Source organism: Anopheles funestus, unplaced genomic scaffold, assembly GCF_943734845.2.
Source record: "Anopheles funestus unplaced genomic scaffold, idAnoFuneDA-416_04 scaffold_27_ctg1, whole genome shotgun sequence".
In the NCBI taxonomy this organism is placed as follows: domain Eukaryota; kingdom Metazoa; phylum Arthropoda; class Insecta; order Diptera; family Culicidae; genus Anopheles; species Anopheles funestus.
The window spans coordinates 303,545-375,633 of NW_026045358.1; the positions used below are offsets into that span (position 1 = coordinate 303,545).

Consider the following 72,089-nt stretch of genomic DNA (forward strand, 5'->3'; position numbering starts at 1 on the left):
ACATTAGCCAAGACACATTAGCCAAGACACCTTAGCCAAGACACATTAGCCAAGACACCTTAGCCAAGACACATTAGCCAAGACACATTAGCCGAGACACCTTAGCCAAGACACCTTAGCCAAGACACGTTAGCCAAGACACCTTAGCCAAGACACCTTAGCCAAGACACCTTAGCCAAGACGCATTAGCCAAGACACCTTAGCCAAGACACCTTAGCCAAGACACATTAGCCAAGACACATTAACCAAGACACATTAGCCAAGACACATTGGCCGACACATTAGCCAAGACACATTAGCCAAGACACATTAGCCAAGACACCTTAGCCAAGACACCTTAGCAAAGACACATTAGCCAAGACACATTAGCCAAGACACCTTAGCCAAGACACCTTAGCCAAGACACATTAGCCAAGACACATTATCCGAGACACCTTAGCCAAGACACCTTAGCCAAGACACCTTAGCCAAGACACTTTAGCCAAGACACATTAGCCAAGACACCTTAGCCAAGACACCTTAGCCAAGACACCTTAGCCAAGACACATTAGCCAAGACACCTTAGCCAAGACACATTAGCCGAGACACCTTAGCCAAGACACCTTAGCCAAGACACCTTAGCCAAGACACCTTAGCCAAGACACCTTAGCCAAGACACCTTAGCCAAGACACATTAACCAAAACACATTAGCCAAGACACATTCTCCGACACATTAGCCAAGACACATTAGCCAAGACACATTAGCCAAGACACCTTAGCCAAGACACCTTAGTCAAGACACCTTAGCCAAGACACATTAGCCAAGACACCTTAGCCAAGACACCTTAGCCAAGACACATTAGCCAAGACACCTTAGCCAAGACACAATAGCCAAGACACATTAGCCAAGACACATTAGTCAAGACACATCGGCCAAGACACATTAGCCAAGACACCTTAGCCAAGACACATTAGCCAAGACACCTTAGCCAAGACACCTTAGCCAAGACACATTAGCCGAGACACATTAGCGAAGACACCTTAGCCAAGACACATTAGCCAAGACACATTAGCCAAGACACCTTAGCCAACACATTAGCCAAGACACATTAGCCAAGACACCTTAGCCAAGACACATTGGCCAAGACACATTAGCCAAGACACCTTAGCTAAGACACCATAGCCAAGACACATTGGCCAAGACACATTAGCCAAGACACCTTAGCCAAGACACCTTAGCCATGACACCTTATTCAACACACCTTAGCCAAGACACCTTAGCCAAGACACATTAGCCAAGACACATTAGCCAAGACACCTTAGCCAAGACACATTAGCCAAGACACATTAGCCAAGACACATTAGCCAAGACACATTAGCCAAGACACATTAGCCAAGACACCTTAGCCAAGACACCTTAGGCAAGACACATTAACCAAAACACATTAGCCAAGACACATTCTCCGACACATTAGCCAAGACACATTAGCCAAGACACATTAGCCAAGACACCTTAGCCAAGACACCTTAGCCAAGACACATTAGCCAAGACACATTAGCCAAGACACCTTAGCCAAGACACCTTAGCCAAGACACCTTAGCCAAGACACAATAGCCAAGACACCTTAGCCAAGACACCTTAGCCAAGACACATTAGCCAAGACACATTAGCCAAGACACATTAGCCAAGGCACATTAGCCAAGACACATTAGCCAAGACACCTTAGCCAAGACACATTAGCCAAGACACATTAGCCGAGACACATTAGCCAAGACTCCTTAGCCAAGACACCTTAGCCAAGACACATTAGCCAAGACACCTTAGCCAAGACACATTAGCCAAGACACATTAGCCAAGACACATTAGCCAAGACACCTTAGCCAAGACACATTAGCCAAGACACCTTAGCCAAGACACATTAGCCAAGACACATTAGCCGAGACACCTTAGCCAAGACACCTTAGCCAAGACACGTTAGCCAAGACACCTTAGCCAAGACACCTTAGCCAAGACACCTTAGCCAAGACGCATTAGCCAAGACACATTAGCCAAGACACCTTAGCCAAGACACCTTAGCCAAGACACATTATCCAAGACACATTAACCAAGACACATTAGCCAAGACACATTGGCCGACACATTAGCCAAAACACATTAGCCAAGACACATTAGCCAAGACACCTTAGCCAAGACACCTTAGCCAAGACACATTAGCCAAGACACATTAGCCAAGACACCTTAGCCAAGACACCTTAGCCAAGACACATTAGCCAAGACACATTATCCGAGACACCTTAGCCAAGACACCTTAGCCAAGACACCTTAGCCAAGACACTTTAGCCAAGACACATTAGCCAAGACACCTTAGCCAAGACACCTTGGCCAAGACACCTTAGCCAAGACACCTTAGCCAAGACACCTTAGCCAAGACACATTAGCCGAGACTACTTAGCCAAGACACCTTAGCCAAGACACCTTAGCCAAGACACCTTAGCCAAGACACATTAGCCGAGACACAATAGCCAAGACACCTTAGCCAAGACACATTAGCCAAGACACCTTAGCCAAGACGCATTAGCCAAGGCACATTAGCCAAGACACATTAGCCAAGACAGATTAGCCAAGACACCTTAGCCAAGACACCTTAGCCAAGACACCTTAGCCAAGACACCTTAGCCAAGACACAATCGCCAAGACACATTAGCCGAGACACCTTAGCAAAGACACATTAGCCAAGACACATTAACCAAGACACATTAGCCAAGACACATTGGCCGACACATTAGCCAAGACACATTAGCCAAGACACATTAGCCAAGACACCTTAGCCAAGACACCTTAGCCAAGACACATTAGCCAAGACACATTAGCCAAGACGCATTAGCCAAGGCACATTAGCCAAGACACATTAGCCAAGACAGATTAGCCAAGACACATTAGCCAAGACACCTTAGCCAAGACACCTTAGCCAAGACACCTTAGCCAAGACACATTGGCCGACACATTAGTCAAGACACATTAGCCAAGATACATTAGCCAAGACACATTAGCCAAGACACCTTAGCCAAGACACCTTAGCCAAGACACCTTAGCCAAGACTCCTTAGCCAAGACATCTTAGCCAAGACACATTAGCCAAGACACTTTAGCCGAGACACATTAGCAGAGACACATTAGCCAAGACACATTAGCGAAGACACCTAAGCCAAGACACATTAGCCAAGACACATTAGCCAAGACACCTTAGCCAAGACACATTAGCCAAGACACATTAGCCAAGACACCTTAGCCAAGACACATTAGCCAAGACACATTAGCCGAGACACATTAGCCAAGACACCTTAGCCAAGACACCTCAGCCAAGACACTTTAGCCAAGACACATTAGCAAAGACACCTTAGCCAAGACACCTTAGCCAAGACACCTTAACCAAGACACCTTAGCCAAGACACCTTAGCCAAGACACAATCGCCAAGACACATTAGCCGAGACACCTTAGCAAAGACACATTAGCCAAGACACATTAACCAAGACACATTAGCCAAGACACATTGGCCGACACATTAGCCAAGACACATTAGCCAAGACACATTAGCCAAGACACCTTAGCCAAGACACCTTAGCCAAGACACATTAGCCAAGACACATTAGCCAAGACACATTAGCCGAGACACCTTAGCCAAGACACATTAGCCAAGACACATTAGCCAAGACACATTAGCCAAGACACCTTAGCCATGACACCTTAGCCAAGACACCTTAGCCAAGACACATTAGCCAAGACACATTAGCCAAGACACATTAGCCAAGACACCTTAGCCAAGACACATTAGCCAAGATACCTTAGCCAAGACATCTTAGCCAAGACACCTTAGCCAAGACACATTAGCCAAGACACTTTAGCCGAGACACATTAGCAGAGACACCTTAGCCAAGACACCTTAGCCAAGACACATTAGCCAAGACACCTTAGCCAAGACACCTTAGCCAAGACACATTAGCCAAGACACCTTAGCCAAGACACATTAGCCAAGACACATTAGCCAAGACACCTTAGCCGAGACACATTAGCCAAGACACATTAGCCAAGACACATTAGCCAAGACACCTTAGCCAAGACACCTTAGCCAAGACACCTTAGCCGAGACACATTAGCCAAGACACCTTAGCCAAGACACCTTAGCCAAGACACCTTAGCCAAGACACCTTAGCCAAGACACATTAGCAAAGACACATTGGCCAAGACACATTAGCGAAGACACTTTAGCCAAGACACCTTAGCCAAGACACCTTAGCCAAGACACATTAGCCAAGACACCTTAGCCAAGACACATTAGCCAAGACACATTAGCCAAGACACCTTAGCCAAGACACATAAGTCAAGACACATTAGCCAAGACACATTAGCCAAGACACATTAGCCAAGACACATTAGCCAAGACACCTTAGCCAAGACACCTTAGCCAAGAAACATTAGCCAAGACACATTGGCCAAGACACATTAGCCAAGACACCTTAGCCAAGACACATTAGCCAAGACACTTTAGCCGAGACACATTAGCAGAGACACATTAGCGAAGACACCTTAGCCAAGACACCTTAGCCAAGACACATAAGCCAAGACTCATTAGCCAAGACACCTTAGCCAAGACACCTTAGCCAAGACACCTTAGCCAAGACACCTTAGCCAAGAGACATTAGCCAAGACACATTAGCCAAGACACCTTAGCCAAGACACATTAGCGAAGACACCTTAGCCAAGACCCATTAGCCAAGACACCTTAGCCAAGACACCTTAGCCAAGACACATTAGCCAAGACACATTGGCCAAGACACATTAGCCAAGACACATTAGCCAAGACACATTAGCCAAGACACATTAGCCAAGACACCTTAGCCAAGAAACATTAGCCAAGACACATTAGCCAAGACACATTAGCCAAGACACATTGGCCGACACATTAGCCAAGACACCTTAGCCAAGACACCTTAGCCAAGACACCTTAGCCAAGACTCCTTAGCCAAGACATCTTAGCCAAGACACCTTAGCCAAGACACATTAGCCAAGACACTTTAGCCGAGACACATTAGCCAAGACACATTAGCCAAGACACCTTAGCCAAGACACCTTAGCCAAGACACATTAGCCAAGACACATTAGCCAAGACACATTAGCCAAGACACCTTAGCCAAGACACCTTAGCCAAGACACCTTAACCAAGACACCTTAGCCAAGACACATTAGCCAAGACACATTAGCCAAGACACCTTAGCCAAGACACATTAGCCAAGACACATTAGCCAAGACACCTTAGCCAAGACACATTAGCCAAGACACGTTAGCCAAGACACCTTAGCCAAGACACATTAGCCAAGACACATTAGCCAAGACACCTTAGCCATGACACATTAGTCAAGACACCTTAGCCAAGACACCTTAGCCAAGACACCTTAGCCAAGACACCTTAGCCAAGACACCTTAGCCAAGACACCTTAGCCTAGACACATTAGCCAAGACACATTAGCCACGACACCTTAGCCAAGACACATTAGCGAAGACACCTTAGCCAAGACACATTAGCCAAGACACATTAGCCAAGACACCTTAGCCAAGACACATTAGCCAAGACACATTAGCCAAGACACCTTAGCCAAGACACATTAGCCAAGACACATTAGCCAAGACACCTTAGCTAAGACACCTTAGCCAAGACACATTGGCCAAGACACATTAGCCAAGACACATTAGCCAAGACACCTTAGCCATGACACATTAGTCAAGACACCTTAGCCAAGACACCTTAGCCAAGACACATTAGCCAAGACACATTAGCCAAGACACCTTAGCCAAGACACATTAGCCAAGACACCTTAGCCAAGACACATTAGCCAAGACACATTAGCCAAGACACATTAGCCAAGACACCTTAGCCAAGACACCTTAGCCAAGACACCTTAGCCAAGACACCTTAGCCAAGACACATTAGCCAAGACACATTAGCCAAGACACCTTAGCCAAGACACATTAGCGAAGACACCTTAGCCAAGACACATTAGCCAAGACACATTAGCCAAGTCACCTTAGCCAAGACACATTAGCCAAGACACCTTAGCCAAGATACATTAGCCAAGACACATTAGCCAAGACACCTTAGCCAAGACACATTAACCAAGACACATTAGCCAAGACACCTTAGCCATGACACCTTAGCCAAGACACATTAGCCAAGACACATTAGCCAAGACACATTAGCCAAGACACCTTAGCCGTGACGCATTAGCCAAGACACCTTAGCCAAGACACTTTAGCCAGGACACATTAGCCAAGACACATTAGCCAAGACACCTTAGCCAAGACACCTTAGCCAAGACACATTAGCCAAGACACCTTAGCCAAGACACATTAGCCAAGACACCTTAGCCAAGACACCTTAGCCAAGACACATTACCCAAGACACATTAGCCAAGACACCTTAGCCAAGACACCTTAGCCAAGACACCTTAGCCAAGACACCTTAGCCTAGACACATTAGCCAAGACACATTAGCCACGACACCTTAGCCAAGACACATTAGCGAAGACACCTTAGCCAAGACACATTAGCCAAGACACATTAGCCAAGACACCTTAGCCAAGACACATTAGCCAAGACACATTAGCCAAGACACCTTAGCCAAGACACATTAGCCAAGACACATTAGCCAAGACACCTTAGCTAAGACACCTTAGCCAAGACACATTGGCCAAGACACATTAGCCAAGACACATTAGCCGAGACACCTTAGCCATGACACATTAGTCAAGACACCTTAGCCAAGACACCTTAGCCAAGACACATTAGCCAAGACACATTAGCCAAGACATCTTAGCCAAGACACATTAGCCAAGACACATTAGCCAAGACACCTTAGCCAAGACACATTAGCCAAGACACATTAGCCAAGACACACTAGCCAAGACACCTTAGCCAAGACACCTTAGCCAAGACACATTAGCCAAGACACCTTAGCCAAGACACATTAGCCAAGACACCTTAGCCAAGACACATTAGCGAAGACACCTTAGCCAAGACACATCCCAATGTGCAATTCAACCACGCCTGCTAATAAATACTATTGCCGCTATGTTCTTACCTACAGGCGAAGTGAGATAAAAAACGTGCACATACGCATATACACGGTACGCTGTCGATCCCAATTAGCCCTTTCTCCCTCTACCTCACTAACGATCATCCTGCTAAAGCGAGAATGCGCGTTGGGATCGCGCATCGATACACACTAACACATTCAAAGATACCATGTGTGTACACAGCGTACGAGCGCCTGCACGATCCTAGGGGCGTGACGCGGGTCGATGTGGAATCCATGTGGAACGCATCGGGATTGCTCGCAGCGTACGGGCGCATGCACGATCCTGGCGGATGAATATGGAAGCTTTCGAGTCCATGTGGAATCCTGTCGGAATCCATCACGGCGTCCATGTGGAAAGCAACGCTAGCCCTCGCAGTGTACGAGCGCTTGCACGATCCTTGCGGGTGAATGTTTAATGCCGGTGAATGAGTCCATGTGGAAAGCAACGCGTCCGCATCGTACGGGTGAATGATGAATCCTTATGGGTCAATGTGGAAAGCTGCAAGACCGCTCGCAGTGGACGGTGTTTTGGTCGCGATGATCGTAGCGTAGCGTGCAAAAGCGCGTTCAGTTTTCTTCATTTATTTGTATTAAAATTATTATTTATTTACAAACCACCGATTACAATATGTTGGCCACACTTTGGGCTAATAGTTGCAAGATTTTCCCGTGAGATATTTAAATCAAATAGTATTATATTTCAATTACAAAAACGAGGTATTTTTCGCTACAATTCTATGCCTTGCTTTAGCTATTTCCTCGCGGCCGTCCGTAACGGCTTTGGTTTTTAGCGAATAACTAAAAAAGTTGAAGAGCTAGACGAAAATGATGTTCTACAAAGTTGTAAAGAATAACATTTCGTATCTTTTAAGAATGCAGATTTTTATACAATTGATTAACCATGTTATTTTGATTAAATATATCGGGGATTGCTTTAGCGTCACAAATTTAATTTTTAAATTCTTTCAAACATACGATTTAGATAAAAGTGTAAAGGACAGTGTTGACCTACTTATGAACAACTGTTTTGAAAAATTTAGGGCTTTTGAACAGCTTTTAAATTGATCGTTCACTGCCTGTAGTCCCATCGTGCTACACCTAATCGACGCATCCTTTTACATTCATATTCTTTACCTATGTTTAGCCGGTAAGCATTTCTTGGCCAAGCAATGCTTTGTGGTATGACTCAATTCTCACCAGAGGTATTCGGTTTCCCCTAGTCGCACCTACATAGCATCCTGTGTTCATTACCTGGCTACAAGAACCAGTAACACCTTCCGCATGTATAGGCGCGTAGCGACAACGAACAGTGCTAGTTACCTGTCGTCTGTGTGAATGCTCATGGGAAAAAATTAGCACGTGTAGCAGCTACCTCGTATTTCTGTGTGTTTAAAGAAATTTTCCAAAAAACCACACCTTGAGGGTAGTTAAAAAGGTCCAAACAGCGCCTAATATTTTTTATCGGAACGGCCGTATGGTAGAAAACAAACCTGTCATGCAATATTTTTCCCCAAAAATATCTAAAAGCACGAAAGAATTATTTTTTGCATCATACGTGCAGTGAAATCCATTCCCATTCAGCTTCATTTATATACGGTACACAACGTACCCCCTCAACGACTGGTCGGATGGCGCAAATGTAAGCATGACTTTCTTCTACACCAATTTCTAATCCAATGTTCTCTATCATTTCAGCAAAAGCTCCAAGGAAGTTGTATGGGGAAAAAAGATTCTCTCACGCTCTCACGAGAGAGTGAATTTGAGGAACCCCCCTGGCGTTTTTATTTTCTGGAATTCATTAATTTTTTTTTTTGCTAAAATCCGGCATAGATCCACACGCTACGAACGCTCGCGGGCGACTGAAGCGGGCGTGGCTACGCGGGGCTTTATATACCAACCCGGTTTGAGTGTGTGCGTGTGGTCGCTAAATGTCTTCCTCCGGGACTCCGCGGTGGATTCCGAACAGACCCGTTAGGGACCATGAGAACAAAAGAAACTCGACCGCATGAACTCGCTTTTGCATGACTGGGATTAGCCAAGACACATTACCCAAGACACATTAGCCAAGACACCTTAGCCAAGACACCTTAGCCAAGACACCTTAGCCAAGACACCTTAGCCAAGACACATTAGCCAAGACACATTAGCCAAGACACCTTAGCCAAGACACATTAGCGAAGACACCTTAGCCAAGACACATTAGCCAAGACACATTAGCCAAGACACATTAACCGAGACACATTAGCCAAGAAACCTTAGCTAAGACACCTTAGCCAAGACACATTAGCCAAGACACCTTAGCCAAGACACATTAGCCAAGACACATTAGCCAAGACACATTAGCCAAGACACCTTAGCCAAGACACATTAGCAAAGACACATTAGCCAAGACACATTAGCCAAGACACATTAGCCAAGACACCTTAGCCAAGACACATTAGCCAAGACACCTTAGCCAAGACACATTAGCCAAGACACCTTAGCCAAGACACATTAGCCAAGACACCTTAGCCAAGACACATTAGCCAAGACACATTAGCCAAGACACTTAAGCCAAGACACATTAGCCAAGACACATTAGCGAAGACACCTTAGCCAAGACACCTTAGCCAAGACACATTAGCCAAGACACATCACCTAAGACACATTAGCCACGACACCTTAGCCAAGACACATTAGCCAAGACACATTAGCCAAGACACCTTAGCCAAGACACATTAGCCAAGACACATTAGCCAAGACACCTTAGCTAAGACACCTTAGCCAAGACACATTGGCCAAGACACATTAGCCAAGACACCTTAGCCAAGACACATTAGCCAAGACACATTAGCCAAGACACAATAGCCAAGACACCTTAGCCAAGACACCTTAGCCAAGACACATTAGCCAAGACACCTTAGCCAAGACACATTATTCAAGACACCTTAGCCAAGACACATTAGCGAAGACACCTTAGCCAAGACACATTAGCCAAGACACATTACCCAAGACACATTAGCCAAGACACCTTAGCCAAGACACCTTAGCCAAGACACCTTAGCCAAGACACATTAGCCAAGACACATTAGCCAAGACACATTAGCCACGACACCTTAGCCAAGACACATTAGCGAAGACACATTAGCCAAGACACATTAGCCAAGACACCTTAGCCAAGACACATTAGCCACGACACCTTAGCCAAGACACATTAGCGAAGACACCTTAGCCAAGACACATTAGCCAAGACACATTAGCCAAGACACCTTAGCCAAGACACATTAGCCAAGACACATTAGCCAAGACACCTTAGCCAAGACACCTTAGCCAAGACACATTAGCCAAGACACCTTGGCTTAGACACCTTAGCCAAGACACATTGGCCAAGACACATTAGCCAAGACACATTAGCCAAGACACCTTAGCCATGACACATTAGTCAAGACACCTTAGCCAAGACACCTTAGCCAAGACACATTAGCCAAGACACATTAGCCAAGACACATTAGCCAAGACACCTTAGCCAAGACACATTAGCCAAGACACCTTAGCCAAGACACATTAGCCAAGACACATTAGCCAAGACACCTTAGCCAAGACACCTTAGCCAAGACACCTTAGCCAAGACACCTTAGCCAAGACACATTAGCCAAGACACATTAGCCACGACACCTTAGCCAAGACACATTAGCGAAGACACCTTAGCCAAGACACATTAGCCAAGACACATTAGCCAAGACACCTTAGCCAAGACACATTAGCCAAGACACCTTAGCCAAGACACATTAGCCGAGACACATTAGCCAAGACACATTAGCCAAGACACATTAGCCAAGACACATTAGCCAAGACACCTTAGCCATGACACCTTAGCCAAGACACATTAGCCAAGACACATTAGCCAAGACACATTAGCCAAGACACCTTAGCCGTGACACATTAGCCAAGACACCATAGCCAAGACACATTAGCCAAGACACATTAGCCAAGACACATTAGCCAAGACACCTTAGCCAAGACACCTTAGCCAAGACACATTAGCCAAGACACCTTAGCCAAGACACATTAGCCAAGACACATTACCCAAGACACATTAGCCAAGACACCTTAGCCAAGACACCTTAGCCAAGACACATTAGCCAAGACACCTTAGCCAAGACACATTAGCCGAGACACATTAGCCAAGACACATTAGCCAAGACACATTAGCCAAGACACATTAGCCAAGACACCTTAGCCATGACACCTTAGCCAAGACACATTAGCCAAGACACATTAGCCAAGACACATTAGCCAAGACACCTTAGCCGTGACACATTAGCCAAGACACCATAGCCAAGACACATTAGCCAAGACACATTAGCCAAGACACCTTAGCCAAGACACATTAGCCAAGACACCTTAGCCAAGACACATTAGCCAAGACACCTTAGCCAAGACACATTAGCCAAGACACATTACCCAAGACACATTAGCCAAGACACCTTAGCCAAGACACCTTAGCCAAGGCACCTTAGCCAAGACACCTTAGCCTAGACACATTAGCCAAGACACATTAGCCACGACACCTTAGCCAAGACACATTAGCCAAGACACCTTAGCCAAGACACATTAGCCAAGACACATTAGCCAAGACACCTTAGCCAAGACACATTAGCCAAGACACATTAGCCAAGACACCTTAGCCAAGACACATTAGCCAAGACACATTAGCCAAGACACCTTAACTAAGACACCTTAGCCAAGACACATTGGCCAAGACACATTAGCCAAGACACATTAGCCAAGACACCTTAGCCATGACACATTAGCCAAGACACATTAGCCAAGACACATTAGCCAAGACACCTTAGCCAAGACACATTAGCCAAGACACCTTAGCCAAGACACATTATTCAAGACACCTTAGCCAAGACACATTAGCGAAGACACCTTAGCCAAGACACATTAGCCAAGACACATTACCCAAGACACATTAGCCAAGACACCTTAGCCAAGACACCTTAGCCAAGACACCTTAGCCAAGACACATTAGCCAAGACACATTAGCCAAGACACATTAGCCACGACACCTTAGCCAAGACACATTAGCGAAGACACATTAGCCAAGACACATTAGCCAAGACACCTTAGCCAAGACACATTAGCCACGACAGCTTAGCCAAGACACATTAGCGAAGACACCTTAGCCAAGACACATTAGCCAAGACACATTAGCCAAGACACCTTAACCAAGACACATTAGCCAAGACACATTAGCCAAGACACCTTAGCCAAGTCACATTAGCCAAGACACATTAGCCAAGACACCTTAGCCAAGACACCTTAGCCAAGACACCTTAGCCAAGACACCTTAGCCAAGACACATTAGCCAAGACACATTAGCCACGACACCTTAGCCAAGACACATTATCGAAGACACCTTAGCCAAGACACATTAGCCAAGACACATTAGCCAAGACACCTTAGCCAAGACACATTAGCCAAGACACCTTAGCCAAGACACATTAGCCAAGACACATTAGCAAAGACACATTAGCCAAGACACATTAGCCAAGACACATTAGCCAAGACACATTAGCCAAGACACATTAGCCAATACACATTAGCCAAGACACCTTAGCTAAGACACATTAGCCAAGACACATTGGCCAAGACACATTAGCCAAGACACCTTAGCCAAGACACATTAGCCAAGACACATTAGCCAAGACACAATAGCCAAGACACCTTAGCCAAGACACCTTAGCCAAGACACATTAGCCAAGACACCTTAGCCAAGACACATTATTCAAGACACCTTAGCCAAGACACATTAGCGAAGACACCTTAGCCAAGACACATTAGCCAAGACACATTACCCAAGACACATTAGCCAAGACACCTTAGCCAAGACACCTTAGCCAAGACACCTTAGCCAAGACACATTAGCCAAGACACATTAGCCAAGACACATTAGCCACGACACCTTAGCCAAGACACATTAGCGAAGACACATTAGCCAAGACACATTAGCCAAGACACCTTAGCCAAGACACATTAGCCACGACACCTTAGCCAAGACACATTAGCGAAGACACCTTAGCCAAGACACATTAGCCAAGACACATTAGCCAAGACACCTTAACCAAGACACATTAGCCAAGACACATTAGCCAAGACACCTTAGCCAAGACACATTAGCCAAGACACATTAGCCAAGACACCTTGGCTTAGACACCTTAGCCAAGACACATTGGCCAAGACACATTAGCCAAGACACATTAGCCAAGACACCTTAGCCATGACACATTAGTCAAGACACCTTAGCCAAGACACCTTAGCCAAGACACATTAGCCAAGACACATTAGCCAAGACACATTAGCCAAGACACCTTAGCCAAGACACATTAGCCAAGACACCTTAGCCAAGACACATTAGCCAAGACACATTAGCCAAGACACCTTAGCCAAGACACCTTAGCCAAGACACCTTAGCCAAGACACATTAGCCAAGACACCTTAGCCAAGACACATTAGCCAAGACACATTACCCAAGACACATTAGCCAAGACACCTTAGCCAAGACACCTTAGCCAAGACACCTTAGCCAAGACACCTTAGCCTAGACACATTAGCCAAGACACATTAGCCACGACACCTTAGCCAAGACACATTAGCCAAGACACCTTAGCCAAGACACATTAGCCAAGACACATTAGCCAAGACACCTTAGCCAAGACACATTAGCCAAGACACATTAGCCAAGACACCTTAGCCAAGACACATTAGCCAAGACACATTAGCCAAGACACCTTAACTAAGACACCTTAGCCAAGACACATTGGCCAAGACACATTAGCCAAGACACATTAGCCAAGACACCTTAGCCATGACACATTAGCCAAGACACATTAGCCAAGACACATTAGCCAAGACACATTAGCCAAGACACATTAGCCAAGACATCTTAGCCAAGACACATTAGCCAAGACACATTAGCCAAGACACATTAGCCAAGACACCTTAGCCAAGACACCTTAGCCAAGACACATTAGCCAAGACACATTAGCCACGACACCTTAGCCAAGACACATTAGCGAAGACACCTTAGCCAAGACACATTAGCCAAGACACATTAGCCAAGACACCTTAGCCAAGACACATTAGCCAAGACACATTAGCCAAGACACCTTAGCCAAGACACATTAGCCAAGACACATTAGCCAAGACACCTTAGCTAAGACACCTTAGCCAAGTCACATTGGCCAAGACACATTAGCCAAGACACATTAGCCAAGACACCTTAGCCATGACACCTTAGCCAAGACACATTAGCCAAGACACATTAGCCAAGACACATTAGCCAAGACACATTAGCCAAGACATCTTAGCCAAGACACATTAGCCAAGACACATTAGCCAAGACACATTAGCCAAGACACCTTAGCCAAGACACATTAGCCAAGACACATTAGCCAAGACACACTAGCCAAGACACCTTAGCCAAGACACCTTAGCCAAGACACATTTGCCAAGACACCTTAGCCAAGACACATTAGCCAAGACACCTTAGCCAAGACACATTAGCGAAGACACCTTAGCCAAGACACATTAGCCAAGACACATTACCCAAGACACATTAGCCAAGACACCTTAGCCAAGACACCTTAGCCAAGACACCTTAGCCAAGACATCTTAGCCAAGACACATTAGCCAAGACACCTTAGCCAAGACACATTAGCGAAAACACCTTAGCCAAGACACATTAGCCAAGACACATTAGCCAAGACACCTTAGTCAAGACACCTTAGCCAAGACACCTTAGCCAAGACACATTAGCCAAGACACATTAGCCAAGACACCTTAGCCAAGACACATTAGCCAAGACACATTAGCCAAGACACATTAGCCAAGACACCTTAGCCGTGACGCATTAGCCAAGACACATTAGCCAAGACACATTAGCCAAGACACCTTAGCCAAGACACCTTAGCCAAGACACATTAGCCAAGACACCTTAGCCAAGACACATTAGCCAAGACACCTTAGTCAAGACACCTTAGCCAAGACACCTTAGCCAAGACACATTAGCCAAGACACCTTAGCCAAGACACATTAGCCAAGACACATTAGCCAAGACACATTAGCCAAGACACATTAGCCAAGACACCTTAGCCAAGACACATTAGCCAAGACACCTTAGCCAAGACACATTAGCCAAGACACATTAGCCAAGACACATTAGCCAAGACACATTAGCCAAGACACATTCTCCGACACATTAGCCAAGACACATTAGCCAAGACACCTTAGCCAAGACACCTTAGCCAAGACACCTTAGCCAAGACACATTAGCCAAGACACATTATCGAAGACACCTTAGCCAAGACACCTTAGCCAAGACACCTTAGCCAAGACACATTAGCCAAGACACCTTAGCCAAGACACCTTAGCCAAGACACCTTAGCCAAGACACATTAGCCAAGACACATTAGCCAAGACACCTTAGCCAAGACACATTAGCCAAGACACCTTAGCCAAGACACATTAGCCAAGACACCTTAGCCAAGACACATTAGCCATGACACATTAGCCAAGACACATTAGCCAAGACACATTAGCCAAGACACATTAGCCAAGACACATTAACCAAGACACATTAGCCAAGACACATTCTCCGACACATTAGCCAAGACACATTAGCCAAGACACCTTAGCCAAGACACCTTAGCCAAGACACCTTAGCCAAGACACATTAGCCAAGACACATTAGCCAAGACACCTTAGCCAAGACACCTTAGCCAAGACACCTTAGCCAAGACACATTAGCCAAGACACCTTAGCCAAGACACCTTAGCCAAGACACCTTAGCCAAGACACATTAGCCAAGACACATTAGCCAAGACACCTTAGCCAAGACACCTTAGCCAAGACACCTTAGCCAAGACATATTAGCCAAGACACATTAGCCGAGACACATTAGCCAAGACACCTTAGCTAAGACACCTTAGCCAAGACACATTAGCCAAGACACCTTAGTCAAGACACATTAGCCAAGACACATTAGCCAAGACACCTTAGCCAAGACACATTAGACAAGACACCTTAGCCAAGACACATTAGCCAAGACACATAAGCCAAGACACCTTAGCCAAGACACATTAGCCAAGACACATTAGCCAAGACTCATTAGCCAAGACACATTAGCCAAGACACCTTAGCCAAGACACATTAGCCAAGACACATTAGCCAAGACACCTTAGTCAAGACACATTAGCCAAGACACATTAGCCAAGACACCTTAGCCAAGACACATTAGACAAGACACCTTAGCCAAGACACATTAGCCAAGACACATAAGCCAAGACACCTTAGCCAAGACACATTAGCCAAGACACATTAGCCAAGACTCATTAGCCAAGACACATTAGCCAAGACACCTTAGCCAAGACACATTAGCCAAGACACATTAGCCAAGACACATTAGCCAAGACACCTTAGCCAAGACACATTAGCCAAGACACATTAGCCAAGACACCGTAGCCAAGACACATTAGCCAAGACACATTAGCCAAGACACATTAGCCAAGACACCTTAGCCAAGACACCTTAGCCAAGACACCTTAGCCAAGACACATTAGCCAAGACACCTTAGCCAAGACACATTAGCCAAGACACATTAGCCAAGACACCTTAGCCAAGACACCTTAGCCAAGACACCTTAGCCAAGACACATTAGCCAAGACACCTTAGCCAAGACACATTAGCCAAGACACCTTAGCCAAGACACCTTAGCCAAGACACCTTAGCCAAGACATCTTAGCCAAGACACATTAGCCAAGACACCTTAGCCAAGACACATTAGCGAAAACACCTTAGCCAAGACACATTAGCCAAGACACATTAGCCGAGACACATTAGCCAAGACACCTTAGCTAAGACACCTTAGCCAAGACACATTAGCCAAGACACCTTAGTCAAGACACATTAGCCAAGACACATTAGCCAAGACACCTTAGCCAAGACACATTAGACAAGACACCTTAGCCAAGACACATTAGCCAAGACACATAAGCCAAGACACCTTAGCCAAGACACATTAGCCAAGACACATTAGCCAAGACTCATTAGCCAAGACACATTAGCCAAGACACCTTAGCCAAGACACATTAGCCAAGACACATTAGCCAAGACACATTAGCCAAGACACCTTAGCCAAGACACATTAGCCAAGACACATTAGCCAAGACACCGTAGCCAAGACACATTAGCCAAGACACATTAGCCAAGACACATTAGCCAAGACACCTTAGCCAAGACACCTTAGCCAAGACACCTTAGCCAAGACACATTAGCCAAGACACCTTAGCCAAGACACATTAGCCAAGACACATTAGCCAAGACACCTTAGCTAAGACACATTAGCCAAGACACTTTAGCCAAGACACATTAGCCAAGACACCTTAGCCAAGACACATTAGCCAAGACACCTTAGCCAAGACGCATTAGCCAAGGCACATTAGCCAAGACACATTAGCCAAGACAGATTAGCCAAGACACATTAGCCAAGACACCTTAGCCAAGACACATTAGCCAAGACACCTTAGCCAAGACACATTAACCAAGACACATTAGCCAAGACACATTGGCCGACACATTAGCCAAGACACATTAGCCAAGACACATTAGCCAAGACACCTTAGCCAAGACACCTTAGCCAAGACACCTTAGCCAAGACACTTAAGCCAAGACACATTAGCCAAGACACATAAGCCAAGACACCTTAGCCAAGACACATTAGCCAAGACACATTAGCCAAGACACATTAGCCAAGACACATTAGAAATGACACCTTAGCCAAGACACATTAGCCAAGACACATTAGCCAAGACACCTTAACTAAGACACCTTAGCCAAGACACATTGGCCAAGACACATTAGCCAAGACACATTAGCCAAGACACCTTAGCCATGACACATTAGCCAAGACACATTAGCCAAGACACATTAGCCAAGACACATTAGCCAAGACACATTAGCCAAGACATCTTAGCCAAGACACATTAGCCAAGACACATTAGCCAAGACACATTAGCCAAGACACCTTAGCCAAGACACCTTAGCCAAGACACATTAGCCAAGACACATTAGCCACGACACCTTAGCCAAGACACATTAGCGAAGACACCTTAGCCAAGACACCTTAGCCAAGACACATTAGCCAAGACACATTAGCCACGACACCTTAGCCAAGACACATTAGCGAAGACACCTTAGCCAAGACACATTAGCCAAGACACATTAGCCAAGACACCTTAGCCAAGACACATTAGCCAAGACACATTAGCCAAGACACCGTAGCCAAGACACATTAGCCAAGACACATTAGCCAAGACACATTAGCCAAGACACCTTAGCCAAGACACCTTAGCCAAGACACCTTAGCCAAGACACATTAGCCAAGACACATTAGCCAAGACACCTTAGCCAAGACACATTAGACAAGACACCTTAGCCAAGACACATTAGCCAAGACACATAAGCCAAGACACCTTAGCCAAGACACATTAGCCAAGACACATTAGCCAAGACTCATTAGCCAAGACACATTAGCCAAGACACCTTAGCCAAGACACATTAGCCAAGACACATTAGCCAAGACACATTAGCCAAGACACCTTAGCCAAGACACATTAGCCAAGACACATTAGCCAAGACACCGTAGCCAAGACACATTAGCCAAGACACATTAGCCAAGACACATTAGCCAAGACACCTTAGCCAAGACACCTTAGCCAAGACACCTTAGCCAAGACACATTAGCCAAGACACATTAGCCAAGACACATTAGCCAAGACACATTAACCAAGACACATTAGCCAAGACACATTCTCCGACACATTAGCCAAGACACATTAGCCAAGACACCTTAGCCAAGACACCTTAGCCAAGACACCTTAGCCAAGACACATTAGCCAAGACACATTAGCCAAGACACCTTAGCCAAGACACCTTAGCCAAGACACCTTAGCCAAGACACATTAGCCAAGACACCTTAGCCAAGACACCTTAGCCAAGACACCTTAGCCAAGACACATTAGCCAAGACACATTAGCCAAGACACCTTAGCCAAGACACCTTAGCCAAGACACCTTAGCCAAGACATATTAGCCAAGACACATTAGCCGAGACACATTAGCCAAGACACCTTAGCTAAGACACCTTAGCCAAGACACATTAGCCAAGACACCTTAGTCAAGACACATTAGCCAAGACACATTAGCCAAGACACCTTAGCCAAGACACATTAGACAAGACACCTTAGCCAAGACACATTAGCCAAGACACATAAGCCAAGACACCTTAGCCAAGACACATTAGCCAAGACACATTAGCCAAGACTCATTAGCCAAGACACATTAGCCAAGACACCTTAGCCAAGACACATTAGCCAAGACACATTAGCCAAGACACATTAGCCAAGACACCTTAGCCAAGACACATTAGCCAAGACACATTAGCCAAGACACCGTAGCCAAGACACATTAGCCAAGACACATTAGCCAAGACACATTAGCCAAGACACCTTAGCCAAGACACCTTAGCCAAGACACCTTAGCCAAGACACATTAGCCAAGACACATTAGCCAAGACACATTAGCCAAGACACATTAACCAAGACACATTAGCCAAGACACCTTAGCCAAGACACCTTAGCCAAGACACATTAGCCAAGACACATTAGCCAAGACACCTTAGCCAAGACACATTAGCCAAGACACATTATCGAAGACACCTTAGCCAAGACACCTTAGCCAAGACACATTAACCAAGACACATTAGCCAAGACACATTGGCCGACACATTAGCCAAGACACATTAGCCAAGACACATTAGCCAAGACACCTTAGCCAAGACACCTTAGCCAAGACACCTTAGCCAAGACACCTTAGCCAAGACATATTAGCCAAGACACATTAGCCGAGACACATTAGCCAAGACACCTTAGCTAAGACACCTTAGCCAAGACACATTAGCCAAGACACCTTAGTCAAGACACATTAGCCAAGACACATTAGCCAAGACACATTAGCCAAGACACCTTAGCCAAGACACATTAGCCAAGACACATTAGCCAAGACACATTAGCCAAGACACATTAGCCAAGACACCTTAGCCAAGACACATTAGCCAAGACACCTTAGCCAAGACACATTAGCCAAGACACATTAGCCAAGACACATTAGCCAAGACACATTAGCCAAGACACATTAGCCAAGACACATTCTCCGACACATTAGCCAAGACACATTAGCCAAGACACCTTAGCCAAGACACCTTAGCCAAGACACCTTAGCCAAGACACATTAGCCAAGACACATTATCGAAGACACCTTAGCCAAGACACCTTAGCCAAGACACCTTAGCCAAGACACATTAGCCAAGACACCTTAGCCAAGACACCTTAGCCAAGACACCTTAGCCAAGACACATTAGCCAAGACACATTAGCCAAGACACCTTAGCCAAGACACATTAGCCAAGACACCTTAGCCAAGACACATTAGCCAAGACACCTTAGCCAAGACACATTAGCCATGACACATTAGCCAAGACACATTAGCCAAGACACATTAGCCAAGACACATTAGCCAAGACACATTAACCAAGACACATTAGCCAAGACACATTCTCCGACACATTAGCCAAGACACATTAGCCAAGACACCTTAGCCAAGACACCTTAGCCAAGACACCTTAGCCAAGACACATTAGCCAAGACACATTAGCCAAGACACCTTAGCCAAGACACCTTAGCCAAGACACCTTAGCCAAGACACATTAGCCAAGACACCTTAGCCAAGACACCTTAGCTAAGACACCTTAGCCAAGACACATTAGCCAAGACACATTAGCCAAGACACCTTAGCCAAGACACCTTAGCCAAGACACCTTAGCCAAGACATATTAGCCAAGACACATTAGCCGAGACACATTAGCCAAGACACCTTAGCTAAGACACCTTAGCCAAGACACATTAGCCAAGACACCTTAGTCAAGACACATTAGCCAAGACACATTAGCCAAGACACCTTAGCCAAGACACATTAGACAAGACACCTTAGCCAAGACACATTAGCCAAGACACATAAGCCAAGACACCTTAGCCAAGACACATTAGCCAAGACACATTAGCCAAGACTCATTAGCCAAGACACATTAGCCAAGACACCTTAGCCAAGACACATTAGCCAAGACACATTAGCCAAGACACATTAGCCAAGACACCTTAGCCAAGACACATTAGCCAAGACACATTAGCCAAGACACCGTAGCCAAGACACATTAGCCAAGACACATTAGCCAAGACACATTAGCCAAGACACATTAGCCAAGACACATTAGCCAAGACACATTAGCCAAGACATCTTAGCCAAGACACATTAGCCAAGACACATTAGCCAAGACACATTAGCCAAGACACCTTAGCCAAGACACATTAGCCAAGACACCTTAGCCAAGACACATTAGCCAAGACACCTTAGCCAAGACACATTAACCAAGACACATTAGCCAAGACACATTGGCCGACACATTAGCCAAGACACATTAGCCAAGACACATTAGCCAAGACACCTTAGCCAAGACACCTTAGCCAAGACACCTTAGCCAAGACACTTAAGCCAAGACACATTAGCCAAGACACATAAGCCAAGACACCTTAGCCAAGACACATTAGCCAAGACACATTAGCCAAGACACATTAGCCAAGACACATTAGCCAAGACACCTTAGCCAAGACACATTAGCCAAGACACATTAGCCAAGACACCTTAACTAAGACACCTTAGCCAAGACACATTAGCCAAGACACATTAGCCACGACACCTTAGCCAAGACACCTTAGCCATGACACCTTAGCCAAGACACATTAGCCAAGACACATTAGCCAAGACACATTAGCCAAGACACATTAGCCAAGACATCTTAGCCAAGACACATTAGCCAAGACACATTAGCCAAGACACATTAGCCAAGACACCTTAGCCAAGACACATTAGCCAAGACACATTAGCCAAGACACACTAGCCAAGACACCTTAGCCAAGACACCTTAGCCAAGACACATTAGCCAAGACACCTTAGCCAAGACACATTAGCCAAGACACCTTAGCCAAGACACATTAGCGAAGACACCTTAGCCAAGACACATTAGCCAAGACACATTACCCAAGACACATTAGCCAAGACACCTTAGCCAAGACACCTTAGCCAAGACACCTTAGCCAAGACATCTTAGCCAAGACACATTAGCCAAGACACCTTAGCCAAGACACATTAGCGAAAACACCTTAGCCAAGACACATTAGCCAAGACACATTAGCCAAGACACCTTAGTCAAGACACCTTAGCCAAGACACCTTAGCCAAGACACATTAGCCAAGACACATTAGCCAAGACACCTTAGCCAAGACACATTAGCCAAGACACATTAGCCAAGACACATTAGCCAAGACACCTTAGCCGTGACGCATTAGCCAAGACACATTAGCCAAGACACATTAGCCAAGACACCTTAGCCAAGACACCTTAGCCAAGACACATTAGCCAAGACACCTTAGCCAAGACACATTAGCCAAGACACCTTAGTCAAGACACCTTAGCCAAGACACCTTAGCCAAGACACATTAGCCAAGACACCTTAGCCAAGACACATTAGCCAAGACACATTAGCCAAGACACATTAGCCAAGACACATTAGCCAAGACACCTTAGCCAAGACACATTAGCCAAGACACCTTAGCCAAGACACATTAGCCAAGACACATTAGCCAAGACACATTAGCCAAGACACATTAGCCAAGACACATTAGCCAAGACACATTCTCCGACACATTAGCCAAGACACATTAGCCAAGACACCTTAGCCAAGACACCTTAGCCAAGACACCTTAGCCAAGACACATTAGCCAAGACACATTATCGAAGACACCTTAGCCAAGACACCTTAGCCAAGACACCTTAGCCAAGACACATTAGCCAAGACACCTTAGCCAAGACACCTTAGCCAAGACACCTTAGCCAAGACACATTAGCCAAGACACATTAGCCAAGACACCTTAGCCAAGACACATTAGCCAAGACACCTTAGCCAAGACACATTAGCCAAGACACCTTAGCCAAGACACATTAGCCATGACGCATTAGCCAAGACACATTAGCCAAGACACATTAGCCAAGACACATTAGCCAAGACACATTAACCAAGACACATTAGCCAAGACACATTCTCCGACACATTAGCCAAGACACATTAGCCAAGACACCTTAGCCAAGACACCTTAGCCAAGACACCTTAGCCAAGACACATTAGCCAAGACACATTAGCCAAGACACCTTAGCCAAGACACCTTAGCCAAGACACCTTAGCCAAGACACATTAGCCAAGACACATTAGCCAAGACACCTTAGCCAAGACACCTTAGCCAAGACACATTAGCCAAGACACATTAGCCAAGACACCTTAGCCAAGACACCTTAGCCAAGACACCTTAGCCAAGACATATTAGCCAAGACACATTAGCCGAGACACATTAGCCAAGACACCTTAGCTAAGACACCTTAGCCAAGACACATTAGCCAAGACACCTTAGTCAAGACACATTAGCCAAGACACATTAGCCAAGACACCTTAGCCAAGACACATTAGACAAGACACCTTAGCCAAGACACATTAGCCAAGACACATAAGCCAAGACACCTTAGCCAAGACACATTAGCCAAGACACATTAGCCAAGACACCTTAGCCAAGACACATTAGCCAAGACACCTTAGCCAAGACACATTAGCCAAGACACCTTAGCCAAGACACCTTAGCCAAGACACATTAGCCAAGACACCTTAGCCAAGACACATTAGCCAAGACACATTAGCCAAGACACCGTAGCCAAGACACATTAGCCAAGACACATTAGCCAAGACACATTAGCCAAGACACCTTAGCCAAGACACCTTAGCCAAGACACCTTAGCCAAGACACATTAGCCAAGACACCTTAGCCAAGACACATTAGCCAAGACACATTAGCCAAGACACCTTAGCCAAGACACATTAGCCAAGACACTTTAGCCAAGACACATTAGCCAAGACACCTTAGCCAAGACACATTAGCCAAGACACCTTAGCCAAGACGCATTAGCCAAGGCACATTAGCCAAGACACATTAGCCAAGACAGATTAGCCAAGACACATTAGCCAAGACACCTTAGCCAAGACACATTAGCCAAGACACCTTAGCCAAGACACATTAACCAAGACACATTAGCCAAGACACATTGGCCGACACATTAGCCAAGACACATTAGCCAAGACACATTAGCCAAGACACCTTAGCCAAGACACCTTAGCCAAGACACCTTAGCCAAGACACTTAAGCCAAGACACATTAGCCAAGACACCTTAGCCAAGACACATTAGCCAAGACACCTTAGCCAAGACACCTTAGCCAAGACACATTAACCAAGACACATTAGCCGAGACACCTTAGCCAAGACACATTAGCCAAGACACATTAACCAAGACACATTAGCCAAGCCACATTGGCCGACACATTAGCCAAGACACATTAGCCAAGACACATTAGCCAAGACACCTTAGCCAAGACACCTTAGCCAAGACACATTAGCCAAGACACATTAGCCAAGACACCTTAGCCAAGACACCTTAGCCAAGACACATTAGCCAAGACACATTAGCCGAGACACCTTAGCCAAGACACCTTAGCCAAGACACCTTAGCCAAGACACATTAGCCGAGACACATTAGCCGAGACACCTTAGCCAAGACACATTAGCCGAGACACATTAGCTGAGACACCTTAGCCAAGACACTTAAGCCAAGACACATTAGCCAAGACACATTAGCCAAGACACATTAACCGAGACACATTAGCCAAGACACCTTAGCTAAGACACCTCAGCCAAGACACATTAGCCAAGACACCTTAGCCAAGACACATTAGCCAAGACACATTAGCCAAGACACATTAGCCAAGACACCTTAGCCAAGACACATTAGCCAAGACACCTTAGCCAAGACACATTAGCCAAGACACATGAGCCAAGACACCTTAGCCAAGACACATTAGCCAAGACACATTAGCCAAGACACATTAGCCAAGACTCATTAGCCAAGACACCTTAGCCAAGACACATTAGCCAAGACACCTTAGCCAAGACACCTTAGCCAAGACACATTAGCCAAGACACCTTAGCCAAGACACATTAGCCAAGACACATTAGCCAAGACACCTTAGCCAAGACACATTAGCCAAGACACATTAGCCAAGACACCTTAGCCAAGACACATTAGCGAAGATACCTTAGCCAAGACACATTAGCCAAGACACATTAGCCAAGACACCGTAGCCAAGACACATTAGCCAAGACACATTAGCCAAGACACATTAGCCAAGACACCTTAGCCAAGACACCTTAGCCAAGACACCTTAGCCAAGACACATTAGCCAAGACACCTTAGCCAAGACACATTAGCCAAGACACATTAGCCAAGACACCTTAGCCAAGACACATTAGCCAAGACACTTTAGCCAAGACACATTAGCCAAGACACCTTAGCCAAGACACATTAGCCAAGACACCTTAGCCAAGACACATTAGCCAAGACACATTAGCCAAGACACCGTAGCCAAGACACATTAGCCAAGACACATTAGCCAAGACACATTAGCCAAGACACCTTAGCCAAGACACCTTAGCCAAGACACCTTAGCCAAGACACATTAGCCAAGACACCTTAGCCAAGACACATTAGCCAAGACACATTAGCCAAGACACCTTAGCCAAGACACATTAGCCAAGACACTTTAGCCAAGACACATTAGCCAAGACACCTTAGCCAAGACACATTAGCCAAGACACCTTAGCCAAGACGCATTAGCCAAGGCACATTAGCCAAGACACATTAGCCAAGACAGATTAGCCAAGACACATTAGCCAAGACACCTTAGCCAAGACACATTAGCCAAGACACCTTAGCCAAGACACATTAACCAAGACACATTAGCCAAGACACATTGGCCGACACATTAGCCAAGACACATTAGCCAAGACACATTAGCCAAGACACCTTAGCCAAGACACCTTAGCCAAGACACCTTAGCCAAGACACTTAAGCCAAGACACATTAGCCAAGACACCTTAGCCAAGACACATTAGCCAAGACACCTTAGCCAAGACACCTTAGCCAAGACACATTAACCAAGACACATTAGCCGAGACACCTTAGCCAAGACACATTAGCCAAGACACATTAACCAAGACACATTAGCCAAGCCACATTGGCCGACACATTAGCCAAGACACATTAGCCAAGACACATTAGCCAAGACACCTTAGCCAAGACACCTTAGCCAAGACACATTAGCCAAGACACATTAGCCAAGACACCTTAGCCAAGACACCTTAGCCAAGACACATTAGCCAAGACACATTAGCCGAGACACCTTAGCCAAGACACCTTAGCCAAGACACCTTAGCCAAGACACATTAGCCGAGACACATTAGCCGAGACACCTTAGCCAAGACACATTAGCCGAGACACATTAGCTGAGACACCTTAGCCAAGACACTTAAGCCAAGACACATTAGCCAAGACACATTAGCCAAGACACATTAACCGAGACACATTAGCCAAGACACCTTAGCTAAGACACCTCAGCCAAGACACATTAGCCAAGACACCTTAGCCAAGACACATTAGCCAAGACACATTAGCCAAGACACATTAGCCAAGACACCTTAGCCAAGACACATTAGCCAAGACACCTTAGCCAAGACACATTAGCCAAGACACATGAGCCAAGACACCTTAGCCAAGACACATTAGCCAAGACACATTAGCCAAGACACATTAGCCAAGACTCATTAGCCAAGACACCTTAGCCAAGACACATTAGCCAAGACACCTTAGCCAAGACACCTTAGCCAAGACACATTAGCCAAGACACCTTAGCCAAGACACATTAGCCAAGACACATTAGCCAAGACACCTTAGCCAAGACACATTAGCCAAGACACATTAGCCAAGACACCTTAGCCAAGACACATTAGCGAAGATACCTTAGCCAAGACACATTAGCCAAGACACATTAGCCAAGACACCTTAGCCAAGACACATTAGCCAAGACACATTAGCCAAGACACCTTAGCCAGGACACCTTAGCCAAGACACATTAGCCAAGACACATAAGCCAAGACACCTTAGCCAAGACACATTAGCCAAGACACTTTAGCCAAGACACATTAGCCAAGACACCTTAGCCAAAACACATTAGCCAAGACACCTTAGCCAAGACGCATTAGCCAAGGCACATTCGCTAAGACACATTAGCCAAGACAGATAAGCCAAGACACATTAGCCAAGACACCTTAGCCAAGACACCTTAGCCAAGACACCTTAGCCAAGACACCTTAGCCAAGACACATTAACCAAGACACATTAGCCAAGACACATTGGCCGACACATTAGCCAAGACACACTAGCCAAGACACATTAGCCAAGACACCTTAGCCAAGACACCTTAGCCAAGACACCTTAGCCAAGACACCTTAGCCAAGACACCTTAGCCAAGACACCTTAGCCAAGACTCCTTAGGCAAGACATCTTAGCCAAGACACATTAGCCAAGACACTTTAGCCGAGACACATTAGCGAAGATACCTTAGCCAAGACACATTAGCGAAGACACATTAGCCAAGACACATTAGCCAAGACACATTAGCCAAGACACATTAACCGAGACACATTAGCCAAGACACCTTAGCTAAGACACCTTAGCCAAGACACATTAGCCAAGACACCTTAGCCAAGACACATTAGCCAAGACACATTAGCCAAGACACATTAGCCGAGACACATTAGCCAAGACACCTTAGCCAAGACACATTAACCGAGACACATTAGCCAAGACACCTTAGCTAAGACACCTTAGCCAAGACACATTAGCCAAGACACCTTAGCCAAGACACATTAGCCAAGACACATTAGCCAAGACACATTAGCCAAGACACCTTAGCCAAGACACATTAGCCAAGACACATTAGCCAAGACACATTAGCCAAGACACATTAGCCAAGACACCTTAGCCAAGACACATTAGCCAAGACACCTTAGCCAAGACACATTAGCCAAGACACATTAGCCAAGACACAATAGCCAAGACACCTTAGCCAAGACACCTTAGCCAAGACACATTAGCCAAGACACCTTAGCCAAGACACATTATTCAAGACACCTTAGCCAAGACACATTAGCGAAGACACCTTAGCCAAGACACATTAGCCAAGACACATTACCCAAGACACATTAGCCAAGACACCTTAGCCAAGACACCTTAGCCAAGACACCTTAGCCAAGACACATTAGCCAAGACACATTAGCCAAGACACATTAGCCACGACACCTTAGCCAAGACACATTAGCGAAGACACATTAGCCAAGACACATTAGCCAAGACACCTTAGCCAAGACACATTAGCCACGACACCTTAGCCAAGACACATTAGCGAAGACACCTTAGCCAAGACACATTAGCCAAGACACATTAGCCAAGACACCTTAACCAAGACACATTAGCCAAGACACATTAGCCAAGACACCTTAGCCAAGACACATTAGCCAAGACACATTAGCCAAGACACCTTGGCTTAGACACCTTAGCCAAGACACATTGGCCAAGACACATTAGCCAAGACACATTAGCCAAGACACCTTAGCCATGACACATTAGTCAAGACACCTTAGCCAAGACACCTTAGCCAAGACACATTAGCCAAGACACATTAGCCAAGACACATTAGCCAAGACACCTTAGCCAAGACACATTAGCCAAGACACCTTAGCCAAGACACATTAGCCAAGACACATTAGCCAAGACACCTTAGCCAAGACACCTTAGCCAAGACACCTTAGCCAAGACACATTAGCCAAGACACCTTAGCCAAGACACATTAGCCAAGACACATTAGCCGAGACACATTAGCCAAGACACCTTAGCCAAGACACCTTAGCCAAGACACCTTAGCCAAGACACCTTAGCCTAGACACATTAGCCAAGACACATTAGCCACGACACCTTAGCCAAGACACATTAGCCAAGACACCTTAGCCAAGACACATTAGCCAAGACACATTAGCCAAGACACCTTAGCCAAGACACATTAGCCAAGACACATTAGCCAAGACACCTTAGCCAAGACACATTAGCCAAGACACATTAGCCAAGACACCTTAACTAAGACACCTTAGCCAAGACACATTGGCCAAGACACATTAGCCAAGACACATTAGCCAAGACACCTTAGCCATGACACATTAGCCAAGACACATTAGCCAAGACACATTAGCCAAGACACATTAGCCAAGACACATTAGCCAAGACATCTTAGCCAAGACACATTAGCCAAGACACATTAGCCAAGACACATTAGCCAAGACACCTTAGCCAAGACACCTTAGCCAAGACACATTAGCCAAGACACATTAGCCACGACACCTTAGCCAAGACACATTAGCGAAGACACCTTAGCCAAGACACATTAGCCAAGACACATTAGCCAAGACACCTTAGCCAAGACACATTAGCCAAGACACATTAGCCAAGACACCTTAGCCAAGACACATTAGCCAAGACACATTAGCCAAGACACCTTAGCTAAGACACCTTAGCCAAGACACATTGGCCAAGACACATTAGCCAAGACACATTAGCCAAGACACCTTAGCCATGACACCTTAGCCAAGACACATTAGCCAAGACACATTAGCCAAGACACATTAGCCAAGACACATTAGCCAAGACATCTTAGCCAAGACACATTAGCCAAGACACATTAGCCAAGACACATTAGCCAAGACACCTTAGCCAAGACACATTAGCCAAGACACATTAGCCAAGACACACTAGCCAAGACACCTTAGCCAAGACACCTTAGCCAAGACACATTAGCCAAGACACCTTAGCCAAGACACATTAGCCAAGACACCTTAGCCAAGACACATTAGCGAAGACACCTTAGCCAAGACACATTAGCCAAGACACATTAGCCAAGACACATTAGCCAAGACACCTTAGCCAAGACACCTTAGCCAAGACACCTTAGCCAAGACACCTTAGCCAAGACACATTAGCCAAGACACCTTAGCCAAGACACATTAGCGAAAACACCTTAGCCAAGACACATTAGCCAAGACACATTAGCCAAGACACCTTAGTCAAGACACCTTAGCCAAGACACCTTAGCCAAGACACATTAGCCAAGACACATTAGCCAAGACACCTTAGCCAAGACACATTAGCCAAGACACATTAGCCAAGACACATTAGCCAAGACACCTTAGCCGTGACACATTAGCCAAGACACATTAGCCAAGACACATTAGCCAAGACACCTTAGCCAAGACACCTTAGCCAAGACACATTAGCCAAGACACCTTAGCCAAGACACATTAGCCAAGACACCTTAGTCAAGACACCTTAGCCAAGACACCTTAGCCAAGACACATTAGCCAAGACACATTAGCCAAGACACCTTAGCCAAGACACATTAGCCAAGACACATTAGCCAAGACACATTAGCCAAGACACCTTAGCCAAGACACATTAGCCAAGACACCTTAGCCAAGACACATTAGCCAAGACACATTAGCCAAGACACATTAGCCAAGACACATTAGCCAAGACACATTAGCCAAGACACATTCTCCGACACATTAGCCAAGACACATTAGCCAAGACACCTTAGCCAAGACACCTTAGCCAAGACACCTTAGCCAAGACACATTAGCCAATACACATTATCGAAGACACCTTAGCCAAGACACCTTAGCCAAGACACCTTAGCCAGGACACATTAGCCAAGAAACCTTAGCCAAGACACCTTAGCCAAGACACATTAGCCAAGACACATTAGCCAAGACACATTAGCCAAGACACCTTAGCCAAGACACATTAGCCAAGACACCTTAGCCAAGACACATTAGCCAAGACACCTTAGCCAAGACACATTAGCCATGACACATTAGCCAAGACACATTAGCCAAGACACATTAGCCAAGACACATTAGCCAAGACACATTAACCAAGACACATTAGCCAAGACACATTCTCCGACACATTAGCCAAGACACATTAGCCAAGACACCTTAGCCAAGACACCTTAGCCAAGACACCTTAGCCAAGACACATTAGCCAAGACACATTAGCCAAGACACCTTAGCCAAGACACCTTAGCCAAGACACCTTAGCCAAGACACATTAGCCAAGACACCTTAGCCAAGACACCTTAGCCAAGACACATTAGCCAAGACACATTAGCCAAGAAACCTTAGCCAAGACACCTTAGCCATGACACCTTAGCCAAGACACATTAGCCAAGACACATTAGCCGAGACACATTAGCCAAGACACCTTAGCTAAGACACCTTAGCCAAGACACATTAGCCAAGACACCTTAGCCAAGACACATTAGCCAAGACACATTAGCCAAGACACCTTAGCCAAGACACATTAGACAAGACACCTTAGCCAAGACACATTAGCCAAGACACATAAGCCAAGACACATAAGCCTAGACACATTAGCCAAGACACATTAGCCAAGACACATTAGCCAAGACTCATTAGCCAAGACACCTTAGCCAAGACACATTAGCCAAGACACCTTAGCCAAGACACCTTAGCCAAGACACATTAGCCAAGTCACCTTAGCCAAGACACATTAGCCAAGACACATTAGCCAAGACACCGTAGCCAAGACACATTAGCCAAGACACATTAGCCAAGACACATTAGCCAAGACACCTTAGCCAAGACACCTTAGCCAAGACACCTTAGCCAAGACACATTAGCCAAGACACCTTAGCCAAGACACATTAGCCAAGACACATTAGCCAAGACACCTTAGCCAAGACACATTAGCCAAGACACTTTAGCCAAGACACATTAGCCAAGACACCTTAGCCAAGACACATTAGCCAAGACACCTTAGCCAAGACGCATTAGCCAAGGCACATTAGCCAAGACACATTAGCCAAGACAGATTAGCCAAGACACATTAGCCAAGACACCTTAGCCAAGACACATTAGCCAAGACACATTAGCCAAGACACATTAACCAAGACACATTAGCCAAGACACATTGGCCGACACATTAGCCAAGACACATTAGCCAAGACACATTAGCCAAGACACCTTAGCCAAGACACCTTAGCCAAGACACCTTAGCCAAGACACTTAAGCCAAGACACATTAGCCAAGACACCTTAGCCAAGACACATTAGCCAAGACACCTTAGCCAAGACACCTTAGCCAAGACACATTAGCCAAGACACATTAGCCGAGACACCTTAGCCAAGACACATTAGCCAAGACACATTAACCAAGACACATTAGCCAAGCCACATTGGCCGACACATTAGCCAAGACACATTAGCCAAGACACATTAGCCAAGACACCTTAGCCAAGACACCTTAGCCAAGACACATTAGCCAAGACACATTAGCCAAGACACCTTAGCCAAGACACCTTAGCCAAGACACATTAGCCAAGACACATTAGCCGAGACACCTTAGCCAAGACACCTTAGCCAAGACACCTTAGCCAAGACACATTAGCCGAGACACATTAGCCGAGACACCTTAGCCAAGACACATTAGCCGAGACACATTAGCTGAGACACCTTAGCCAAGACACTTAAGCCAAGACACATTAGCCAAGACACATTAGCCAAGACACATTAACCGAGACACATTAGCCAAGACACCTTAGCTAAGACACCTCAGCCAAGACACATTAGCCAAGACACCTTAGCCAAGACACATTAGCCAAGACACATTAGCCAAGACACATTAGCCAAGACACATTAGCCAAGACACCTTAGCCAAGACACATTAGCCAAGACACCTTAGCCAAGACACATTAGCCAAGACACATGAGCCAAGCCACCTTAGCCAAGACACATTAGCCAAGACACATTAGCCAAGACACATTAGCCAAGACTCATTAGCCAAGACACCTTAGCCAAGACACATTAGCCAAGACACCTTAGCCAAGACACCTTAGCCAAGACACATTAGCCAAGACACCTTAGCCAAGACACATTAGCCAAGACACATTAGCCAAGACACCTTAGCCAAGACACATTAGCCAAGACACATTAGCCAAGACACATTAGCCAAGACACATTAGCGAAGATACCTTAGCCAAGACACATTAGCCAAGACACATTAGCCAAGACACCTTAGCCAAGACACATTAGCCAAGACACATTAGCCAAGACACCTTAGCCAGGACACCTTAGCCAAGACACATTAGCCAAGACACATAAGCCAAGACACCTTAGCCAAGACACATTAGCCAAGACACTTTAGCCAAGACACATTAGCCAAGACACCTTAGCCAAAACACATTAGCCAAGACACCTTAGCCAAGACGCATTAGCCAAGGCACATTCGCCAAGACACATTAGCCAAGACAGATAAGCCAAGACACATTAGCCAAGACACCTTAGCCAAGACACCTTAGCCAAGACACCTTAGCCAAGACACCTTAGCCAAGACACATTAACCAAGACACATTAGCCAAGACACATTGGCCGACACATTAGCCAAGACACACTAGCCAAGACACATTAGCCAAGACACCTTAGCCAAGACACCTTAGCCAAGACACCTTAGCCAAGACACCTTAGCCAAGACACTTTAGCCAAGACACCTTAGCCAAGACTCCTTAGGCAAGACATCTTAGCCAAGACACATTAGCCAAGACACTTTAGCCGAGACACATTAGCAGAGACACATTAGCCAAGACACATTAGCGAAGACACATTAGCCAAGACACATTAGCCAAGACACATTAGCCAAGACACATTAACCGAGACACATTAGCCAAGACACCTTAGCTAAGACACCTTAGCCAAGACACATTAGCCAAGACACCTTAGCCAAGACACATTAGCCAAGACACATTAGCCAAGACACATTAGCCGAGACACATTAGCCAAGACACCTTAGCCAAGACACATTAACCGAGACACATTAGCCAAGACACCTTAGCTAAGACACCTTAGCCAAGACACATTAGCCAAGACACCTTAGCCAAGACACATTAGCCAAGACACATTAGCCAAGACACATTAGCCAAGACACCTTAGCCAAGACACATTAGCCAAGACACATTAGCCAAGACACATTAGCCAAGACACATTAGCCGAGACACCTTAGCCAAGACACCTTAGCCAAGACACATTAGCCAAGACACATTAGCCAAGACACCTTAGCCAAGACACCTTAGCCAAGACACCTTAGCCAAGACACCTTAGCCAAGACACATTAGCCAAAACACATTAGCCGAGACACCTTAGCCAAGACACATTAGCCAAGACACATTAACCAAGACACATTAGCCAAGACACATTGGCCGACACATTAGCCAAGACACCTTAGCCAAGACACATTAGCCAAGACACCTTAGCCAAGACACCTTAGCCAAGACACATTAGCCAAGACACATTAGCCAAGACACCTTAGCCAAGACACCTTAGCCAAGACACATTAGCCAAGACACATTAGCCAAGACACATTTGCCGACACATTAGCCAAGACACATTAGCCAAGACACCTTAGCCAAGACACATTAGCCAAGACACCTTAGCCAAGACACATTAGCCAAGACACATAAGCCAAGACACCTTAGCCAAGACACATTAGCCAAGACACATTAGCCAAGACACATTAGCCAAGACTCATTAGCCAAGACACCTTAGCCAAGACACATTAGCCAAGACACCTTAGCCAAGACACCTTAGCCAAGACACATTAGCCAAGACACCTTAGCCAAGACACATTAGCCAAGACACATTAGCCAAGACACCTTAGCCAAGACACATTAGCCAAGACACATTAGCCAAGACACCTTAGCCAAGACACATTAGCGAAGACACCTTAGCCAAGACACATTAGCCAAGACACCTTAGCCAAGACACATTAGCCAAGACACATTAGCCAAGACACCTTAGCCAAGACACCTTAGCCAAGACACCTTAGCCAAGACACCTTAGCCAAGACACCTTAGCCAAGACACATTAGCCAAGACACATTAGCCACGACACCTTAGCCAAGACACATTATCGAAGACACCTTAGCCAAGACACATTAGCCAAGACACATTAGCCAAGACACCTTAGCCAAGACACATTAGCCAAGACACCTTAGCCAAGACACATTAGCCAAGACACATTAGCCAAGACACCTTAGCCAAGACACATTAGCGAAGACACCTTAGCCAAGACACATTAGCGAAGACACCTTAGCCAAGACACATTAGCCAAGACACATTAGCCAAGACACATTAACCGAGACACATTAGCCAAGACACCTTAGCTAAGACACCTTAGCCAAGACACATTAGCAAAGACACATTAGCCAAGACACATTAGCCAAGACACATTAGCCAAGACACATTAGCCAAGACACCTTAGCCAAGACACATTAGCCAAGACACCTTAGCCAAGACATATTAGCCAAGACACCTTAGCCAAGACACATTGGCCGACACATTAGCCAAGACACATTAGCCAAGACACCTTAGCCAAGACACATTAGCCAAGACACCTTAGCCAAGACACATTAGCCAAGACACATAAGCCAAGACACATTGGCCGACACATTAGCCAAGACACATTAGCCAAGACACCTTAGCCAAGACACATTAGCCAAGACACCTTAGCCAAGACACATTAGCCAAGACACATAAGCCAAGACACCTTAGCCAAGTCACATTGGCCGACACATTAGCCAAGACACATTAGCCAAGACACCTTAGCCAAGACACATTAGCCAAGACACCTTAGCCAAGACACCTTAGCCAAGACACCTTAGCCAAGACACATTAACCAAGAAACATTAGCCAAGACACATTGGCCGACACATTAGCCAAGACACATTAGCCAAGACACATTAGCCAAGACACCTTAGCCAAGACACCTTAGCCAAGACATCTTAGCCAAGACACCTTAGCCAAGACACCTTAGCCAAGACACCTTAGCCAAGACTCCTTAGGCAAGACATCTTAGCCAAGACACATTAGCCAAGACACTTTAGCCGAGACACATTAGCAGAGACACATTAGCCAAGACACATTAGCCAAGACACATTAGCCAAGACACATTAGCCAAGACACTTAAGCCAAGACACATTAGCCAAGACACATTAGCCAAGACACATTAACCGAGACACATTAGCCAAGACACCTTAGCTAAGACACCTTAGCCAAGACACATTAGCCAAGACACCTTAGCCAAGACAGATAAGCCAAGACACATTAGCCAAGACACATTAGCCAAGACACCTTAGCCAAGACACATTAGCCAAGACACCTTAGCCAAGACACCTTAGCCAAGACACCTTAGCCAAGACACATTAACCAAGAAACATTAGCCAAGACACATTGGCCGACACATTAGCCAAGACACATTAGCCAAGACACATTAGCCAAGACACCTTAGCCAAGACACCTTAGCCAAGACACCTTAGCCAAGACACCTTAGCCAAGACTCCTTAGGCAAGACATCTTAGCCAAGACACATTAGCCAAGACACTTTAGCCGAGACACATTAGCAGAGACACATTAGCCAAGACACATTAGCCAAGACACATTAGCCAAGACACATTAGCCAAGACACTTAAGCCAAGACACATTAGCCAAGACACATTAGCCAAGACACATTAACCGAGACACATTAGCCAAGACACCTTAGCTAAGACACCTTAGCCAAGACACATTAGCCAAGACACCTTAGCCAAGACACATTAGCCAAGACACATTAGCCAAGACACATTAGCCAAGACACATTAGCCAAGACACATTAGCCAAGACACCTTAGCCAAGACACATTAGCCAAGACACCTTAGCCAAGACACATTGGCCGACACATTAGCCAAGACACATTAGCCAAGACACCTTAGCCAAGACACATTAGCCAAGACACCTTAGCCAAGACACATTAGCCAAGACACATAAGCCAAGACACCTTAGCCAAGACACATTAGCCAAGACACATTAGCCAAGACACATTAGCCAAGACTCATTAGCCAAGACACCTTAGCCAAGACACATTAGCCAAGACACCTTAGCCAAGACACCTTAGCCAAGACACATTAGCCAAGACACCTTAGCCAAGACACCTTAGCCAAGACACATTAGCCAAGACACCTTAGCCAAGACACATTAGCCAAGACACATTAGCCAAGACACCTTAGCCAAGACACATTAGCGAAGACACCTTAGCCAAGACACATTAGCCAAGACACATTAGCCAAGACACATTAGCCAAGACACCTTAGCCAAGACACATTAGCCAAGACACATAAGCCAAGACACCTTAGCCAAGACACATTAGCCAAGACACATTAGCCAAGACACATTAGCCAAGACTCATTAGCCAAGACACCTTAGCCAAGACACATTAGCCAAGACACCTTAGCCAAGACACCTTAGCCAAGACACATTAGCCAAGACACCTTAGCCAAGACACCTTAGCCAAGACACATTAGCCAAGACACCTTAGCCAAGACACATTAGCCAAGACACATTAGCCAAGACACCTTAGCCAAGACACATTAGCCAAGACACCTTAGCCAAGACACATTAGCCAAGACACATTAGCCAAGACACCTTAGCCAAGACACATTAGCCAAGACACATTAGCCAAGACACCTTAGCCAGGACACCCTAGCCAAGACACATTAGCCAAGACACATAAGCCAAGACACCTTAGCCAAGACACATTAGCCAAGACACTTTAGCCAAGACACATTAGCCAAGACACATTAGCCAAGACACATTAGCCAAGACACCTTAGCCAAGACGCATTAGCCAAGGCACATTAGCCAAGACACATTAGCCAAGACAGATAAGCCAAGACACATTAGCCAAGACACCTTAGCCAAGACACCTTAGCCAAGACACCTTAGCCAAGACACATTAACCAAGAAACATTAGCCAAGACACATTGGCCGACACATTAGCCAAGACACATTAGCCAAGACACATTAGCCAAGACACCTTAGCCAAGACACCTTAGCCAAGACACCTTAGCCAAGACACCTTAGCCAAGACACCTTAGCCAAGACTCCTTAGGCAAGACATCTTACCCAAGACACATTAGCCAAGACACTTTAGCCGAGACACATTAGCAGAGACACATTAGCCAAGACACATTAGCGAAGACACCTTAGCCAAGACACATTAGCCAATACACATTAGCCAAGACACATTAACCGAGACACATTAGCCAAGACACCTTAGCTAAGACACCTTAGCCAAGACACATTAGCCAAGACACCTTAGCCAAGACACATTAGCCGAGACACCTTAGCCAAGACACTTAAGCCAAGACACATTAGCCAAGACACATTAGCCAAGACACATTAACCGAGACACATTAGCCAAGACACCTTAGCTAAGACACCTTAGCCAAGACACATTAGCCAAGACACCTTAGCCAAGACACATTAGCCAAGACACATTAGCCAAGACACATTAGCCAAGACACCTTAGCCAAGACACATTAGCAAAGACACATTAGCCAAGACACATTAGCCAAGACACATTAGCCAAGACACCTTAGCCAAGACACATTAGCCAAGACACCTTAGCCAAGACACATTAGCCAAGACACCTTAGCCAAGACACATTAGCCGAGACACCTTAGCCAAGACACCTTAGCCAAGACACCTTAGCCAAGACACTTAAGCCAAGACACATTAGCCAAGACACCTAACCAAGACACCTTAGCCAAGACACCTTAGCCAAGACACCTTAGCCAAGACACATTAGCCAAAACACATTAGCCGAGACACCTTAGCCAAGACACATTAGCCAAGACACATTAACCAAGACACATTAGCCAAGACACATTGGCCGACACATTAGCCAAGACACATTAGCCAAGACACATTAGTCAAGACACCTTAGCCAAGACACCTTAGCCAAGACACATTAGCCAAGACACATTAGCCAAGACACCTTAGCCAAGACACCTTAGCTAAGACACATTAGCCAAGACACATTAGCCAAGACACCTTAGCCAAGACACCTTAGCCAAGACACCTTAGCCAAGACACCTTAGCCAAGACTCCTTAGCCAAGACACATTGGCCGACACATTAGCCAAGACACATTAGCCAAGACACATTAGCCAAGACACCTTAGTGAAGACACCTTAGTGAAGACACCTTAGCCAAGACACCTTAGCCAAGACACCTTAGCCAAGACTCCTTAGCCAAGACATCTTAGCCAAGATACATTAGCCAAGACACTTTAGCCGAGACACATTAGCAGAGACACATTAGCCAAGACACCTTAGCCAAGACACCTTAGCCAAGCCACATTAGCCAAGACACATTAGCCAAGACACCTTAGCCAAGACACATTAGCCAAGACACATTAGCCAAGACACCTTAGCCAAGACACATTAGCCAAGACACCTTAGCCAAGACACATTAGCCAAGACACCTTAGCCAAGACACATTAGCCGAGACACCTTAGCCAAGACACCTTAGCCAAGACACCTTAGCCAAGACACCTTAGCCGTGACACATTAGCCAAGACACATTAGCCAAGACACCTTACCCAAAACACATTAGCCGAGACACCTTAGCCAAGACACATTAGCCAAGACACATTAACCAAGACACATTAGCCAAGACACATTAACCGAGACACATTAGCAAGGACACATTAGCTAAGACACATTAGCCGAGACACATTAGCCAAGACACCTTAGCCAAGACACCTTAGCCAAGACACCTTAGCCAAGACACATTAGCCAAGACACATTAGCCAAGACACCTTACCCAAAACACATTAGCCGAGACACCTTAGCCAAGACACATTAGCCAAGACACATTAACCAAGACACATTAGCCAAGACACATTAACCGAGACACATTAGCAAGGACACATTAGCTAAGACACATTAGCCGAGACACATTAGCCAAGACACATTAGCCAAGACACATTAGCCAAGACACCTTAGCAAAAACACCTTAGCCAAGACACCTTAGCCAAGACACCTTAGCCAAGACTCCTTAGCCAAGACACATTGGCCGACACATTAGCCAAGACACATTAGCCAAGACACATTAGCCAAGACACCTTAGTGAAGACACCTTAGCCAAGACACCTTAGCCAAGACACCTTAGCCAAGACACATTAGCCAAGACACATTAACCGAGACACATTAGCCAAGACACCTTAGCTAAGACACCTTAGCCAAGACACATTAGCCAAGACACCTTAGCCAAGACACATTAGCCAAGACACATTAGCCAAGACACATTAGCCAAGACACATTAGCCAAGACACCTTAGCCAAGACACATTAACCGAGACACATTAGCCAAGACACCTTAGCTAAGACACCTTAGCTGTGGAAAATCGGCGGACACTGTGACTTTAATCCACGCTCGTACACGTCTACTATCAAAAAAGCAAAGCCGTAGTTTGGTTTTTTTCTTTATTTTGAACGCTAAAACGGAGCCAAGCGCAAGGATAAAATTTATCAGTGTTCTCTTCTCCGCTTCTCGAATTCCACTAAACGCCATCTGTACTTGTTCCAGTCTCGTTGACAGTGGGCCTTCCTGACAGTTCGTCAACTGTCACCACTTACTGGTGATGGCCGCGCACATTACACTCCCCCCCGAGTGCGGAGCAGCTGGCCTGCTGCGTACGAGCGCTAACGCGGACATCCAGTACTGCGAACTTGACCGCTGGCCTTTCGTATATACCCAGAGCGGTCTGCACGGTTGCTTTACGGACTTGGCCATCCTTCGATCTGGTGACTGCGATGACTCTTCCTTTCGGCCATGAGTTACGAGCTTCGTTGGGGTCCACAATCACAACGATATCGTCCACGCTGATTGGTTTGACGGGGCTGAACCATTTGGTCCTACGTGTGATCGTGGGAAGGTAGGCTGTTATCCAGTGTCGGCAGAAGATATTTGCCATAGTTTGTGATAGCTCCCATCCTCTTCTGACTGCTGCAGCACCATCGTCCAGGATAGACAATGGCTTGAGTCCGTTCGATGATCCAAGGAGAAAATGGTTTGGAGTCAGCACTGCTGCAGAATCGTCATCTATGGGAATATGCGTTAATGGCCTAGAATTGATAGTATTTTCGATCTCAGCTAAGGCATTCCGTAGAACTTCTTCCGTAGGAAGCCTTGGCAGACGTTTTCCAGCTAGATTCTCCTTCACCGATCTTACCAAACGCTCCCAAGCACCTCCCATATGTGGGGATGCGGGAGGAATGAACTTCCATGCTGTTCTAGGGGACACGATTTCTTCCACCAGTTTGTTGTTATCGACATTTTTTAGGGCCTCTACCAGTTCTCTTGAAGCTCCACGAAAGTTGGTTCCGTTGTCACTATGTATCTCATGCGGAACTCCTCTTCTGGCCATGAAACACCGCAAGGCCATAATGCATGAACTCGTCGTAAGTGAATTCACTAATTCCAGATGAACTGCGCGGGTCGTGAGACAGGTTAAGATGACACCCCATCTCTTCTCACTTCGACGACCAACTGACACCATCATGGGGCCAAAATAGTCAACACCTACGTATGAAAATGGCCGGTTGAAAGCTGCTAGACGTGCATCAGGCAGATCGCCCATCATGGGTGGAGTCGGCTGGCATGCTTCATTTTTGCACCGTTGGCAGTTTCCACGCATCTTTCTGTAGAATTTTCTTAGGCCCGGTACGTAGTACTCCAATCTTATTTTGTTGATTGCTGTTTCGTGGTTTCGATGAAGCAAACCGTGGTGAATGTGTTGAACAATGAGCTGAGTTAGATAGTGTTGCGAGGAAAGTATGACTACATGCTTAACATGCAAATCAGTGAGCCTTTGAGCGTCTATTCTTCCACGCGCTTTCATAACTCCGTTCTCGTCTAGATATGGTGTAAGTCGATGAAGACCACTGGAAGTTTTGATCTGTTGATGTTTCTCTAACTGTGCGTAATCGTCCGGAAAGTCTTCGGTTTGAGCCATTTTGTAGAGCCAGTTTTGTGCATGGAGCAATTCGTCTTTTTCGAGCGGGGGCACCTTTCCTTTTCCTATGTTGTTAGTGGAGATATTATTATCTTTCCGCCCACCATTTTTGAAGCATTTTATTGCTCTGAAGACAAATGCCATCGTACGATAGAGTTTCGTCCATTTAGAGAAGTTTTTTATCTCTATAACTGGGGTCAACATTCGGAAATGTAGTATAGCGTGTGGACGAAGCTCTTCTGTCGTAGTTTCCTTTCTGAACTGCATTTTAGGCCAACCTGCTTTTGGCTTATAAAGAAATGATGCACCTCGGAACCAACGGCTTGTTGTGGATACATCCGGCAATCGTTCCCATTTAGTCCCGTCGTCGGCTACGTTATCTTTCGTCGGAACCCATCGCCATTCTGATATATTGGAGTTCTCCAGGATTTCTCCAATACGGCAAGCAACATACGGTGAGTAACGTCGATGGTCTGATTGAATCCAACAGAGAAGGTCGCGTGAATCTGTCCAGAAGTATCGTTCTGTGACCTTGATCGATAGTGAAGCTGTGACGCTGTTCGCTAGTCGGACGCCTAGAACACCTGCTTGCAATTCAGCTCTCGGTATCGATAAGTATTTTAACGGTGCAACACGAGTCTTCGCACTGACCAAAGAACATTCTATTTTTCCCTGTTCGTCGAACCGAAGATACACCGCTGCAGCAAATCCGTTTTCACTAGCGTCTACAAAGGTATGCAATTGAACGATATTATCTGAACTTACTGAAGTTAGCATCCTGTAGCAACGTGGTATCTGTACTTTCTCAAGTGACGGTAATACTTTAAGCCAGGTCTGCCATTTGTTTAAAGTTGACCCATCGATTTTATCGTCCCAGCCAATATTTGTACGCCATATATCCTGAATAAGTACTTTTAGGTACATCAGTACATGCGATATGAGTCCTAGCGGATCATACACCATCATTAGCATGCGTAAAGCTTCTCTTTTCGTTGGAGCTCGATTACCATTCAACAGTTCTTGGTCGTATCGCGGTGACAGTTTATAGGTAAAAGTGTCTGATTGGGTACACCAATACATCCCGAGTACCTTTTCTGTCGGAAGCGGTAGGCCAATGTTCAGGCTCTTTTCTGTGGTTTTATCACCGTTCAGTTCATCAAGGACGGCCTTTGAATTGGACAACCAATTTCTGATCTCAAATCCACCTTCGCTATGAACGTACTTTACCTCTTTAGCTAGTTTTATCGCCTCTTCCTCGCTTTCGACACTGATTAACATGTCATCGACATAGTGTTGCTCTAGTATAACCTTCGTGGCATCAGGGTATTGATTCTCGAAGCGCCTAGCATTCAGATTTTTGATAAACTGTGCCGCGCTGGGGGAGCAAGCTGCTCCGAAGATCATGACACACATGACGTATTCAGTGGGCGCTCCCGATGATATATCTGGCTTCCACAGGAATCGCTGACAGTGCTGATCTTCTTTGTTGATACGAACCTGGTGAAACATCTCGCGGATGTCGCCAGTTATGCCGATGCGATTCTGCCGAAATTTCATTAATATCGATGGGAGAGACGAAAACTGATCTGGACCCTTCAATAGGACTGAGTTCAGGGATATTCCATGGGCCTTAGCGGCTGCATCCCAAACAATTCTAAACTTTCCAGGTTTATTAGGGTTGCAAACGGGAAACATGGGTAAATACCAGACACGCTTATGATTTTGATTCATCTCCGCTGGCGTTAGCTTTCGTATATATTGCTTATCCATGTACTCCTGAATTTTAGTTTGCATCGCTATAGCGAGTTCTTTATCGGTCGTCATTTTGCGCTCCAAGCATTTCCATCTATTAATAGCCATTACTTTACTCTCAGGCAGTCGCACATTGTCATATTTCCATAGAAGACCGCATTCATATCGTTTGCCAATCAATCGGGATTGCTGTGAAAGTATTTGTAGCGATCGCTCATCTTCTTTGGATAAGAGTGCCGGAGAAGATTTATCTATTCCCATACTGTCCAGGGCAAAATACTCTTTCATTGCACTGTGCAAAGTGTCATCGTAATTGCATTCGCATTTCCTGACTTGAAGAGAGTAATTATGAGTCGAAGAACTAGCTCCTCGCTCGTTGCCACAGTAACCATAAACAGTCCACCCTAGTCGTGTTTTGCCAGCAACCGGTTGGTTTCTTCCTCCTTCGCGACTCTTCTTTACTGTGCTCAATCTTGCGTTATCCAAGCCTATCAAAATGCGTGGTTTGGCATCACGGTACGATTCGACTGGTGTATGGGCAAGGTAAGGATACTTCTTGATTAAACTATTCATATTTAACGTTTGCTTTGGAAGATCCAGCCCCTTCACTGTTTGAATAGCATGGAGGGAGTGTACTTCATTACCTTTTCCAGATAGTTTAATGCTTACGGTTTTGGAGGCTTCTTCGTGATGACGCATGTGGTTTGCCCATTTTAGACATAATGATTTGTGAGGACCTTCTAGCTGCAGTTCATCCGCTAATGACTCATCCATCAGGGTGATCTCGGATCCGTCGTCCATAAAAGCATAAGTGTCTACTGATACGTTTCGTCCATACACTCGGACAGGAATCATCCTGAAAAGAATATTATTTTCATTATTATGATGAACACTGCATTGACGTTCTGGTGTTTCCTGGATCTGCGGCTTCGACCGGTGTAAAAGTGAGTGGTGTTTAAAGGTGCATCCTTCCACCCCGCATGGCGTTAGTCTTTTGCAGAAACCTTTGTGCTGACGCAGACATTTCCGACAGAGCTGCTTTTCCTTCACCACCGCCCATCTGCCTTCACCACTCAACTCAGCAAAGCGCGCGCATCGGTCAACGGATGCGCATGACCCTTTGCAAACCACACACATATTAGACGCCTTAGCTGCTGTTGATGCTTGAGGTGCTTGTTCAGCATGGGTGTTCACAAATGACCCTTTTAGACCCTTTCGATCGTTGCTAGGACGCACAATATTGGCCGATGATGGTGTAATGGTGGAGGCCGCCTTCGCTATATGTCCTATCCAGCTACTGAATGTCTGCAACGATACCTCGTCCTTTTCCAACGAGAATTCCGCCCATCGTAGTCGTAGCGTAGGCGGGAGTTTATTAGTTATCTTGTGGAGTAACGTTTCGTTGTACTGGTAACCTTTTAGATTACATACTTCCACCGTGGCAGAGTAATTTCTCACCTTTACTGCTAGGTCCACAACTTCTTCAAATTTTCCTTCTGGGATGCTTGGAAGAGAAGAAATTTTATTGGTGAGCTCGTGAATAATTCGTACAGGTTGTCCGAATACCAGTCGTAAGGTGTCGATTATCATTGGAACATTTTCTGGATGCATAAGAAGACATTCGACTGTTTCTCGAGCTTTTCCTTCCAGACATTTGTTTAACCGGGTCAAATTTTCGTCATTATTGTATCCACACATTTCAGTAGTTCGGTTGAAATTGGAAATGAACGATGCCCATGCCGTTTGACTTCCTTCGAATTTTGGTAGATCAGAGAGCTTTGACTGTCGTGCTGTCAATTGCGCTTTTGTCGGTTTGCGTGATGTAGAGGGCGTTGCTAGCAGCTCTCCTTTCCGTTGAGCTGCAGCCACTGCTTCTTCTTCTACAGCTGTTGTTCCAGCGTTGATCACCCAGTTTTCTATCCTTTTCTGCTGGTACATACTGCTACCACTACTGGACGCTGTTTCAGAACCTGCGGCTATGAGTTCGTTTCGCCGTTTAACTAAAGCCAATTTCCTTTCGATGAGCTCTTCTTCTTCCTTGATCTGCTGTAGCAACAATTTTCTATTGCTACTAGCTCGCGTGGTCTGCGAACCTTCTTCGTGTTTAGAAGCTGGCTTATCTTTCGGCACCATTGTCTCGGACGTTAGCACAGAATCCATTGTTGTGTCGAACAACACCGGTGGTCCGGACGAAACTCGCTTTTCATCTTCTTTTCGCTTGCTCTCACTACGCGTAACACGCCGTGTGCTTCCCCGAACACTCCTTTCACTCATTTTGACACGCGATTGTTTTCTTGATCCGTACTGAGAGATAACTCCTTTGATCACACGTGCAGTTTGGTCAACTTCGTTTGTTAAACATTCACAGAACTCACAACTGTCTTTCAAAACACGCAGTTATGGTTATTGCTCACAAATGTTCTTATCTGTTGCTTCACGCCTTAGAAGACCGTCTGTTGAGCTTCACCAAACCAGCGTCCTCTCTATTTCAAGATTTAACATGAATAATCCTGTTCCCGCAAGCCTTGTCCTTCCGTGAACGATCACACGTCGCCGCTGTTCAGCCGTTGCGCTCACGAACACTCTTTTCCCGCTACTTTCTTTCGCTGGTGTGTGTGTACCGGGAATCCGTTCTCTTGCTTCGCGCTCAAAGAACGTTTTCAAACGCTATCCTTGTATGTTTTACGTGCTTCACCAGGAATAGTCCTGACCGTTGCCTCTCGCCTTGGATACAGTGTACTTTTCCTCGAATCTCGCGCGCGTTCTTTTGTCGGGAGTTTGTCGCCGAGTTGCGCGAGCCTACACACACACAAATTCACGTTCTCGATTCTCGCACGCACGGTTTTAGGATTGTCTGTGGTTTCACGCTTGTGGACAAATAGCTTGCACTGAACTATTTTATCATTTATTGATGATTTTCTATTAAACTGATAAATTTTATAATTTGGAAAATCGGCGGACACTGTGACTTTAATCCACGCTCGTACACGTCTACTATCAAAAAAGCAAAGCCGTAGTTTGGTTTTTTTCTTTATTTTGAACGCTAAAACGGAGAAAAGCGCAAGGATAAAATTTATCAGTGTTCTCTTCTCCGCTTCTCGAATTCCACTAAACGCCATCTGTACTTGTTCCAGTCTCGTTGACAGTGGGCCTTCCTGACAGTTCGCCAACTGTCACCACTACTGGTGATGGCCGCGCACATTACATTAGCCAAGACACATTAGCCAAGACACCTTAGCCAAGACACATTAGCCAAGACACATTAGCCAAGACACATTAGCCAAGACACCTTAGCCAAGACACATTAGCCAAGACACATTAGCCAAGACACATTAGCCGAGACACCTTAGCCAAGACACCTTAGCCAAGACACCTTAGCCAAGACACATTAGCCAAGACACCTTAGCCAAGACACATTAGCCAAGACACATTAGCCAAGACACCTTAGCCAGGACACCTTAGCCAAGACACATTAGCCAAGACACATAAGCCAAGACACCTTAGCCAAGACACATTAGCCAAGACACTTTAGCCAAGACACATTAGCCAAGACACCTTAGCCAAGACACATTAGCCAAGACACCTTAGCCAAGACGCATTAGCCAAGGCACATTAGCCAAGACACATTAGCCAAGACAGATAAGCCAAGACACATTAGCCAAGACACCTTAGCCAAGACACCTTAGCCAAGACACCTTAGCCAAGACACATTAACCAAGAAACATTAGCCAAGACACATTGGCCGACACATTAGCCAAGACACATAAGCCAAGACACATTAGCCAAGACACCTTAGCCAAGACACCTTAGCCAAGACACCTTAGCCAAGACACCTTAGCCAAGACACCTTAGCCAAGACTCCTTAGGCAAGACATCTTAGCCAAGACACATTAGCCAAGACACTTTAGCCGAGACACATTAGCAGAGACACATTAGCCAAGACACATTAGCGAAGACACCTTAGCCAAGACACCTTAGCCAAGACACATTAGCCAAGACACATTAACCGAGACACAAGAGCCAAGACACCTTAGCTAAGACACCTTAGCCAAGACACATTAGCCAAGACACCTTAGCCAAGACACATTAGCCGAGACACCTTAGCCAAGACACTTAAGCCAAGACACATTAGCCAAGACACATTAGCCAAGACACATTAACCGAGACACATTAGCCAAGACACATTAGCGAAGACACCTTAGCCAAGACACATTAGCCAAGACACCTTAGCCAAGACACATAAGCCAAGACACATTAGCCAAGACACATTAGCCAAGACACCTTAGCCAAGACACATTAGCCAAGACACATTAGCCAAGACACATAAGCCAAGACACCTTTGCCAAGACACCTTAGCCAAGACACATTAGCCAAGACACCTTAGCCAAGACACATTAGCCAAGACACCTTAGCCAAGACACATTAGCCGAGACACCTTAGCCAAGACACCTTAGCCAAGACACCTTAGCCAAGACACATTAGCCGAGACACCTTAGCCAAGACACCTTAGCCAAGACACCTTAGCCAAGACACTTAAGCCAAGACACATTAGCCAAGACACCTTAGCCAAGACACCTTAGCCAAGACACCTTAGCCAAGACACCTTAGCCAAGACACATTAGCCAAAACACATTAGCCGAGACACCTTAGCCAAGACACATTAGCCAAGACACATTAACCAAGACACATTAGCCAAGACACATTGGCCGACACATTAGCCAAGACACATTAGCCAAGACACATTAGCCAAGACACCTTAGCCAAGACACCTTAGCCAAGACACATTAGCCAAGACACATTAGCCAAGACACCTTAGCCAAGACACCTTAGCTAAGACACATTAGCCAAGACACATTAGCCAAGACACCTTAGTGAAGACACCTTAGCCAAGACACCTTAGCCAAGACACCTTAGCCAAGACACCTTAGCCAAGACACCTTAGCCAAGACACCTTAGCCAAGACTCCTTAGCCAAGACATCTTAGCCAAGATACATTAGCCAAGACACTTTAGCCGAGACACATTAGCAGAGACACATTAGCTAAGACACATTAGCCAAGACACCTTAGCTAAGACACATTAGCCAAGACACATTAGCCAAGACACCTTAGCCAAGACACATTAGCCAAGACACATTAGCCAAGACACCTTAGCCAAGACACATTAGCCGAGACACATTAGCCAAGACACATTAGCCAAGACACATTAGCCAAGACACATTAACCGAGACACATTAGCAAGGACACATTAGCTAAGACACATTAGCCGAGACACATTAGCCAAGACACATTAGCCAAGACACCTTAGCAAAAACACCTTAGCCAAGACACCTTAGCCAAGACACCTTAGCCAAGACTCCTTAGCCAAGACACATTGGCCGACACATTAGCCAAGACACATTAGCCAAGACACATTAGCCAAGACACCTTAGTGAAGACACCTTAGCCAAGACACCTTAGCCAAGACACCTTAGCCAAGACACCTTAGCCAAGACTCCTTAGCCAAGACATCTTAGCCAAGATACATTAGCCAAGACACTTTAGCCGAGACACATTAGCAGAGACACATTAGCCAAGACACATTAGCCAAGACACCTTAGCCAAGCCACATTAGCCAAGACACATTAGCCAAGACACCTTAGCCAAGACACATTAGCCAAGACACATTAGCCAAGACACCTTAGCCAAGACACATTAGCCGAGACACATTAGCCAAGACACATTAGCCAAGACACATTAGCCAAGACACATTAGCAAAGACACATTAGCCAAGACACATTAGCCGAGACACATTAGCCAAGACACATTAACCGAGACACATTAGCCAAGACACCTTAGCCAAGACACCTTAGCCAAGACACATTAGCCAAGACACATTAGCCAAGACACCTTAGCCAACACACCTTAGCCAAGACACATTAGCGAAGACACCTTAGCCAAGACACATTAGCCAAGACACATTAGCCAAGACACATTAGCCAAGACACCTTAGCCAAGACACCTTAGCCAAGACACTTAAGCCAAGACACTTTAGCCAAGACACCTTAGCCAAGACACATTAGCCAAGACACATTAGCCAAGACACCTTAGCCAAGACACCTTAGCCAAGACACCTTAGCCAAGACACATTAGCCAAGACACATTAGCCAAGACAACTTAGCCAAGACACCTTAGAAAAGACACCTTAGCCAAGACACCTTTGCCAAGACACCTTAGCCAAGACACATTAGCCAAGACACATTAGCCAAGACACCTTAGCCAAGACACATTAGCCAAGACACATTAGCCAAGACACCTTAGCCGAGACACATTAGCCAAGACACATAAGCCAAGACACATTAGCCAAGACACCTTAGCCAAGACACCTTAGCCAAGACACCTTAGCCAAGACACCTTAGCCAAGACACCTTAGCCAAGACACATTTTCCAAGACACATTAGCCAAGACACATTGGCCGACACATTACCCAAGACACATTAGCCAAGACACATTAGCCAAGACACCTTAGCCAAGACACCTTAGCCAAGACACCTTAGCCAAGACACCTTAGCCAAGACACCTTAGCCAAGACTCCTTAGCCAAGACATCTTTGCCAAGACACCTTAGCCAAGACACATTAGCCAAGACACTTTAGCCGAGACACATTAGCCAAGACACATTAGCCAAGACACATTAGCGAAGACACCTTAGCCAAGACACATTAGCCAAGACACATAAGCCAAGACCCCTTAGCCAAGACACATTAGCCAAGACACATTAGCCAAGACACATTAGCCAAGACACATTAGCCAAGACACCTTAGCCAAGACACATTAGCCAAGACACATTAGCCAAGACACATTAGCCAAGACACCTTAGCCAAGACACCTTAGCCAAGACACATTAGCCAAGACACCTTAGCCAAGACACATTAGCCAAGACACCTTAGCCAAGACACATTAGCGAAGACACCTTAGCCAAGACACATTAGCCAAGACACCTTAGCCAAGACACATTAGCGAAGATACCTTAGCCAAGACACCTTAGCCAAGACACCTTAGCCAAGACACATTAGCCAAGACACATTAGCCAAGACACCTTAGCCAAGACACATTAGCGAATCACCTTAGCCAAGACACATTAGCCAAGACACATTAGCCAAGACACATTAGCCAAGACACATTAGCCAAGACACATTAGCCAAGACACCTTAGCTAAGACACCTTAGCCAAGACACATTGGCCAAGACACCTTAGCCAAGACACCTTAGCCATGACACATTAGTCAAGACACCTTAGCCAAGACACCTTAGCCAAGACACATTAGCCAAGACACATTAGCCAAGACACCTTAGCCAAGACACATTAGCGAAGATACCTTAGCCAAGACACCTTAGCCAAGACACCTTAGCCAAGACACATTAGCGAAGATACCTTAGCGAAGACACCTTAGCCAAGACACCTTAGCCAAGACACATTAGCCAAGACACCTTAGCCAAGACACATTAGCCAAGACACCTTAGCCAAGACACATTAGCGAATACACCTTAGCCAAGACACATTAGCCAAGACACCTTAGCCAAGACACATTAGCGAAGATACCTTAGCCAAGACACCTTAGCCAAGACACCTTAGCCAAGACACATTAGCCAAGACACATTAGCCAAGACACCTTAGCCAAGACACATTAGCGAAGACACCTTAGCCAAGACACATTAGCCAAGACACATTAGCCAAGACACATTAGCCAAGACACATTAGCCAAGACACCTTAGCTAAGACACCTTAGCCAAGACACATTGGCCAAGACACATTAGCCAAGACACCTTAGCCATGACACATTAGTCAAGACACCTTAGCCAAGACACCTTAGCCAAGACACATTAGCCAAGACACATTAGCCAAGACACCTTAGCCAAGACACATTAGCGAAGATACCTTAGAAAAGACACCTTAGCCAAGACACCTTAGCCAAGACACATTAGCGAAGATACCTTAGCGAAGACACCTTAGCGAAGACACCTTAGCCAAGACACCTTAGCCAAGACACCTTAGCCAAGACACATTAGCCAAGACACATTAGTCGAGACACATTAGCCAAGACACCTTAGCTAAGACACCTTAGCCAAGACACCTTAGCCAAGACACATTAGCGAAGACACCTTAGCTAAGACACCTTAGCCAAGACACATTGGCCAAGACACATTAGCCAAGACACCTTAGCCATGACACATTAGTCAAGACACCTTAGCCAAGACACTTTAGCCAAGACACTTTAGCCAAGACACATTAGTCGAGACACATTAGCCAAGACACCTTAGCTAAGACACCTTAGCCAAGACACCTTAGCCAAGACACCTTAGCCAAGACACATTAGCCAAGACACCTTAGCCAAGACACCTTAGCCAAGACACCTTAGCCAAGACACATTAGCGAAGACACCTTAGCCAAGACACATTAGCCAAGACACCTTAGCCAAGACACATTAGCGAAGATACCTTAGCCAAGACACCTTAGCCAAGACACCTTAGCCAAGACACCTTAGCCAAGACACATTAGCCAAGACACATTAGCCAAGACACCTTAGCCAAGACACATTAGCGAAGACACCTTAGCCAAGACACATTAGCCAAGACACATTAGCCAAGACACATTAGCCAAGACACATTAGCCAAGACACATTAGCCAAGACACCTTAGCTAAGACACCTTAGCCAAGACATATTGGCCAAGACACATTAGCCAAGACACCTTAGCCATGACACATTAGTCAAGACACCTTAGCCAAGACACATTAGCCAAGACACATTAGCCAAGACACCTTAGCCAAGACACCTTAGCCAAGACACCTTAGCCAAGACACCTTAGCCAAGACACATTAACCAAGACACATTAGCCAAGACACATTCTCCGACACATTAGCCAAGACACCTTAGCCATGACACCTTAGTCAAGACACCTTTGCCAAGACACATTAGCCAAGACACCTTAGCCAAGACACATTAGCCAAGACACATTAGCCAAGACACCTTAGCCAAGACACATTAGCCAAGACACATTAGCCAAGACACATTAGCCAAGACACAATAGCCAAGACACCTTAGCCAAGACACATTAGCCAAGACACATTAGCCAAGACACCTTAGCCAAGACACCTTAGCCAAGACACATTAGCCAAGACACCTTAGCCAAGACACATTAGCCAAGACACATTAGCCAAGACACATTAGCCAAGACACCTTAGCCAAGACACCTTAGCCAAGACACATTAGCCAAGACACCTTAGCCAAGACACATTAGCCAAGACACCTTAGCCAAGACACATTAGCGAAGATACCTTAGCCAAGACACCTTAGCCAAGACACCTTAGTCAAGACACCTTAGCCAAGACACATTAGCCAAGACACATTAGCCAAGACACCTTAGCCAAGACACATTAGCGAAGACACCTTAGCCAAGACACATTAGCCAAGACACATTAGCCAAGACACATTAGCCAAGACACATTAGCCAAGACACATTAGCCAAGACACCTTAGCTAAGACACCTTAGCCAAGACACATTGGCCAAGACACATTAGCCAAGACACCTTAGCCATGACACATTAGTCAAGACACCTTAGCCAAGACACCTTAGCCAAGACACATTAGCCAAGACACATTAGCCAAGACACCTTAGCCAAGACACCTTAGCCAAGACACCTTAGCCAAGACACATTAACCAAGACACATTAGCCAAGACACATTCTCCGACACATTAGCCAAGACACCTTAGCCATGACACCTTAGTCAAGACACCTTTGCCAAGACACATTAGCCAAGACACCTTAGCCAAGACACATTAGCCAAGACACATTAGCCAAGACACCTTAGCCAAGACACATTAGCCAAGACACATTAGCCAAGACACCTTAGCCAAGACACCTTAGCCAAGACACATTAGCCAAGACACATTAGCCAAGACACCTTAGCCAAGACACCTTAGCCAAGACACATTAGCCAAGACACCTTAGCCAAGACACATTAGCCAAGACACATTAGCCAAGACACATTAGCCAAGACACCTTAGCCAAGACACCTTAGCCAAGACACATTAGCCAAGACACCTTAGCCAAGACACATTAGCCAAGACACCTTAGCCAAGACACATTAGCGAAGACACCTTAGCCAAGACACATTAGCGAAGATACCTTAGCCAAGACACCTTAGCCAAGACACCTTAGCCAAGACACCTTAGCCAAGACACATTGGCCTAGACACATTAGCCAAGACACCTTAGCCATGACACATTAGTCAAGACACCTTAGCCAAGACACCTTAGCCAAGACACATTAGCCAAGACACATTAGTCGAGACACATTAGCCAAGACACCTTAGCTAAGACACCTTAGCCAAGACACCTTAGCCAAGACACCTTAGCCAAGACACATTAGCCAAGACACCTTAGCCAAGACACATTAGCCAAGACACCTTAGCCAAGACACATTAGCGAAGACACCTTAGCCAAGACACATTAGCCAAGACACCTTAGCCAAGACACATTAGCGAAGATACCTTAGCCAAGACACCTTAGCCAAGACACCTTAGCCAAGACACCTTAGCCAAGACACATTAGCCAAGACACATTAGCCAAGACACCTTAGCCAAGACACATTAGCGAAGACACCTTAGCCAAGACACATTAGCCAAGACACATTAGCCAAGACACATTAGCCAAGACACATTAGCCAAGACACCTTAGCTAAGACACCTTAGCCAAGACACATTGGCCAAGACACATTAGCCAAGACACCTTAGCCAAGACACATTAGTCAAGACACCTTAGCCAAGACACCTTAGCCAAGACACATTAGCCAAGACACATTAGCCAAGACACCTTAGCCAAGACACCTTAGCCAAGACACCTTAGCTAAGACACCTTAGCCAAGACACATTGGCCAAGACACATTAGCCAAGACACCTTAGCCATGACACATTAGTCAAGACACCTTAGCCAAGACACCTTAGCCAAGACACATTAGCCAAGACACATTAGCCAAGACACCTTAGCCAAGACACATTAACCAAGACACATTAGCCAAGACACATTCTCCGACACATTAGCCAAGACACCTTAGCCATGACACCTTAGTCAAGACACCTTTGCCAAGACACATTAGCCAAGACACCTTAGCCAAGACACATTAGCCAAGACACATTAGCGAAGACACCTTAGCCAAGACACATTAGCCAAGACACATTAGCCAAGACACATTAGCCAAGACACATTAGCCAAGACACCTTAGCTAAGACACCTTAGCCAAGACACATTGGCCAAGACACATTAGCCAAGACACCTTAGCCATGACACATTAGTCAAGACACCTTAGCCAAGACACCTTAGCCAAGACACATTAGCCAAGACACATTAGCCAAGACACCTTAGCCAAGACACATTAACCAAGACACATTAGCCAAGACACATTCTCCGACACATTAGCCAAGACACCTTAGCCATGACACCTTAGTCAAGACACCTTTGCCAAGACACATTAGCCAAGACACCTTTGCTAAGACACCTTAGCCAAGACACATTGGCCAAGACACATTAGCCAAGACACATTACCCAAGACACCTTAGCTAAGACACCTTAGCCAAGACACATTGGCCAAGACACATTAGCCAAGACACCTTAGCCATGACACATTAGTCAAGACACCTTAGCCAAGACACCTTAGCCCAGACACATTAGCCAAGACACATTAGCCAAGACACATTCTCCGACACATTAGCCAAGACACCTTAGCCATGACACCTTAGTCAAGACACCTTTGCCAAGACACATTAGCCAAGACACCTTAGCCAAGACACATTAGCCAAGACACATTAGCCAAGACACCTTAGCCAAGACACATTAGCCAAGACACATTAGCCAAGACACCTTAGCCAAGACACCTTAGCCAAGACACCTTAGCCAAGACACATTAGCCAAGACACATTAGCCAAGACACATTAGCCAAGACACCTTAGCCAAGACACATTAGCCAAGACACCTTAGCCAAGACACATTAGCGAAGACACCTTAGCCAAGACACATTAGCCAAGACACCTTAGCCAAGACACATTAGCGAAGATACCTTAGCCAAGACACCTTAGCCAAGACACCTTAGCCAAGACACCTTAGCCAAGACACATTAGCCAAGACACATTAGCCAAGACACCTTAGCCAAGACACATTAGCCAAGACACATTAGCCAAGACACATTAGCCAAGACACCTTAGCCATGACACCTTAGTCAAGACACCTTTGCCAAGACACATTAGCCAAGACACCTTAGCCAAGACACATTAGCCAAGACACATTAGCCAAGACACCTTAGCCAAGACACATTAGCCAAGACACATTAGCCAAGACACCTTAGCCAAGACACATTAGCCAAGACACATTAGCCAAGACACCTTAGCCAAGACACCTTAGCCAAGACACCTTAGCCAAGACACATTAACCAAGACACATTAGCCAAGACACATTAGCCAAGACACATTAGCCAAGACACATTAGCCATGACACCTTAGTCAAGACACCTTTGCCAAGACACATTAGCCAAGACACCTTAGCCAAGACACATTAGCCAAGACACATTAGCCAAGACACCTTAGCCAAGACACATTAGCCAAGACACATTAGCCAAGACACATTAGCCAAGACACCTTAGCCAAGACACCTTAGCCAAGACACCTTAGCCAAGACACATTAGCCAAGACACCTTAGCGAAGACACCTTAGCCAAGACACTTTAGCCAAGACACATTAGCCAAGACACATTAGCCAAGACACCTTAGCCAAGACACCTTAGCCAAGACACCTTAGCCAAGACACCTTAGCCAAGACACCTTAGCCAAGACACATTAGCCAAGACACCTTAGCGAAGACACCTTAGCCAAGACACCTTAGCCAAGACACCTTAGCCAAGACACATTCTCCGACACATTAGCCAAGACACATTAGCCAAGACACATTAGCCAAGACACATTCTCCGACACATTAGCCAAGACACATTCTCCGACACATTAGCCAAGACACATTAGCCAAGACACCTTAGCCAAGACACATTAGCCAAGACACATTAGCCAAGACACCTTAGCCAAGACACATTAACCAAGACACATTAGCCAAGACACATTCTCCGACACATTAGCCAAGACACCTTAGCCATAACACCTTAGTCAAGACACCTTTGCCAAGACACATTAGCCAAGACACCTTAGCCAAGACACATTAGCCAAGACACATTAGCCAAGACACCTTAGCCAAGACACATTAGCCAAGACACATTAGCCAAGACACCTTAGCCAAGACACATTAACCAAGACACATTAGCCAAGACACATTCTCCGACACATTAGCCAAGACACATTAGCCAAGACACCTTTGCCAAGACACATTAGCCAAGACACCTTAGCCAAGACACATTAGCGAAGACACCTTAGCCAAGACACATTAGCCAAGACACCTTAGCCAAGATACATTAGCGAAGATACCTTAGCCAAGACACCTTAGCCAAGACACCTTAGCCAAGACACCTTAGCCAAGACACATTAGCCAAGACACATTAGCCAAGACACCTTAGCCAAGATACATTAGCGAAGATACCTTAGCCAAGACACCTTAGCCAAGACACATTAGCCAAGACACCTTAGCGAAGACACCTTAGCCAAGACACCTTAGCCAAGACACCTTAGCCAAGACACATTCTCCGACACATTAGCCAAGACACATTAGCCAAGACACATTAGCCAAGACACATTCTCCGACACATTAGCCAAGACACATTCTCCGACACATTAGCCAAGACACATTAGCCAAGACACCTTAGCCAAGACACATTAGCCAAGACACATTAGCCAAGACACCTTAGCCAAGACACATTAACCAAGACACATTAGCCAAGACACATTCTCCGACACATTAGCCAAGACACCTTAGCCATAACACCTTAGTCAAGACACCTTTGCCAAGACACATTAGCCAAGACACCTTAGCCAAGACACATTAGCCAAGACACATTAGCCAAGACACATTAGCCAAGACACATTAGCCAAGACACATTAGCCAAGACACATTAGCCAAGACACCTTAGCTAAGACACCTTAGCCAAGACACATTGGCCAAGACACATTAGCCAAGACACCTTAGCCATGACACATTAGTCAAGACACCTTAGCCAAGACACCTTAGCCAAGACACATTAGCCAAGACACATTAGCCAAGACACCTTAGCCAAGACACATTAACCAAGACACATTAGCCAAGACACATTCTCCGACACATTAGCCAAGACACCTTAGCCATGACACCTTAGTCAAGACACCTTTGCCAAGACACATTAGCCAAGACACCTTAGCCAAGACACATTAGCCAAGACACATTAGCGAAGACACCTTAGCCAAGACACATTAGCCAAGACACATTAGCCAAGACACATTAGCCAAGACACATTAGCCAAGACACATTAGCCAAGACACCTTAGCTAAGACACCTTAGCCAAGACACATTGGCCAAGACACATTAGCCAAGACACCTTAGCCATGACACATTAGTCAAGACACCTTAGCCAAGACACCTTAGCCAAGACACATTAGCCAAGACACATTAGCCAAGACACCTTAGCCAAGACACATTAACCAAGACACATTAGCCAAGACACATTCTCCGACACATTAGCCAAGACACCTTAGCCATGACACCTTAGTCAAGACACCTTTGCCAAGACACATTAGCCAAGACACCTTAGCTAAGACACCTTAGCCAAGACACATTGGCCAAGACACATTAGCCAAGACACATTAGCCAAGACACCTTAGCTAAGACACCTTAGCCAAGACACATTGGCCAAGACACATTAGCCAAGACACCTTAGCCATGACACATTAGTCAAGACACCTTAGCCAAGACACCTTAGCCAAGACACATTAGCCAAGACACATTAGCCAAGACACATTCTCCGACACATTAGCCAAGACACCTTAGCCATGACACCTTAGTCAAGACACCTTTGCCAAGACACATTAGCCAAGACACCTTAGCCAAGACACATTAGCCAAGACACATTAGCCAAGACACCTTAGCCAAGACACATTAGCCAAGACATATTAGCCAAGACACCTTAGCCAAGACACATTAGCGAAGACACCTTAGCCAAGACACATTAGCCAAGACACATTAGCCAAGACACATTAGCCAAGACACCTTAGCCAAGACACATTAGCCAAGACACCTTAGCCAAGACACATTAGCGAAGACACCTTAGCCAAGACACATTAGCCAAGACACCTTAGCCAAGACACATTAGCGAAGATACCTTAGCCAAGACACCTTAGCCAAGACACCTTAGCCAAGACACCTTAGCCAAGACACCTTAGCCAAGACACCTTAGCCAAGACACCCTAGCCAAGACACCTTAGCCAAGACACCTTAGCCAAGACACATTAGCCAAGACACATTAGCCAAGACACCTTAGCCATGACACCTTAGTCAAGACACCTTTGCCAAGACACATTAGCCAAGACACCTTAGCCAAGACACATTAGCCAAGACACATTAGCCAAGACACCTTAGCCAAGACACATTAGCCAAGACACATTAGCCAAGACACCTTAGCCAAGACACATTAGCCAAGACACATTAGCCAAGACACCTTAGCCAAGACACCTTAGCCAAGACACCTTAGCCAAGACACATTAACCAAGACACATTAGCCAAGACACATTCTCCGACACATTAGCCAAGACACCTTAGCCATGACACCTTAGTCAAGACACCTTTGCCAAGACACATTAGCCAAGACACCTTAGCCAAGACACATTAGCCAAGACACATTAGCCAAGACACCTTAGCCAAGACACATTAGCCAAGACACATTAGCCAAGACACATTAGCCAAGACACCTTAGCCAAGACACCTTAGCCAAGACACCTTAGCCAAGACACATTAGCCAAGACACCTTAGCGAAGACACCTTAGCCAAGACACTTTAGCCAAGACACATTAGCCAAGACACATTAGCCAAGACACCTTAGCCAAGACACCTTAGCCAAGACACCCTAGCCAAGACACCTTAGCCAAGACACCTTAGCCAAGACACATTAGCCAAGACACCTTAGCGAAGACACCTTAGCCAAGACACCTTAGCCAAGACACCTTAGCCAAGACACATTAGCCAAGACACATTAGTCGAGACACATTAGCCAAGACACCTTAGCTAAGACACCTTAGCCAAGACACCTTAGCCAAGACACATTAGCCAAGACACCTTAGCTAAGACACCTTAGCCAAGACACATTAGCCAAGACACATTAGCCAAGACACCTTAGCCATGACACATTAGTCAAGACACCTTAGCCAAGACACCTTAGCCAAGACACATTAGCCAAGACACATTAGTCGAGACACATTAGCCAAGACACCTTAGCTAAGACACCTTAGCCAAGACACCTTAGCCAAGACACCTTAGCCAAGACACATTAGCCAAGACACCTTAGCCAAGACACATTAGCCAAGACACCTTAGCCAAGACACATTAGCGAAGACACCTTAGCCAAGACACATTAGCCAAGACACCTTAGCCAAGACACATTAGCGAAGATACCTTAGCCAAGACACCTTAGAAAAGACACCTTAGCCAAGACACCTTAGCCAAGACACATTAGCCAAGACACATTAGCCAAGACACCTTAGCCAAGACACATTAGCCAAGACACCTTAGCCAAGACACATTAGCCAAGACACATTAGCCAAGACACATTAGCCAAGACACATTAGCCAAGACACATTAGCCAAGACACCTTAGCTAAGACACCTTAGCCAAGACACATTGGCCAAGACACATTAGCCAAGACACCTTAGCCATGACACATTAGTCAAGACACCTTAGCCAAGACACCTTAGCCAAGACACATTAGCCAAGACACATTAGCCAAGACACCTTAGCCAAGACACCTTAGCCATGACACATTAGTCAAGACACCTTAGCCAAGACACATTAGCCAAGACACATTAGCCAAGACACCTTAGCCAAGACACATTAGCGAAGACACCTTAGCCAAGACACATTAGCCAAGACACATTAGCCAAGACACATTAGCGAAGACACCTTAGCCAAGACACATTAGCCAAGACACCTTAGCCAAGACACCTTAGCCAAGACACATTAGCCAAGACACATTAGCCAAGACACCTTAGCCAAGACACATTAGCGAAGACACCTTAGCCATGACACATTAGCCAAGACACATTAGCCAAGACACATTAGCCAAGACACATTAGCCAAGACACATTAGCCAAGACACCTTAGCCATGACACATTAGTCAAGACACCTTAGCCAAGACACCTTAGCCAAGACACATTAGCGAAGATACCTTAGCCAAGACACATTAGCCAAGACACCTTAGCCAAGACACATTAGCGAAGATACCTTAGCCAAGACACCTTAGCCAAGACACCTTAGCCAAGACACCTTAGCCAAGACACATTAGCCAAGACACATTAGCCAAGACACCTTAGCCAAGACACATTAGCGAAGACACCTTAGCCAAGACACATTAGCCAAGACACATTAGCCAAGACACATTAGCCAAGACACATTAGCGAAGACAGCTTAGCTAAGACACCTTAGCCAAGACACATTGGCCAAGACACATTAGCCAAGACACCTTAGCCATGACACATTAGTCAAGACACCTTAGCCAAGACACCTTAGCCAAGACACATTAGCCAAGACACATTAGCCAAGACACCTTAGCCAAGACACATTAACCAAGACACATTAGCCAAGACACATTCTCCGACACATTAGCCAAGACACCTTAGCCATGACACCTTAGTCAAGACACCTTAGCCAAAAAACATTAGCCAAGACACCTTAGCCAAGACACCTTAGCCAAGACACCTTAGCCAAGACACATTAGCCAAGACACATTAGTCGAGACACATTAGCCAAGACACCTTAGCTAAGACACCTTAGCCAAGACACCTTAGCCAAGACACATTAACCAAGACACATTAGCCAAGACACCTTAGCCATGACACATTAGTCAAGACACCTTAGCCAAGACATCTTAGCCAAGACACATTAGCCAAGACACATTAGCCAAGACACCTTAGCCAAGACACCTTAGCCATGACACATTAGCCAAGACACATTAGACAAGACACCTTAGCCAAGACACATTAGCCAAGACACATTAACCAAAACACATTAACCAAGGCACCTTAGCCAAGACACATTAGCGAAGACACCTTAGCCAAGACACATTAGCCAAGACACATTAGCCAAGACACATTAGCCAAGACACATTAGCCAAGACACATTAGCCAAGACACCTTAGCCATGACACATTAGTCAAGACACCTTAGCCAAGACACATTAGCCAAGACACATTAGCCAAGACACATTAGCGAAGACACCTTAGCCAAGACACATTAGCCAAGACACCTTAGCCAAGACACATTAGCGAAGATACCTTAGCCAAGACACCTTAGCCAAGACACCTTAGCCAAGACACCTTAGCCAAGACACATTAGCCAAGACACCTTAGCCAAGACACCTTAGCCAAGACACATTAGCGAAGACACCTTAGCCAAGACACATTTGCCAAGACACATTAGCCAAGACACATTAGCCAAGACACATTAGCCAAGACACATTAGCCATGACACCTTAGCTAAGACACCTTAGCCAAGACACATTGGCCAAGACACATTAGCCAAGACACCTTAGCCATGACACATTAGTCAAGACACCTTAGCCAAGACACCTTAGCCAAGACACATTAGCCAAGACACATTAGCCAAGACACCTTAGCCAAGACACATTAACCAAGACACATTAGCCAAGACACATTCTCCGACACATTAGCCAAGACACCTTAGCCATGACACCTTAGTCAAGACACCTTAGCCAAGACACATAAGCCAAGACACCTTAGCCAAGACACCTTAGCCAAGACACCTTAGCCAAGACACATTAGCCAAGACACATTAACCAAGACACATTAGCCAAGACACATTCTCCGACACATTAGCCAAGACACCTTAGCCATGACACCTTAGTCAAGACACCTTTGCCAAGACACATTAGCCAAGACACCTTAGCCAAGACACATTAGCCAAGACACATTAGCCAAGACACCTTAGCCAAGACACATTAGCCAAGACACCTTAGCTAAGACACCTTAGCCAAGACACATTGGCCAAGACACATTAGCCAAGACACCTTAGCCATGACACATTAGTCAAGACACCTTAGCCAAGACACATTAGCCAAGACACCGTAGCCAAGACACATTAGCCAAGACACCTTTGCCAAGACACCTTAGCCAAGACACATTAGCCAAGACACCTTAGCCAAGACACATTAGCCAAGACACCTTAGCCAAGACACATTAGCGAAGACACCTTAGCCAAGACACATTAGCCAAGACACCTTAGCCAAGACACATTAGCGAAGATACCTTAGCCAAGACACCTTAGCCAAGACACCTTAGCCAAGACACCTTAGCCAAGACACATTAGCCAAGACACATCAGCCAAGACACCTTAGCCAAGACACATTAGCGAAGACACCTTAGCCAAGACACATTAGCCAAGACACATTAGCCAAGACACATTAGCCAAGACACATTAGCCAAGACACATTAGCCAAGACACTTTAGCTAAGACACCTTAGCCAAGACACATTTACCAAGACACATTAGCCAAGACACCTTAGCCATGACACATTAGTCAAGACACCTTAGCCAAGACACCTTAGCCAAGACACATTAGCCAAGACACATTAGCCAAGACACCTTAGCCAAGACACCTTAGCCAAGACACCTTAGCCAAGACACATTAACCAAGACACATTAGCCAAGACACATTCTCCGACACATTAGCCAAGACACCTTAGCCATGACACCTTAGTCAAGACACCTTTGCCAAGACACATTAGCCAAGACACCTTAGCCAAGACACATTAGCCAAGACACATTAGCCAAGACACCTTAGCCAAGACACATTAGCCAAGACACATTAGCCAAGACACATTAGCCAAGACACCTTAGCCAAGACACCTTAGCCAAGACACATTAGCCAAGACACCTTAGCGAAGACACCTTAGCCAAGACACTTTAGCCAAGACACATTAGCCAAGACACATTAGCAAAGACACCTTAGCCAAGACACCTTAGCCAAGACACCTTAGCCAAGACACCTTAGCCAAGACACCTTAGCCAAGACACATTAGCCAAGACACATTAGCCGAGACACATTAGCCAAGACACCTTAGCCAAGACACATTAACCAAGACACATTAGCCAAGACACATTGGCCGACACATTAGCCAAGACACATTAGCCAAGACACATTAGCCAAGACACCTTAGCCAAGACACCTTAGCCAAGACACATTAGCCAAGACACATTAGCCAAGACACCTTAGCCAAGACACCTTAGCCAAGACAGCTTAGCCAAGACACCTTAGCCAAGACACCTTAGCCAAGACACATTAGCAAAGACACATTAGCCAAGACACATTAGCCAAGACACATTAGCCAAGACACATTAGCCGAGACACATTAGCCAAGACACATTAGCCAAGACACATTAGCCGAGACACATTAGCTAAGACACCTTAGCCAAGACACATTAAACGAGACATCTTAGCCAAGACACCTTAGCCAAGACACATTAGCGAAGACACCTTAGCCGAGACACATTAGCCAAGACACATTAGCCAAGACACATTAGCCAAGACACCTTAGCCGTGACACATTAGCCAAGACACATTAGCCAAGACACATTAGCCAAGACACCTTAGCCAAGACACCTTAGCCAAGACACATTAGCCAAGACACCTTAGCCAAGACACATTAGCCAAGACACATTAGCCAAGACACCTTAGCCAAGACACCTTAGATACGATACATTAGCCAAGACACCTTAGCCAAGACACCTTAGCCAAGACACCTTAGCCAAGACACCTTAGCCAAGACACATTAGCCAAGACACATTAGCCAAGACACCTTAGCCAAGACACCTTAGCCAAGACACATTAGCCAAGACACATTAGCCAAGACACATTAGCCAAGACACATTAGCGAAGACACATTAGCCAAGACACATTAGCCAAGACACCTTAGCCAAGACACATTAGCGAAGACACCTTAGCCAAGACACATTAGCCAAGACACATTAGCCGAGACACATTAGCCAAGACACATTAGCCGAGACACATTAGCCAAGACACCTTAGCCAAGACACATTAGCCAACACACATTAGCTAAGACACCTTAGCCAAGACACCTTAGCCAAGACACATTAGCCAAGACACCTTAGCCAAGACACATTAGCGAAGACACCTTAGCCAAGACACATTAGCCAAGACACATTAGCCAAGACACATTAGCCAAGACACCTTAGCCAAGACACATTAGCCAAGACACCTTAGCCAAGACACATTAGCCAAGACACCTTAGCCAAGACACATTAGCCAAGACACATTAGCCCAGACACATTAGCCAAGACACATTAGCCAAGACACATTAGCAAGGACACATTAGCTAAGACACATTAGCCGAGACACATTAGCCAAGACACATTAGCCAAGACACATTAGCCAAGACACCTTAGCCAAGACACATTAGCCAAGAAACATTAGCCAAGACACCTTAGCCAAGACACATTAGCAAAGACACATTAGTAAAGACACATTAGCCGAGACACATTAGCCAAGACACATTAGCCAAGACACATTAGCCAAGACACCTTAGCCAAGACACCTTAGCCCAGACACCTTAGCCAAGACACATTAGCCGAGACACATTAGCCAAGACACATAAGCCGAGACACCTTAGCCAGGACACCTTAGCCATGACACCTTAGCCAAGACACCTTAGCCAAGACACATTAGCCAAGACACATTAGCCGAGACACATTAGCCAAGACACATTAGCCAAGACACATTAGCCAAGACACATTAGCCAAGACACCTTAGCCAAGACACCTTAGCCAAGACACCTTAGCCAAGACATACTAGCCGAGACAAATTAGCCGAGACACATTAGCCGAGACACATTAGCCAAGACACATTAGCCAAGACACATTAGCCAAGACACATTAGCCAAGACACATTAGCCAAGACACCTTAGCCAAGACACATTAGCCAAAACACCTTAGCCAAGACACCTTAGCCAAGACACATTAGCCAAGACACATTAGCCAAGACACATTAGCCAAGACACTTTATCCAAGACACATTAGCCAAGACACATTAGCCGAGACACATTAGCCAAGACACCTTAGCCGTGACACATTAGCCAAGACACATTAGCCAAGACACCTTAGCCAAGACACCTTAGCCAAGACACCTTAGCCAAGACACATTAGCCAAGACACATTAGCCAAGACACATTAGCCAAGACACCTTAGCCAAGACACATTAGCCAAGACACATTAGCCAAGACACCTTAGCCAAGACACCTTAGCAAAGACACATTAGCCAAGACACATTAGCCAAGACACCTTAGCCAAGACACATTAGCGAAGACACCTTAGCCAAGACACATTAGCCAAGACACATTAGCCAAGACACCTTAGCCAAGATACATTAGCCGAGACACATTAGCCAAGACACATTAGCCAAGACACATTAGCCAAGACACATTAGCGAAGACACCTTAGCCAAGACACCTTAGCCAAGACACCTTAGCCAAGACACATTAGCCAAGACACATTAGCCAAGACACCTTAGCCAAGACACATTAGCGAAGACACATTAGCCAAGACACCTTAGCCAAGATTCATAAGCCAAGACACATTAGCAAAGACACCTTAGCCAAGACACCTTAGCCAAGACACCTTAGCCGAGACACATTAGCCAAGACACATTAGCCAAGACACATTAGCCAAGACACCTTAGCCAAGACACCTTAGCCAAGACACCTTAGCCAAGACACATTAGCCAAGACACATTAGCCAAGACACATTAGCCAAGACACATTAGCCAAGACACATTAGCCAAGACACCTTAGCCAAGACACCTTAGCCAAGACACCTTAGCCAAGACACCTTAGCCAAGACACCTTAGCCAAGACACATTAGCCAAGACACATTAGCCAAGACACCTTAGCCAAGACACCTTAGCCAAGACACTTTAGCCAAGACACATTAGCCAAGACACATTAGCCAAGACACCTTAGCCAAGACACCTTAGCCAAGACACATTAGCCAAGACACATTAGCCAAGACACCTTAGCCAAGACATCTTAGCCAAGACACCTTAGCCAAGACACATTAGCCAGGAACTTTAGCCGAGACACATTAGCAGAGCCACATTAGCGAAGACACATTAGCCAAGACACCTTAGCCAAGACACCTTAGCCAAGACACATTAGCCAAGACACATTAGCCAAGACACCTTAGCCAAGACACATTAGCCAAGACACCTTAGCCAAGACACCTTAGCCAAGACACATTAGCCAAGACACCTTAGCCGAGACACATTAGCCACGACACATTAGCCAAGACACATTAGCCAAGACACCTTAGCCAAGACACCTTAGCCAAGACACAGTAGCCAAGACACATTAGCCAAGACACCTTAGCCAAGACACCTTAGCCAAGACACATTAACCAAGACACATTAGCCAAGACACATTGTCCGACACATTAGCCAAGACACATTAGCCAAGACACATTAGCCAAGACACCTTAGCCAAGACACCTTAGCCAAGACACCTTAGCCAAGACACATTAGCCAAGACACCTTAGCCAAGACACATTAGCCAAGACACATTAGCCAAGACACTTTAGCCGAGACACATTAGCCAAGAAACATTAGCGAAGACACATTAGCGAAAACACCTTAGCCGTGACACATTAGCCAAGACACATTAGCCAAGACACCTTAGCCAAGACACATTAGCCAAGACACCTTAGCCAAGACACCTTAGCCAAGACACCTTAGCCAAGACACCTTAGCCAAGACACATTAGCCAAGACACATTAGCCAAGACACATTAGCCAAGACACCTTAGCCAAGACACCTTAGCCAAGACACCTTAGCCAAGACACATTAGCCAAGACACATTAGCCAAGACACATTAGCCAAGACACCTTAGCCAAGACACATTAGCGAAGACACCTTAGCCAAGAGACATTAACCAAGACACCTTAGCCAAGACACCTTAGCCAAGACACCTTAGCCAAGACACATTAGCCAAGACACATTAGCCAAGACACATTAGCCAAGACACCTTAGCCAAGACACCTTAGCCAAGACACATTAGCCAAGACACCTTAGCCAAGACACATTAGCGAAGACACCTTAGCCAAGACACATTAGCCAAGACACATTAGCCGAGACACATTAGCCAAGACACATTAGCCGAGACACATTAGCCAAGACACCTTAGCCATGACACCTTAGCCAAGACACCTTAGCCAAGACACCTTAGCCAAGACACATTAGCCAAGACACCTTAGCCAAGACACATTAGCCAAGACACATTAGCCAAGACACCTTAGCCAAGACACATTAGCCGAGACACATTAGCCAAGACACATTAGCCGAGACACATTAGCCAAGACACATTAGCCAAGACACCTTAGCCAAGACACATTAGCCAAGACACCTTAGACAAGACACCTTAGCCAAGACACATTAGCCAAGACACATTTGCCAAGACACATTAGCCAAGACACCTTAGCCAAGACACATTAGCCAAGACACATTAGCCAAGACACCTTAGCCAAGACACATTAGTCAAGACACCTTAGCCAAGACACATTAGCCAAGACACATTAGCCAAGACACCTTAGCCAAGACACATTAGCCAAGACACATTAGCCAAGACATATTAGCCAAGACACCTTAGCCAAGACACATTAGCGAAGACACCTTAGCCAAGACACATTAGCCAAGACACATTAGCCAAGACACCTTAGCCAAGACACCTTAGCCAAGACACATTAGCCAAGACACCTTAGCCAAGACACATTAGCCAAGAAACATTAGCCAAGACACCTTAGCCAAGACACCTTAGCCAAGACACCTTAGCCAAGACACCTTAGCCAAGACACATTAGCCAAGACACCTTAGCCAAGACACATTAGCCAAGACACTTTAGCCAAGACACCTTAGCCAAGACACCTTAGCCAAGACACCTTAGCCGAGACACCTTAGCCAAGACACCTTAGCCAAGGCACATTAGCCAAGACACATTAGCCAAGACACATTAGCCAAGACACCTTAGCCAAGACACATTAGCCAAGACACATTAGCCAAGACACCTTAGCCAAGACACCTTAGCCAAGACACATTAGCCAAGACACCTTAGCCAAGACACCTTAGCCAAGACACATTAGCGAAGACACCTTAGTCAAGACACATTAGCCAAGACACATTAGCCAAGACACCTTAGCCAAGACACATTAGCCAAGACACATTAGCCAAGACACCTTAGCCAAGACACATTAGCCAAGACACATTAGCCAAGACACATTAGCCAAGACACCTTAGCCAAGACACCTTAGCTAAGACACCTTAGCCGTGACACATTAGCCAAGACACATTAGCCAAGACACCTTAGCCAACACACCTTAGCCAAGACACATTAGCGAAGACACCTTAGCCAAGACACATTAGCCAAGACACATTAGCCAAGACACATTAGCCAAGACACCTTAGCCAAGACACATTAGCGAAGACACTGTAGCCAAGACACATTAGCCAAGACACATTAGCCAAGACACATTAGCCAAGACACATTAGCCAAGACACCTTAGCCAAGACACATTAGCCAAGACACCTTAGCCAAGACACATTAGCCAAGACACCTTAGCCAAGACACATTAGCCAAGACACATTAGCTAAGAAACCTTAGCTAAGACACATTAGCCAAGACACATTAGCCAAGACACCTTAGCCAAGACACATTAGCGAAGACACCTTAGCCAAGACACATTAGCCAAGACACATTAGCCAAGACACCTTAGCCAAGACACATTAGCCAAGACACCTTAGCCAAGACACCTTAGCCAAGACACATTAGCGAAGACACATTAGCCAAGACACATTAGCCAAGACACATTAGCCAAGACACATTAACCGAGACACATTAGCAAGGACACATTAGCTAAGACACATTAGCCGAGACACATTAGCCAAGACACATTAGCCAAGACACATTAGCCAAGACACCTTAGCAAAAACACATTAGCCAAGACACCTTAGCCAAGACACATTAGCAAAGACACATTAGCTAAGACACATTAGCCGAGACACATTAGCCAAGACACATTAGCCAAGACACATTAGCCAAGACACCTTAGCAAAAACACATTAGCCAAGACACCTTAGCCAAGACACATTAGCCAAGACACATTAGCCAAGACACCTTAGCCAAGACACATTAGCCGAGACACATTAGCCAAGACACATTAGCCAAGACACATTAGCCAAGACACATTAGCAAAGACACATTAGCCAAGACACATTAGCCGAGACACATTAGCCAAGACACATTAACCGAGACACATTAGCCAAGACACCTTAGCCAAGACACCTTAGCCACCTTAGCCAAGACACCTGGTTGGGTAGTGAGAGCCGATGCAAGTCGGACGTGAAAAGTGTTGCTCTGGAGTGTTGACTAAAAAATATACCAGTTGATTGTGTTTTGGACGCCCAGATTTCCAATTGTCTGAATATTCTGACCACGGCCAACCTTTTCGCGCCCAGAAACGGACGCTACAAGTTTTTTTTGAGGGCAGTTTTGTACAGTGAAAGAGCTGCGTGCCCTGGAGAAGCCCACAGGGCTCTAGGCCGCATATGCGGCGGACTGCAGGCGGCCCTATCTAGGCTGCACCGCACAGGTCAGCTGTTTCAAACCATCAAACCCGGCCTTTCGTGCGAGAGTCTGTTTGTTTATAGTTTGACTGTTTACGGTGCGTCGCTAGCAACAAAAGTGTTCGTTCTGTGTATTCCGTGTTTAAGTGCCGGTAGCGGCCAGTGTCATACGCTTTCATCTACGTTGAAAGTGTCCAGGTGTAAGTGATAGTGATCAGACGCACGAGTTTACACGCATATTGCCGTATTTGAAGCTTAAACGTGCCTACACGCATACAACCGCGCAACTGCGTGAGCGGCATTAGTGGCTTTTACCATCCTCCTCATAAGTGATCCTGAGTGTCCCTGTGTGGTTTGAGAGTGCGTGCATAAGTCCAAATGAGCCCTGTGCCTTACTGCGTTCTCCAAATGCGGTGAGTGCCACTTAAGGTCATGTTACACGATGGGCACGTGAGTACTCATACAAAATAAATAATTTTGATAATCCTATAATTATTTGATACGATGAGTGGATCCGAGGAAAGCCACTCAACCTCTTTCGGGTCAACGTTGAAAGACTTTTTTGCTCGCAGCAATAAGACCGCACGGTCACCCCCTAAGGGAGATACAAGCCAGAGGGAAGATAAAGGTGACGCCAATAATGAAGCTGCAGCTAGCTCAGAAACGGTTACTGTGGAGCAAGCAGCGAATGTTAAGTCAACGGAAGTGTCGAGCATGCCACCGCAAGAGCAGGGTCCCACCAACGACTTCAACAAGCTCCAAGAAGCTTTGTCAACGGCGAAAGAGTTGCATCTTTTTACTAAGGATCGCAACAACGTGCATGCGCCTATCAAAAGAATGGCGGTGAAGATAGTCGCAGCGCTTACCTGTGTGGAACGCGAGCTGCTTACGTGGAAGCTACGGGCCGAGAGAGCGGAAAAGGCCCTAGGCGGCTCATTAAACAGTAGCGCTCTTCCACTGACGCCAGTGATCCTCTCGGATATACCTACATCTTCGAAAAGAGGGAGGAACGAGAGAACGCCGGATGCGGAAGAAGAAACAACCAAAAAGCAGAAGAGTGAAGTAACTGGCAATCCACAAAGAGCCAGAAACTGCGAAAACGGTACAACCCAACTCAATGGAGAATGGATTACGGTGGCGAAAAGAAAACAGCAGAAGAACAAACCAACCACCGAGAGTGATATACCAGCTACTCCCAGCCTACCCAAGCCAAAACCTATCCCGAGACATCCAAGGTCAGAGGCGATAGTGGTTGGTCTAAGAGAAGCCGATAGCTACGCTAGCATCCTGCGGAAAGTCA

General features: G+C 45.8%; 4 long non-coding RNA genes across 4 annotated transcripts; all 4 read right to left on the reverse strand.

Moving 5' to 3' along the window:
- Positions 1–1,434: 1,434 nt before the first annotated feature.
- Positions 1,435–30,950, reverse strand: LOC125774550 (uncharacterized). Its single transcript, XR_007421037.1, has 3 exons — positions 30,921–30,950; positions 3,711–4,144; positions 1,435–1,702 (listed from the first exon to the last, which is right to left on the reverse strand). It is a non-coding gene; the product is annotated as an uncharacterized LOC125774550 (long non-coding RNA).
- LOC125774552 (uncharacterized) lies at positions 12,181–30,908 on the reverse strand. Its single transcript, XR_007421039.1, has 3 exons — positions 30,265–30,908; positions 29,817–30,110; positions 12,181–12,416 (listed from the first exon to the last, which is right to left on the reverse strand). It is a non-coding gene; the product is annotated as an uncharacterized LOC125774552 (long non-coding RNA).
- Positions 16,122–29,365, reverse strand: LOC125774551 (uncharacterized). The gene is made up of 3 exons (XR_007421038.1): positions 29,089–29,365; positions 19,995–20,956; positions 16,122–16,850 (listed from the first exon to the last, which is right to left on the reverse strand). It is a non-coding gene; the product is annotated as an uncharacterized LOC125774551 (long non-coding RNA).
- A 22,319-nt stretch (positions 30,951–53,269) lies between the features above and the next one.
- Positions 53,270–67,766, reverse strand: LOC125774553 (uncharacterized). Its single transcript, XR_007421040.1, has 3 exons — positions 67,305–67,766; positions 66,494–66,731; positions 53,270–53,307 (listed from the first exon to the last, which is right to left on the reverse strand). It is a non-coding gene; the product is annotated as an uncharacterized LOC125774553 (long non-coding RNA).
- Between the last annotated feature and the right edge of the window lie 4,323 nt (positions 67,767–72,089).